Source organism: Macaca mulatta, chromosome 1 (genome assembly GCF_049350105.2).
Source record: "Macaca mulatta isolate MMU2019108-1 chromosome 1, T2T-MMU8v2.0, whole genome shotgun sequence".
Taxonomy (NCBI): domain Eukaryota; kingdom Metazoa; phylum Chordata; class Mammalia; order Primates; family Cercopithecidae; genus Macaca; species Macaca mulatta.
In genome coordinates, this window is record NC_133406.1 from 132194294 (window position 1) to 132266382 (window position 72089).

The window sequence follows — 72089 nt, forward strand, 5'->3', positions numbered from 1 at the left end:
CAATTGCTACCAAGAGAATAACAAACCTAGGAATGCAATTTACAAGGGATGTGAAAGATCTCTTCAAGGAGAACTACATGAATGCTCAAGGAAATAAGAGGACACAAATAAACGGAAAAACATTCCATGCTCATGGATAGGAAGAATCAATATCATGAAAATGGCCATACTGCCCGAAGTAATTTATAGATTCAATGCTAATCCCATCAAGTTACCATTGACTTTCTTCACAGAATTAGAAAAAAACTATTTTAAATTTGACATGGAAACAAAAAAGAGGCCGTATAGCCAAGAAAATCTTAAGCAAAAAGAGAAAAGCTGGAGGCATCACTCTAACTGACTTTTAACTATACTATGAGGCTACAGTAACCAAAACAGCATGGTACTGGTACCAAAACAGATATATAGACCAATGGAACAGAACAGAGGCCACAGAAATAATGCCACACATCTACAACCATCTGATCTTTGACAAACCTGACAAAAGCAATGGGATTCCCTATTTAATAGATGGTGTTGGGAAAATTGGCTAGCCATAGGAAGAAAATTGAAACCGGACCCCTTCCTTACATCTTATATAAAAATTAACTCAAGATGGATTAAAGACTTAAACATAAGACCTAAAACTGTAAAAACCCTAGAAGAAAACCTAGGCAATACCATTCAGGACATAGGCAAGGGCAAAGGCTTCATGACTGAAAAACCAAAAGCACCAAAAACAACAAAAGCCAAAATTGACAAATGGGATCTAATTAAACTAAAGAGTTTCTGCACAGCAAAAGAAACTATCATCAGAGTGAACAAGCAACCTACAGAACGCGAGAAAATTTTTACAATCTATCCATCTGACAAAGGGCCATATCCAGAATCTACAAGGAACTTAAACAAATTTACAAGAAAAAAAACAACCCCATCAAAAAGTGGGCAAAAGATATGAACAGACACTTCTCAAAAGAAGACATTTATGTGGCCAACAAACATATGAAGAAAATCTCATCATCACTGGTCATTAGAGAAATGCAAATCAAAGCCACAATGAGATACCATCTCATACCAGTCAGAATGGTGAACTTTAAAAAGTCAGGAAACAACAGATGCTGGAGAGGATGTGGGGAAATAGGAACACTTTTACACTGTTGGTGGGAATGTAAATTAGTTCCACCATTGTGGAAGGCAGTGTGGCGATTCCTCAAGGATCTAGAACCAGAAATACCATTTGACCCACTAATCCCATTACTGGGTATATATCCAAAGGGTTATAAATCATTCACATGCACATGTACATTTATTGTACCACTATTCACAATAGCAAAGACTTGGACCCAACCCAAATGCCCATCAATGATAGACTGCATAAAGAAAATGTGGCACATATACACCATGTAATACTATGGAGCCATAAAAAAGAATGAGTTCATGTCCTTTGCAGGCACATGGATGAAGTTGGAAACCATCATTCTCAGCAAACTAGCACAAGAACAGAAAACCAAACACTGCATGTTCTCACTCATAGGAGGGCATTGACCAATAACACATGGACAGGGAGGAGAACATCACAAACCGGGGCCTGTTGGGGTTGGGGAGGGGAGGGGAGGGATAGCACTAGGAGAAATACCTAATGTAGGTGATGGGTTGATGGGTGCAGCAAACCACCATGGCACATTTATACTTATGTAACAAACCTGTACATTCTGCACATGTATCCCAGAACTTAAAGTACAATGAAAAAAAAAGTAGCATCCTTCCAGTAATGGTTATGGCTTTACACTGAACCAATCAAATTCTGTTACACAGCCTATGCTGTGATTACTCAAATTTGAGGGAGCAATGACCAGGATCTTTTTTTCCTTTTTGAATATTCTTGAAGGATTTTGAAATAGAATTGCTCCTTGTGGAGAGGCAGATTCTTTGGTCTTATTAGCACTACACAATAAGTAAGTGATTCAGTGCATAGAAGGGAGAAATGTGTTTACCAACTAAAACTAGCCGAATCTAGAATGATTATTAAAAGATTCCAAAGTAGGTGCTGAAAGAGGTCTTCAAGGACTGAAACTGGTCAAGTCTGAAGGTTATTCCAGTGGAAAATGGTAGTACATGAGAAGGCTAGAAGTTGGGGACAATAGAAGTAGCTAAATTGGGCTGAACCCTAGACTTTTGTTCTGACCAAGGAAATGAATTAAGGAAGTGTGAATTCTGGGTTTCTACTACTGGCCTCTAGGAACCACTGGTCTTTGGGAATTGCCAGTAGAAGTAAGCAGGGATGCCTTCTTTCGCCCAGATATTTAAATATCCATGTAAAGATTTCTTCTCTTATGCAGGAAGTTGCTAGTGTTAAATTACACCTTTTATCTTCATGGTATTATCTCAATTCATTGCAGACATAGTTGTGTAAAATACAGTAAAAATGCAATACTAGAAAATTGAAATTAAAAAGACAAGTTTTATTATTAGATATAACAAAAAAAATTACTCTATCAAATTGCTATAAAATTTCTATATCCTTCCTCTCAATGTCTGACTCGTTGCAGACAGGTAACAGGTTGCACTTCGAGTGGTTTGTTTCATACTAGCAGTGCTTCTCTAACTTTATGAAATGCTCATCCAGGGTTCTTGTATAAGTGCAATTCTTATTTAGTGGGCTTGGGCAGGCCTGAGATTATTTCTGACAAGCTCCCAAGTGACACTGATGCTGCTGATCTGTGGCCCACACTTCATAAACTCTTTGATTTTCACAGTAACACTGATGTGACACCAATGCTGCTGGCGTGTGGCCCATACTTCATAACTATTCATAAACCGTTTTGATTTTCACACTGATCTTTTGAAAATTCTTGTTCCATTTTACTCATGTTTAAGTCAGATTTATTGAGATATCCCAGAATAAATTAACCCATGTTAGTATGCAGCTCTGCTGGCACACACATACGGTTGTGTAACCACTGCCACCATAATAAGCAAGATGTAAAATAGTTCCATCACCCCCACAAGCCTTCTGATGCTCTTTTGTCATCAATTCCCCTCCCCCAAGTCCCAGGCCCTGGTAACTACTGATTTGCTTTTTGTCCCTATAGTTTTGCCTTTTCCAGAATGTCATTGTTGACAGGTATCAGTAATTCATTCCTTTTTATTGCTAATTACTATCTCACTGTATAAATGCAACACAGGTTGTTTACCAGTTCACCCATTAAAGAACATTTTGTTTCTGAGCTTGACAGTTATGAATAGAACTGCTATAAACACTCAAGGGAAAGTTTCGGTGTGACGATAATTTTCTCAGAAAATATGTTGACAGGTAATGTTTCTAAGTATTACTTTTTTAAAAAAGTAAAATAGCCTGTAGCCCCAGGTACTCAGGAGGCTGAGGCAGGAGAATCACTTGAACCCAGGAGGCGGAGGTTGCAGTGAGCCGAGATTGCACCACTGCACTCCAGCCTGGGCGACAGAGCGAGACTGTCTCAAAAAAAAAAGTAAAATGAAAGCATGTGTGAGATGACTAATTCAAGCAACCGCTCTTCATGTACAGAATATTCACAGCAGGGATTAAAAGAGGTTTTCAAGGACAGATAGAAAATTTGTTGACGTTTGAAGGCAGTTCCAAAGGAAAGCGATGATTCTTAGTAAGATTGGAAGTTGGAAGTAATATAAAAAGAGAAATCAGTTTCAAGATGACTTTACTAAGCAGGCAGCCCTTAACTTACAAATTCTAGATTCATATATGTCTTAAACATACAAAATGATATAAAGGGAGGTAAGCTCGGGGTCTGAGTTCCTGGCTGTTGGAACAACTGATTTCTGTGTAATGATTCAGAAGATGTGAGACAGCCTAATTTACAAGTACAGAGGTGTCTTCTTTCCTGCAAACAGCAGTACAACAATAGTTTCTCTTAAGCAACTGTGAATGAACAGAATTATTACAATTAACCAGATCTCATTGGATGGGCGCCTTAGATAATTAAGACCATTCACACATAATATACAACCTTGTTGTGAAGGCAGATATTTACATTCTCATTTTACTGATGAGAGACTACCTGGAGAGGCTATGTCACATCTGAAGGATTGGGTACTTTCTCTGTTGAGTCCAATGTTCCTTCCGTTATTCCATGCTAGGCAGTAACAAGTTCTGTCTTGCCTGAGTAATAAGCTCCAAACCTCGGAACCGCACCCATCTTGAGAAGGAGGAGGGCGCTGTTTTTTCTGATAAGCGCAGCGGGCACACACTCTGTACGTTTAATCACGGCAAATCGTAGCTAAGCTGTCTACCAAACTAGTCCCTCTTTTTCCCATTGCCCCCGTAGATGGCTGTTGGTCTTTTCTGCAACAAATCCAGGAGTTTCTCCTTTTTGTTTTTATAATTGCTCCAATAGAAGCTTTCGGATTTAACTCTCCGCTTTTTAAAGCAGAATCGCCATCCCAGGTGCGCAACCACGAAAAAGTTAGACATCCATGAGAGACAATGCCCTCCATGGCCCACTTTCCAGGCAGAGAGAAGCGGCTCTGGGCGGACCGCCTAAGCTCTGGCCCGAGGGGGTCTTTAGGTGGAGTAACCGGTCTTCAAGACCCGGCTCCCAAACCACTGACGCGCTGACGCTGCAACCCTAGACCTTCTGGGGTCCTCCTCCTCGGACCCGCACTGCTGACGGCGGGACTGGCAACTGGGCGGAGATCGACCCCGGGCTCGCACAGCCCCTCCCGAGATCCACCTCGCAGCTCCCTCACTTCCTGCCCTCCGGAGGCGGGCCCTGCCAGTGCCGCGGAGGCCAGCGCGGCGAGCTCCTCCTCAGCAGCGACGGGACGGCCACACCCTGCGCGTCGCGCGGGCTCGGGTGAGGTCTCCGCTCCTGCGCCCTGCGCGCTGCAGCCACACACCAGACGGCGCCCCAAACGCTGTTGAGCCGCACGTCCCGCCCAGCCTGGCCTCGCGCTGGTCCCAGTCGCGCCCCGCAGCCCTCGATCTCCCGTGACTTCCTCGGCCAGGCCGCCCGCGCCTCTGCGACCATGTTGCGCTGGCTGCGGGGCTTCGTGCTGCCCACCGCGGCCTGCCAGGAAGCGGAGCCACCGACGCGCTACGAGACTCTCTTCCAGGCGCTGGACCGCAATGGGGACGGAGTGGTGGACATCGGCGAGCTGCAGGAGGGTCTCAGGAACCTGGGCATCCCCCTGGGCCAGGACGCCGAGGAGGTGGGTCGCCGCCGGGGCGCCGCCTGAGCGCAGGGAGGGCTGCGGGCGCTGGGGACGCTGCGAGGACCGAGGAGGGCGGCGGCCCGAGGCGTTGCCAGGAGGAAGGAGGAACTGTGGCTCCCAGCGCTCCGGTGGCTTCAGAAACTCGGGCATGGGGCCGCGACCGGCGACCCCGGTAACAGAAGTGGGTCATAATACAAAAGGCTACTGGTATTTGTCCAGATAAAATGAGTGTTGTGGACACTGTGGCCCACGGGCACTGTTAAATTTTTAAGACCCTTTTGTCCTGAATCCATCCCAGGTTCTTTGTTTTTTTTGTTTTGTTTTGTTTTAATACCTTGCAAACATGTAATCATTTTTAGCCGTCAGAATTAAGTGTGTCCCAGGTTCTGTAAAAAGGCGCACACATTCGATCTCTTCGAAGCTGCTTTGTTATACCAGCTATATGTGTTGTCTACTGTTTCAAAACTGTTTGAAAAAGAATCGCATGTTTCCCCCACTTCCTGTTGAGAAGGAATGGCGACATTCCATTGTTTAAGACATTTCTAGGTTAGTGCCCTAGGTACAGAAATTGATCTGAAGGGTTAACCTGCGGCTGAGCAATTTCGTTTTCTCTGAGTCATCTTGACTGTGCCCCTGAACTTCTGCCCCTTTAGTAGGGTGGAGATATGTGGAAATTCTCCAACCCTGTTGAAGCGTTCCCTGACACTGGCATTCTCTATCCAAAGAGGGAAAGTGATTAGGTTACTGTGAGGGCCTACAACTGTTATACTGTTATATTTAACTTCTCTTTTAATGTCTTTGGTAGTTACAGGCCTCTTCAGTTTACTGTTTCTTCTAGAGTCAGATTTAGTAAGTTACAATTTTCTTTTTTGAAACTGCCCATTCTATCCAAGGTTCATAATACTCGCTGATGATTTTATAAAACTTCTGACTATATCTGTAGGTAGGTTCTCTATTTCATTCCTCATATCTATCCTTTTCTCCCCTTCAATCTTGCCAAAGTTTTGTGTATTTTGTTCATATTTTGAAAGAATCAACTTTTGGTACTTTTTGCTGATTGTCCCAGAAATGGCCCTGTTGGAGTTCCCCACCATGTCCAATCATTGGCTGGAAGCAGCCCAGGAAAGAGACGGCCTTGCTGCAGTGCATCAGCAGATGCCAGGGCTAGAGGCTAGAGGGTGGAAGTCGACTGTGTTCCTTAAAGTAGGCGCCTTTGAAGGGAGATCTCAGTGGTACAACTCCATAGTCCCTACAATATACAAAAGCTCTTTGGAGTCCTCAGTGATTTTTAAGATTGTAAAGGGATCCTGAGATCAAAAAGCTTGAGAATCGCTGCTGTACCATCTTTTTTATATAACTGCATCATATTCTGTTATATGTTTGTATCGTAGTATATGTTACCAATTCTTTTTAAACCACCATTTAGCTTACTGATAGTTTAAAAACGATGTAAGTGAAATTGCAATGAATATCCTTTGTATTCATTTTCTCATTCTGGTCCAGTTACTTTCATAGGATAAATTTTGAGAAGTGGACATTGCTGAGTCTGAAGGTAACACGCATTTTAAATTGGGATACATATTGCCTTTCGGAAACCTTGGACCCATTTTCACTCTTTTTTGACTGACAGTGCTTGCTTCTCCACATCCTCATTCATTCAGGGTATCAGTCTTTATAAAGTCTCCTATTCTGCAGGTGGAATTCCTTTTCACTTCCTGTCTTAGTCCATTTAGTGTTGCTGTAATGGAATACCTGAGACTGGGTAATTTATAAAGAAAAGACATTTATTTAGCTCACAGTTCTGCAGGCTGGGAAGTTTAAGAAGTGTGGTGCTGGCATCTGCTGGGCTTCTGGTGAGGGCTTTTCTGCTGTATCACAACATGGTGGAAAGTCAATTGGAAGTGGACATGTGTGAAGAAGCAAAATATGAGAGTTGTTCTGGCTTTATAACAACCCAGCCTCGAGGGAACTGATCCATTCCTGAGGGAACTAATTCAGTCTCATGAGAGAGAGAACTCACTCACTACTGCAAGAATGGCACCAAGCCATTCATGAGGGATCTGCCTCTGTGACCCTGACACCTCCTGCTAGGTCCCTCCTCCCAACACGGCCACATCAGGGATAAGACTTCAACGTGAGTTTTTGTGGGGACAGGCAAAACATAGTACTTGCTTTGCCTTTTTGTTCTCTTCACACCCTCCACAGGATTGCATTATGCCTACCCATTTGGTGAGGGCAGTCTTCTTTAATTGGTTTACTGATTCAAATGCTACCCTCCTCCAGAGACATCCTCACAGACACACTCAGAAATCATGTTTTACCAGCTATCTGGGCATCCCTTAGTCCAGACAAGTTGATACATAAAATTAACCATCACACGTGGGATAGAATTAGGATTACATTTATGGGGGGAAATTTCAGAGGTGTGTCAGGGGTTTGTGTAATGTCAAGGAGTGAGGAGATTGGCCACTTGGGCATAGAAATGAGAACTGTGGGATGTCTCTTCAGTGGAAAGTTTCAAGATAGTAGTTTGTATTGAAACCAAAACTCAGCTTGAAGCGAAATCTCTATAAACTTTCATCTGATTTGATCTCATCTCCGTGTTTCCAAGCATTTGTAATGAATTGAGCATTTAGAAGAGAACAAATTTCTGTTTAAGTTTCTTTAGATTTTAGATGGAAAGAATGTAGAAATAAGAGTAGAATGTAGAAATAGGCATAAGGACTATAATAGCTAACCATTACTAAATGTTCCAGAATTATCCAGGGAAGAGAAAAGAATTCAAGGCAAGTCCTGAGACAAAATTAAGAACCAATTAGAAGTGAAAGCGTACTTTTTTTTTTTTCTGATATGACCTTTCTTTTCTATATGTTCCAAATCTCATTATGAAATTAGTAAAAAATTAAAGTTAAAAATTAGAGAAAATTCACATTAAGTTCTCCTACGACTCAGTAGTATAAGGGTATAGACTGAGAGTAGAATGTAGTATGAGAACAAGAAGATACAGTATTTAACATTACTAATTTTCTCATACTTGTCTAGTAATCCTATTTCCTTTTAAAAATCTTCAGTTATTTTCTTCTCTTTATGCACCTCCTTCTCCCTCTCCTCTTCCTCCTTCTACCCCCATCTTCTTTCTTTTTGTGGAGCCCTCAAGAATGGGATTAGTGCCTGTATAAAAGTGACCCAGAAGAGCTTCCTTGCCCCTTCTACCGTGTGAGGACACTGAGAAAACAGTGGTCCATGGAACCAGAAAGTGGGTCCTCACTAGACACTAAATCTCCTAGCACCTTGATCGAGGACTTCCAGTATCTGGAACTGCAAGAAATCAATGCTTATTGTTTAAGTAAGCCAATAGTATTTTTGTCATAGCAGCCCAGATGGACTAGGACAATTGCCAAGAACAAGAAGGGAAGCAGCAAGCTACAAAAGGTTCCATCCTTGGTATGAATTGACTGTGTAACCCTTGTCAAGTTTGAGCCTTACTGGAGCTTTACTTTCTTCTTCTTAAAATGCAGATATCTTGCCTGCGTCCTGAACAGAGCTTTTAACAAGGTCATATGTGGCTGAATATGAAATTTCATGTTAAAAAACCCTTTAAAATGTGGCGTCCCATTTACTAGCTGGTAAACTTCTTGAGGACCCTCTGTGCCTGTGGGTATGAAGTGTATGCCGAATGATCACCCAGTGTTAGAGGAGTGTGTGGACTGGTAACCTGATTTAAGGGCCCTTCTAACTCTTACATTCTATGATTTTTTTTATTCTGTCTTTAAATTTTTACATTTACAATCACAGAAAAAATAGTCACATAGAAGAATAGTAGCTTAGCAAATGTTTATTGCATTGAATGGAATCAGGATTCACTCCATTAAGTAATTCCTCTGTTAACAAGGAGAGTTCATTCCATTTTTATTTCATTAATATTGCTTTTTTTTTTTTTTTTTCTGGAGACAGAATCTCGCTCTATCAGCCAGGCTGGAGTACAGTGGTGCGATCTCGGCTCACTGCAGCCTCTGCTTCCTGGATTCAAGCGATTTTTGTGCCTCAGCCTCCTAAGCAGCTGAGATTACAGGCACATGCCACCACACCTGGTTAATTTTTGTGTTTTCTAGTAGAGATGGGGTTTTGCCATATTGGCCAGGCTGGTCTTGAATTCGTGGCCTCTAGTGATCTGCCTGCCTCTGCCTCTGAAAGTGCTGAGATTACAGGCATGAGCCACCATGGCTGGCCCATTTACTTAATATTTTAATTGTCAGACACTTTATGGTTTCTGGCACAATATTAAGGAGACATGATATAGAAATGATAGGGTGAATTTTAGGGCATCACAACAGAAAGATTATGGTATAAGAAAAACAATGAAATTCCAACTACATTTCTATCAAATGTTCTAAAATATATAAAATCTGTATCTTTTGTGTTTTCTCCTGATTTATATTCCAAATTTGATGTTACCCTTCTCTGCAGAAATAAAGTGTCTGAAAGAATGAAAAAAATGGAAGAATTCTTTAGTAAGGCATAAAATACCCTTTCAATCTTTGTAGCATTCTAAGCCTTTTCAGTCACCTTTCCAAACTCTCAACATGCCATATTCCCTGACTAGACCACAACTGTGTACATTGATCCCTTTATTTTCTTCTCTCTGCCTGAGATTTCTTTCATTCCCCCTTCTCTGCCTGGTATATGATTCCCATTGTTTAAGGGCACAGCTAACCTTTATAATTTTCCTAGCCCACTTTCTTTATTGGTATTCCGGAAAAAACATTTAGAAAGAAGCTTCCACAAGACAACATTCTGTAATACACTGCTTATTTTGACCATGCCGAGTTCAAAAATCTTATCTTTTTAAGGATCAAATGGAGCCCACCAAGTTATCTATATTTGACAGGATTTATGAAAACAAAAGGATTTGTTGAGAAAGTTTGAAGCCTAACCCTGAAATGTGGATCGTAGTGTTTACTACACATGAACTGGTTTAGTGGATATAATGGTTATTATTACAGGCTGTGGAAACAACAGGGTTCAAATGTTTTCACCACTTGCTAGACTGTGGCCTTGGGCATGTTGTTTAATGCCTGGAGGCCTCAAATGTTAACTACAAATGGTAAGAACTACCCAGTAACTTAGCATAAATAGTAAATTCATTCATTTAATATTTTCAAACAGTGCCAGACATGTTTAATGAACCGGTGATATAGTGGTAAACAGGACCTACGGTGTTCTTCATTGTATTCCCGACACCCTCCCTATAGTAAATACCGACAGCCTTCTTCACTGTATTCTCAACACCCTCCCTATAGTAAATAGGTCTGCGTGTGTTGCATAGGTGCTTGGGGAATAAAAAATAATAAGCAAATAATGAACAGGGTAATTTCAAAAAGCGGAAAGAGCTATTCAACAAAAATACCTGCCTTTTATTAGATGAAACTCTCAACTCTATGGTTTGCTCTCTCCTGTCAGTTCTGTTAAATGCCGTCAGTCTGTGTTCCTTATCACCCTGGCCATGATTTCTGTCTTTTCTGCTTGGTCTTGTAAACTCTAACCCAAGGCTCATTCTCTGCCTGGCTATCTGCCTTCCGTGGCTCTTTGCCACTACCTACATTCTCTGTGATGCACAGGGAAGAACCATTCCCTGTGGACCATAAAATTCTCTTTTTGAAAGAATTCATTCTTGATTGGGCCACAGCACATCTTGTGAAACAGCATTAGACATTTGCCACTGCTCAACAGCTCTGGGGGAAAATGTTGATTGAGAAGCATACAGTGGTTTTTTTGACTAACCATGGTGCAACCTCCTCCCAGGGGAAACTTACGAGTATTTCAGGGACATGTGATGGTCTATTTATGTCCCCAGTATCTGACATGATGGGTGGTGTAGAGCAAGAGCTAACAGATAATGGCTAAATTAATTTTCTTTTTGAATTTTAATATTCAACTTTTTAGGGTACCCAATCTCCATATTTAGGAAAATAAATTACATAAAAAGTAGAGCGTTTTTATTGTGAAACTGCACCTCCACATTCCCTGTGGTGCAGGATGAGGGACCACAGGTGTTTGTCTGGGGAAACCAGGGCCCTCTGTGGTTCCAGAGGGTGAGGATTAAGAGGAAGCCCTGGATAGTGTTTATGAGTATCTCCTAACTTCTCTCTGGGACTCAAGATCACTGAACTTTTGCCTATTTTGAGATCATCTTTACAATCCAGCCACTAACAGCTGAAGGATAGGCTTGCCCTGGAGCCATTGTAGTGGTTAGATGAAGATAAAAGATAAAAAACTGTGAGGGGAGGTGTCACAGAAGAAACAGCCCATGTGGGCAGATTTTCATTCAATTCTTAGTCTTTATTACAGCAATTCTCCAGTGCTGCAACCTTAGAAAACGATTCCTACAACACAGTGTAGGTACCCATCAGCAGCAGATTGGATAAAGAAAATGTGGTACATACACACCATGGAATACTATGCAGCCATAAGAAAGAACAAAATCATGTCCTTTACAGCAACATGAATGCAGCTGGAAGCCAATAACTTAAATGAATTAATGTACTAACAGAAAAACAAATACTGTGTTCTCACTTATAGGAGGGGAGCTAAACCTTGGGTAAATGGGGCATAAACATGGGAATAATAGACACCAGGGACTCCAAAAGGAGGGAGGGAGGGAGGAGGGCAAGGGCTGGAAAAACTTCCTACTGCGTACTTTGTTCACAATCTGGTTGATGGAACCATTAGGACCTCAAACCCCAGTATCACACAGTATACCCTTGTAGCAAGCTGATGGTGTAACCCCTGAATCTACAATAAAATTATTTTATTTTTAAAAATCATTATAAAGATTTTTAAAAAGAAGGATTCCTAGACAGGTACAGCAAAACAATTTTTTTTTAAATGTTGGCAGGCCCCCACCGCCAATCACTTATGCTACAATAGCCCATGTCCCAACATTCCCGACCTACTCTCCAAAAAGAAGTTTTTAGATGGCCCTAAAGTTTTTAGATCTAGTTTTAGATGGCCCTGTGCTGGGTTCTCCCTGGAAGGTTCTGGGGAAAGGGGTGTGACTTGCCCCAACTGGACTTTTCCTGGAGTGGGAGCCCGCACTTCTGATCAGACGTGAGTGCGGCAGGAACTCCGCGGTCTCTCAGCGAAGCCCCAAGTGCGGTCCCACCGAGGTCCCGGTCCTGGGCCCTGCGCGCTCGCGCCTTTGCGCTGGAGCCGTTAGGATGAGCCCTCTCCTTCCAGCGCTTTAACTGATGAAGGTGCTTTGTGTTTGGCGCCCCTGAGGAGGATGCTGTCTTAGGCCTCTTCCCACTGGCCGTGTGGTGGGCAGAGATCCCCCTTGGTCCGTCGCACTTCCACCCCGCTGGGGCTCACTCCGGCCTCGGAGCTAGGAGGGAGACATCCTCGATGGACTCCCTCTACGGAGATCTCTTTTGGTACCTGGACTATAATGAGGATGGGGCCTTGGACATTTCTGAGCTTCAGGAAGGCCTGGAGGATATAGGGGTCATTCAGTCTCTAGAGGAAGCGAAGGTGGGTCTCACTGGCGCTGTTAATCAGAGAGACGTTGGGGCTGGGAGCCCTGGAGAGGCACTGGGCAGAGAGGGCAAAATTTACATGTTCTCATGCTTGACCTGGGCCCACTGCAGTGTTCAGGTGGTTGACCAACGTTAACTGTTTACTAAGAATAACACAACACAGCTAACACATTTCTCAAGTATTTTTCTCCGTTTTCTCCCTGGCTGTAGTAAAATCTCCAACTTCAGATTGCTGTCAAGATGTTGGCTACATACAGCCTTGTCTTAAGAGTCACCTTGTTCAATGTGCTCACCTGTCAGTCACCCAGAGGGGCGTCTAGGCCAAAGATGGCGCCCTCCCCAGTTCAGAGAACTGGGATAATCACTCTACATGTATTTGGGAGTGGGGTGGTGATTGGAAATTTTCTGATGTTATGTTTTGATTTCTGTTCCTGGAAGGGCGGCAGTATAAGTGGCTTGTACTCTTGGGTTTCACTAGTGCTGAGGTTTCCTCATAATATGTCTTAATAATAGACCCTAGTTATCAGTACTGAGCTTAGGCTAACCCTTCTCTTTCCCAGCAGGCTAACCTACAGGCTCCTTCTCAGCAATGCCTCGTAGATACTCCTATTGCAGTATTTCCAAGTCATTTTCCATTTGGAATTCATTGTTGTATATAATAATTACTTTATAAGTATATTTGCTCTTTGGATGTTTGACCCAGTAGACTGGGAGATCCATGGGCATGCGGCCTATTGAATTTATTTTGGATAATTGGTACTTTGTGCCCAAAAAGCTGTCAGTTGACATGTTAAAATTTAGTAAAACTCTTTCTATTAGCCACATGAACTTTGGGAATATTGAAGCTCCATTTAGTCATGGGTCAGTTCTAGTTTGAGCACATTCTATATTCCAAGCCCTGTACCCTGGTATCCTCATCTGTTGTATCAGAGGCCTGGACTGTGTACTTTCTGTGGACCAATTCAGTCCAAAATGTTATTTCTGCAAAGCTTATCTGGATTTTTAATTTCTAGAAAAAAAAGTGTTCCTCCTTTTAAAGTTAAGTGTTCTTGTTCGGGTGCAGTGGCTCATGCCTGTAATCTCACCACTTTGGGAGGCCAAGGCAGGTGGATCACTTGGGGCCAGGAGTTCAAGACCTGGTTGGCCAATATGGTAAAACCCGATCTCTACTAAAAATATAAAAATTAGCCAGGTGTGGTGGTGGGTGTGTGTAGTCCCAGGAGGCTGAGGCAGGAGAATCACTTGAGCCTGGGAGGCAGAGGTTGCAGCAAGCTGAGATTGCGTCACTGCATTCCAGCCTGGGCGACAGAGTGACTCCATCTCAAAAAAAAAAAAAAAGAAAAGAAAAAAGTTAAGTGTTCTTCATATTTGTTTAAAGACACTCATATTTAGATTTGCAAGTGTGACTTGTGTTCGTTTATTTGATACAAACTAGCCTTTCATAAGAAATTATGGGTTAGGCCATCAAGTCGAATCTTTTGAAACACATTTCTTCCTTGTTGAAACAAAAGGTTTGCAGATCTGTCTTGCATTTTTGGCAAGGAGGCTTTGTGTACCTAGTGGTGACTGACGAGGGTTCACATGTCAAAACCCCAGGGAGGGGTATCCCCAGAGAATTCTGCACCAACCACACAGAACATTCTGTTTCAGAAGAGCACCGTTGTGACTTCTCCTCAGGTGGCAGTCACATCACTAGGAAGTTTTGATATGAAGTCTCTTCCCACACATCTCTACCTCCCCTAGTAGGAAAATTTGTTTATATAGACAAAACTCAACTGATAAAAAAAAAAAGAAAGAAAGAAATGGTACTTACATTGTCGTATTAAGATACAAAAGCAATAACTTTTTGTTGTGAAAATGGTCTGTTTTTTGAACAATATATTGTTTTGTTTTTTCCTGTGAAAGTTGAGAAACTAAGTATATGAAGAGATAATGGTCAGACCATAAATAAAAATAGAACTTTGACTCAAAATTTACAGCAGTCTGCCCAGAAAACCAGCCCTTTATCTAAAATAAACAGACCAGGAAACCAGCCTATTATGTCAGACTTATAGGAAGTCAGGTTACTATCTCTAGAGACAATACACAAAGCTATGCAATAACTGCTGTAACAGCCCCAAATGGTCAGAATTTGATTAATGACTGACAGCCCCTCTAATTTTTTTCTTCACTTCCAACTTAGGACAAACCAGAGAAAGTTAAATGTGCACCACCTACTAATCAAATAGGATGCCCTGTTTCTACTGAGCCCACTTACAGCTTCCCTGGGCCAGCAGCCCCCAGTCAGGAAATGCCTGAAGCCTTCCCTTTTTCCCACTGTAAAGTTTTCCCACTCCTCTTCCTGCCTTTGAGTCTCTCTCAATATGCAAGTGAGAGTGTGTGACTGCCTTACTATAGCAAGCTCGGGCCAGGTAGATTTTGCTTTTCTCATTTGATTGGTCTTTTATTTCTACAAGGAACATACAGGAAAATTTAAAGGGGAATCCATTCCTAGTCTTTCATGTTATAGTAGTCCCCTTTTATCTGCAGGGGAGCATATTTTCCAAGATCCCCACTGAATACCTGAAACTGGGGGGTAATATTGAATCCTGTATATACCATATATATATACACACACACATATGTATATTTTAGTTTTTTTTTTTTTTACTTTAATTAGCTTTAGCTCTTTTTTTTTTTTTTTTTGAGATGGAGTCTCACTCTGTTGCCCAGGCTGGAGTGCAGGGGTGCAATCTCGGCTCACTGCAACCTCTGTCTACTGGGTTCAAGCAGTTCTTGTGCCTCAACCTCCAGAGTATCTGGGACTGCAGGCATATGCCACCATGCCTGGCTAATTTTTTTAAATTTTAATAGAAATGGGATTTCACCAAGTTGGGCAGACTAGTCTCGAACTTCTGACCTCAAGTGATCCGCCCACCTTGGCCTCCGAAAGTGCTAGTGGGCCACCGCGCCTGGCCATAGACTATATATTTTTGATCTGATAACTGGTATGGCTACTAAGTGACTAACAGGCAAGTAGCATCTATAGTGTGGATATGCTGGATGAAAGGACATTCACCTTCTGGGCTGGATGGCACAGAATGTTGAGAGAGTTCATCATGCTACTCAGAATGGTGTGCAATTTAAAACTTATGAGTTGTTTGTTTCTGGAGTTTCCCATTTAATAGTTTGATTAAATGATTGATTAATAGACCATGATTGACCGCAGGTAACTGAAACTGTAGAAAGTGAAACTGTGGATAAGGGATGACTATTGTATTGATAAGTCAGACTCATTAGGCAATCATAACTCTTGATTTACCACAAGAAATGCTGGATGGGTTAAAAAAAAAAAACTATTCGAAATTTTTTTGAAAAAAACAAAACAAAACTGACCTTTAGCTTGTTACTTCCAAAATGGTAGTGAAAACTGCGGTCCCAAAGAGTGAAAGGAACCAATGACTAAGAGAAAATCTTGTTTTCAGGATGACAGATTAAAAAATAAGCAACTTGCTGAAACACTGAAAATCTCTCCACTTATAACACAAAACTAGTTAAAACTGGTTGGAATGAATATGGTCAACTCTCGTCTGCACAGAACGAACTTGCTGATGTTACAGCCCAAATTTCCACCACGTATTTTATACTAACTCCCCCCAGATTTTCACACACAATCCGTGAGGTAGCATGAAGAGATAACTATGCATGCCTAAGGTCGTGGGAGACCTCCCCCTTTCCTTCCACCAATCACCCACTAATCCAGAATCTGCCCCCAAACCTTTTCTAATAAAATGACTACCTTAAAGCCAGCACAGGGAGACAGATTTGAGTTGGACTCCTGTCTTCTTGTGGGTCATCTTGCAATAAGAAGCTTTTCTTTTCTCAAAACCTGGTGTTATAGTATTGACTTCTAGTTCATTGGGCAGCAAGCCCCTTTTGGTCAGTGACTATTCTTGTTCACTGATGTTTCCATTGGCCAAAATATAAACCTCTTACAGGAAACTTTAGTACATAAATGGCGCCACAGAATGCTGTGAATTTTCTCTTGGATTGTAGCAGGTTACTGTACTGAATACTGTAGGCAGTTATAACACACAAAGTATTTGTGTATCCAAACACAGAAAAGGTACAGTAAAAATATGGTAATTTTATTCAACTTTTAGTTTAGATTCAGGGGGTATGTGTACATTTGTTACAAGGGTATATTGCAGGATACTGAGGTTTGGTGTACAATTGAACCCTGTCACTCAGGTAGTGAGCATAGTACCCAATCGATAATTTTTCAACCCTTTCCCATTCCCTCCCCATTCTTGTAGTCCCCAGTTTCTGCTGTTTCCATCTTTATATCCCTGTGCACCCCATGTTTTGCTCACATGTATATGTAAGAACATGTGGTTTTTGGTTTTCTATTTCTGCGTTAATTCGCTTAGGATAATGGCCATCAGCTGCAGCCATGTTGCTGTAGAGGACATGGTTTTATTATTTTTTATGGCTGTGTAGTATTCCATGGTGAAAATATGGTACTATAATCCTACTAAACCACTGTCATATATGAGGTCTGTCATTGACTGAACTCTATACAGTGCATGAATATATATACACATATATATATAATGTCATCCATTTTGTGTATTATTAGATTTGATTTGCTAGTATTTTTTGTAGGAGTTTTGCATCTTTTTCACTAGTTGACATTGCTTGTAATTTTCCTTTTTTTTTTGTGATGTCCCTGTTAGGTTTTAGAATCAAGTGTATACCCACCTCATAAAATGGGTTGGCAAATGTTCCCACCCTTTCAATTCTCTGGAAAATTGGTGTTTTTTTTTTCCTTAAAGTTTGGTAGACATTATTGTTAAAACCATGTGGGCCTCGATTTTTCTTCATGGGAATGTTTACAAATTACACTTTACATTTCTTTAAAATCTGAGTATAGGGCTACTCAGAATTTCTGCTGTCTTCTGTCAGTTTTTAATAAGTTTTTATAGGCGTTTGTTATTTCACGTTCACATTTTTGATATAAAGCTGTTCATAATATCATTAATGTCTACAGTGTCTAGTAGTTTCCATCTTTACTTTCTGACATTAGTTATTGGCCAGTTTTGTCTATAGTGGCCATTAATGTCTATAGTGTCTAGTAGTTTCCATCTTTACTTTCTGACATTAGTTATTGGCCAGTTTTAGGAGTTTATCAATTTTAAGAGTCTTTTCAAAGAACTGTCTTTTGGCTTTGTTAATCTTCCCAATGACGTGTTTTCTTTCTCATTACGTTTTGCTCCTTATTTCCTTCAACTTCTTTTTTGCTTCATTTTTAAATAATTTCCTGAGATTGAGATAAGCCTCAGTGATTGGTCACTGATTTCCAGTCTTTCTTTTTTTCTAATTATGAAAGATTAATTACTAAAGATTTTAAACCAGAAATCTTTCTCTAAATGTAGCTTTAGTTGCAGCTCACAAGTTTCAGATCTGTCTCTCTAAGTCTGGAGGTTGGAGATCTGACTATGACCATTAAACTATCCAGTCACAATGTGGCATTATTTTTATTTATTTATTTATTTTTTTGAGATGGAGTTTCACTCTTGTTGCCCAGGCTGGAGTGTAATGTTGTGTGATCTCGGCTCACTGCAACCTCCACCTCCCAGGTTCAAGCAATTCTTCTGCCTCAGCCTCCCAAGTAGCTGGGATTATAGGTATGCACCACCACGCCCAGCTAATTTTGTATTTTAGTAGAGATGGGGGGTTCTCCATGTTGGTCAGGCTGGTCCTGAATTCCCGACCTCAGGTGATCCACCTGCCTCAGCCTCCCAAAGTGCTGGGATTACAGGCGTCGGCCACCAAGCCCGGCCCAACTTGGCATTATTTACCTGGAAGAGTATGACCATCAGAACAGTAGAATTTGTAATCTTTGAGTGGGTGATTGTGAGTGTCATAATAGGTAGATAGGTTATATTTTGGGTGGTGGTAGGAGAGGGCTTACAGTTTGCTATGACAGCTTTTTATACGGATCATCCTTAGTAAAAGATTATTTAATTTTTGAAATCAAAGGGAAAAACACCATTTTAGGCTTTCTTCTTTCTTTCTTTTTTAGAGACAGGGTCTTTCTCTGTCACCAGGTTAGAATGCAGTGGTGCAGTATAGCTCATTGTAACCTCAAATTCCTGGGCTCAAGTGATCCTCCTATCTCAGCCTCCATGTAGCTAGTATTTATAGGCATGTGCCAACACATCTGGCTAATTTTAAAATTTTTTTATGGAGATGAGGTCTCACTGTGTTGTCCAGTCTGGTCTTGAATCCTGACCTCAAGTGATCCTCCCCCATCAGCCTCCCAAAGTGCTGCAATATTTTAAATCCTGTGGTAGGTCAAGTGTTTGTCTTCTATCTTGGGGTTTATAAAGTACATGTCAAGAAATTTAGGGTGTGGTTATATTAGCTTTAAAAATGTCATGTTTTATAAAAATCAGTGCATCATTTTTCTGATTGAAAATTTAACACAAGACCCGGAATCTTTTTGTAGCAGTACAACTACTTTTATTATAGGTCTTTGCCATAATGAATGATGATACATCTGGCCAAAAATAGGTACTATAGTCTTTTAGGAAAACAGCCAATCTGCTTGAAATATGTGTAGAAATAATTTAGTGTATCAGCCCATATTGGCAACAACTTCTTTCTAATGTTTTTTGTTCTTTTTATAGAAAATTTTTACTACTGGAGATGTCAACAAAGATGGGAAGCTGGATTTTGAAGAATTTATGAAGTACCTTAAAGACCATGAGAAGAAAATGAAGTTGGCATTTAAGAGTTTAGACAAAAATAATGATGGTGTGTCTTTCTTTTATATTTATCATCAGCTATGAAGAAGCATTTCTCGTGCTTCCAAGAGTCTAAAAGCATGCTTATTTAATCTCTGTGGTTTTAGATGATAATTATTATTTGTGTTAATACTTATTTTTCTTAGTAATATGATTTTTATGTAGAGTTTATATTATTTAGTGAAGAAAACTTATAGATAGCTTTTCTTTTTCATTACTTTGAAATATAATGAATTACATTGCTGAATTATAAACTGTGGGCAGGGCCTGTTGTAAATATTAACTATGGAACATTATGCTGATTTGACTTAAACCTGTAGGTTAAAAATAATAATTGTATTTTCTTGTCCTCCAGGTAAGTGAGATTTGTTTTTATTTGTATACAAGAATGACAATTGTGTAGTCTAAAATTTAAAAAACTTTCAGATTATCTTGCATTTGTTAGTATTTTTGGAAGAATTAATTTAGAGAAGATACTCTGATCCTGGAAATTAGGGGAAAGTAGCATATAAACATATAAGTATGTACCTTCTAGTTAAGAGTATGACTTCTCTATTTTGATTAATAGGTTGGAGTTTCTCTTAATCTGTTTTCTGTTGCTATAACAGAATACCATAGACTGGGTAATTTATGAAGAAATGAAATTTATTTCTTATAGTTCTGGAGGCTGGGAAGTTCAAAGTTGAAGAGCTGAATCTGGTGAGGGCCTCTTACTGTGTCATAACATGCTAGCAGGCATCACAGAGCAAATGTGCTACCTCAGATCTCTCTTCCTCTTATAAAGCCACTAGTCCCATCATGGGGACCCTACTCTGAAGACCTTATCTAATTCTAATTAGAAATAGAGTCTTGAAGCCCTCATCACCAGAGGCAACCTTTAACAGAAAGAGAGAATTTATAAAAATTGTAATGCAGTACCAGACCCCGCCCTACTTGTGAATAGTCAGGGTCATTTCATTTATAGACTTGTTATTAAAGAAACAAGTTAAACAAATACATTGACAGGAGATGTGGTTCATGTCTGAGATAAGCAAACTTTTTTGTCCAGAAGTCCAGATAATAAATATTTTAGCTTTGTGGGTCATGTGGTCTCAGTTGTAGCTACTTATCTCTGCTGTTGTACCTAAAAAGCAGCCATGGACAATATGTAAATGAATGGGGATGGCTGATTTCCAATAAAACTTTATTTCCAAAGATAGTTAATACACCTTATTTGGCTTGAGGGTTATAGTTTGCCATCCCTGATTTACACTGAATATTAAAGTTTAATTCAAAGCAAGTTCCTTCAAACAAACAAACTGAAGTCTTTAAATGGTTTTGAAGATTATTCACATCTGTGACTCTCAGCCAGGAAGAGCTGAGTTTGGGTTGGAAGTAGTACTGTTGAAACATTTGTTGCCCATCAGCCTTACAATATATGCCACCAAGTCTAGCCTTAGTCCAGTCTTCTAGCAAAATTCAGCTTTCTTTCTTCTCTGCAAACTTTCATTCCAACATGGACCATCTGCAGTTCGGATTGTCTTGCGGGTCAGATTGTCTGTGTGCTGTTATGGCAGGCAGTAGCTGAGAGATGGAGCTACCTTAAGATCAATTGCCAGATAATCAGAGGTCAGTCATCCCAGTACATAAGTTGTATACATATCAATTGTTCATTTTATAAAATTCTGAATGAACTAAAGATGAAATTTTGATGGTATATTTGTAGGAAATCCACACAATGTTTCCATAATTTACCATGTTTGTATATTTTAAAACATTGTGGCATTATAGGTTCATATTTTTATTTTTCAGACTTCTTTAATACAAAACATATACAGTTGATCTTCATTATTTGGGGATTCTGTATTTGTGAATTTGCCTACTCAATAAAATTTATCCCAAAAGTAACCCCAAAATATATACTCACAGTACTTTCCCAGGCATTCCTGGACACGCACAGAGCAGTGAAAAACTTGAGTTGCTTAGCATGTACATTCCTAACTAGTAGAATAAGACAACACTCTGCCTTCTTGTTTCAGCTCTCATACTATTAATTAGCAAGTATCCCTTTCAAAGTCTATTTTGTGCCAGTTTTTGCATTTTCGTATTTTTATTGGTAATTTCCTTTTTAAAATGTTCACCAAATGTAGTGCTGAAATGCTATCTAGTGTTCCTAAATGCAAGAAAGCCATGGCATGCCTTATGGAGAAAATATATGCATTAGATAAGCTTTGCCCCAAATTCAATGTTAGTGAATCAACAACACACATTAAATGAGGTGCCTTCAAAGAGAAACAGACATAAAACAAGGTTATGTATTAATCAGTTATGAAAGTGTTGTGATCAGAGGCTCACAGGAACCTAACCCTGTTTTTCCTGTAGGAACAATGGTTCGGTATTTGCTAATTCAGTGTTTGCAATGAATATAGAACTTTATGGAACATGATTACTGTGAATAATGAGAATTGAGCATATTTCTTTAAGAGTGCAGTTCTAAAGGAGAATATTCAGAAGGGTATTTGCATAATTTCTTTGCTAACAGATGCTGCCTCTCACTGTCCTTACATGGTCCAGATTCTCATGCTGCTCCTTCCCTCTCCCCAGGAGGATTCTCTCACAATCCTGTCATCTCTCCAGGGTCCTTTCTCCAAGAAAGTCTATCCTTTCACCACTAACAGTAATTTTTGTCTTCCTCTTTTTCTGGAGAAGTCAGCTGCTTATGCTGCTTCAGCACCAGACCCTCTCTTTGTTTTGTTTCATTCTTTTTCATGTACAGTAGTCTTAGGATTCTCATGAGCCTGTGAATTGCTGGAAGGAAATATAGCACTGCTTACATTTATTGCTTCTATTTTATTTTCTATATTCTCTTCCTGTCTTCTGATTGTTCTCCTTCTGTCTACAAACATGCTCTAATTTCCCTAGTATTAAAAATTTTCTATTATTGTTCTTTTTTCCTTGCTCCCCTTATTTTTACTGCCAGATTTTTATTTTTATTTATTTATTTTTGAGACGGAGTCTCACTTTGTCACCAAGGCTGGAGTGCAATGGCACAATCTCAGCTCACTGCAACCTCTGCCTCCCGGCTTCAAGCAATTTTCCTCTCTTAGCCTCCTGAGTAGGTGGGATTATAGGTGCCTGCCACCATGCCTGGCTAATTTTTGTATTTTTAGTAGAGATGGGGTTTCACCATGTTGGCCACACTAGTCTCAAACTGCTGACCTTAGGTGATCCACCCACCTCAGCCTCCCAAAGTGCTGGGATTACAGGTGTGGGCCACCATGCCTGGCCTTTTACTGCCAGATTTTTAAAAGAATAGTCTGTGCTTTAGCTCTATTTCCTCATTTACTACTTCTCTTTAACTCAGCCATATATGATGTTTTGCATAGTAAATGTCTAGTAATTTATTAAAAATGTAGAAATAGATACTTTTTAAATGACTAGATCCTACTTTAATTGAATTTGTCTTAGAGTTAGAATATCTTGATTTGGATCTTAGTTCTGCTACTTCTTAATTACATTACTTGGTAAGGCCACTTGAGAAGTTGGTCTCTTTGGGGGAATATTATTTATCTATAAGGCTGTTATAATTACTGAATTTTTAAAAAATGTGTGTTTATTTGTTTAATGTATTTGTTACATTTTTAGTATTGATGTTGGGATAGGCATTTAAGCAAATCTATAACTCACCCACATGCATAATTTTGCCTTAATCAGTTTAAAGCTTTCTCTTAAATGAGAGATTTGAAATTCATGATTTCTGTGGCTCTTGTCAGTTCTGAGTTTTATTTTTGCCCTTTTTATTTTTTTAAAGGAAAAATTGAGGCTTCAGAAATTGTCCAGTCTCTCCAGACACTGGGTCTGACTATTTCTGAACAACAAGCAGAGTTGATTCTTCAAAGGTAAGCTCTTCATGTTGGTCAACAATTGACTTTCACTTTAATATCCTGCATTAGAACTCTGTGTTTGTAAGTGTGGCTTTAAAACACCTCCCTAGTCTTCATTATGTATGTCCAAGATCTCTTTGTCTTTTTTCCTCCGATTTATGTAACTTTTTTTTTTTTTTTGAGATGGAGTCTTACCCTGTTGCCCAGCTGGAGTGCAATGGTGTGATCTCAGCTCACTGCAACCTCCACCTCCCACGTTCAAGTAATTTTCCTGCCTCATGCTCCCGAGTGGTTGGGACTACAGGCACGTGCCACCACGCCTGGCTATTTTTTTTTATTTTTAGTAGAGACGGTTTCACCATATTGGCCAGGCTCATCTTGAACTCCTGACATCAGGTGATCCACCTGCCTTGGACTCCCAAAGTGCTGGGATTACAGGAGTGAGCCACTGCGCCCAGCCGGCAGCTTTACTGAGTTGTAATTCACATACCATAAATTCACTTTTCTAAAGTATACAATTAAGTGATTTAAAACATTTATTCATTTTTAAATTGACAATTATATGTGTTTATCATGTACAACATGATGTTTTGAAGTATATATACATTGTGGAGTGACTAAGTCTAGCTAATTAACATGATACATCTCATATTTAATGATTTCTGTGGTGAGAACACTTTACATCCATTCTCTTAGTATTTTTCAAGAATATATTATTATTAATTATAGTCTTCATGTTGTACAGTGGAGCTCTTGAGCTTATTCCTCGTGTCAAGCTGAAATTGTGGGTCCTTTAACACAAACCATACCCCACTCCCAAAGTATTCTGCTCTCTGCTTCTATGAGATTAACTTTTTCTGATTCCACATGAGTGAGATCATGCAGTATTTGTCTTTACCTGGCTTATTTCATTCATGTTGTTACAAATAACAGGATTTCCTTCTTTTTTATGGCTGAACAGTTTTCTCTTGTGTATGTGTAGCACATTTTCTCTGTTCATGCATTGGTGGACACTTAGGTTGATTCCATATCTTGGCTATTATGAATAGTGCTATAATGAACATGGGAATGCACATGGCTCTTTGATATATTGATTTCATTTTATATATGTATATATATGTATACACACACACATACATACAGTGGTGGGATTGTAGGATCATATGGTAGTTCTGTATTTAACTTTTAAAGGAACTCCATACTGCTTTTCATAATGGCTGTATTAATTTACCTCCTCACCAACAGGGTGCAAAAATTCCCTTTTCTCTACATACTTGCCAACACTTGTTATCTTTTGTCTCTTTGGTAATCGTCATTCTAAGTGTAGTATGAGGTGATATCTCATTGTGGTTTTTATTTGCATTTTTATGGTAATTAGTGATATTGAGCTTTTTTTTTTTCTTGTACATTTTGGACATTTGTATGTCTTTGAAAGATGTCTATTGGGGTTTTTTGGTTGTTTATTTGAGGTTTTTTGTTTTTATGTAGGCATTTACTGCCATAAACTTTGCTCTTAAAACTGCTTTTGCTGTGTTCCATGGGTTTTGGTAGGCTGTGTTTCCATTTTTTTTCATCTCAGGAAATTTTTGAATTTTGCTTTCAGTTTCTTCATTGACCCACTGATCATTCAGGAGCATGTTGTTCAATTTCCATGTATTTGTGAATTTGCTGAAGCACCTCTGTTACTGATTTCTAATTTTTTATTATTGTGGTCAGAAAAGAAACTTGATATGATTTCCTTCTGCTTAAATTTGTTAAGACTTGTTTAGTGGCCTAACATGTGATATCTCCTGGTGCGCCCTGGTGCATGTTCCATATGCAGTTGAGAAGAATGTGTATTCTCTTGCCATTAGGTGAAATGTTTTATGTCTGATCTGTCCATTTGTTCTAGAGTATAGTTTAAATCTGATGTTTCTTACTGATTTTCTGTTGAGATGATTTGTCCATTGCTGAAGGTAGTGTGTTGAAGTCCCCTAGTATTGCTGTATTGCAGTCTATCTTTGTTGTTGTTGTTGTTGTTGTTGTTTTTGAGACGGAGTCTCCTCTGTTGCCAGGCTGGAGTGCAGTGGCGGGGTCTCGGCTCACTGCAGCCTCCGCCTCCCAGTTCAAGTGATTCTCCTGCCTCAGCCTCCTGAGTAGCTGGGGCTACAGGCACCTGCCACCACTCCCAGCTAATTTTTGTATTTTTAGTAAAAACAGGGTTTCACCATGTTGGCCAGGATGGTCTTGATCTCTTGACTTAATGATCCACCCGCCTTGGCCTCCCAAAGTGCTGGGATTACAGACATGAGCCACCGCGCTGGCCAATGTTTGGTATTTATCTTTAGGTGTACTGATGTTGGGTTCATATATATTTATAAAAAACAATAGCTACGTAATTTATTAAGGGATATGCAATGTAAAATATATAAATTGTGACATTGAAAATTCAAAATGGGAGAACTGGAGTAAAAGTGCCTTCATATAACTTATTGTTATATTCTCTTATTGAATTGACCCTTGTATCATTATATAGGATCTTTGTTTCTCCTTTACACTTTCTGACTTAAAGTTTGTTTAATATGATATAAGTATACTCCTGCTCTCTTTTGGTTTCTGTTTCCATGGAATATCTTTTTCCATTCCTTCACCATCAGTCTGTGTGTGTATTTACAGATGAAATGAGTCTGTCATGGGCAGCATATAGTTGGATCTAGTTTTATTTATCCACTCAGACACTATGTTTTTTGATTGGATAATTTAATCCATTCATGTTCAAGGTAATTATTGATAAGTAAGGACTTTGTACTGCCATTTTGCTTATTGTTTCATGGTTCTTTTGTAGATCCTTTATTCTTTTCTTCCTCTCTTGCTGTCTTTTTTTTTGTGGTGAAGTGATTTTCTCTAGTGGTATGTTTTGATTTCTTGCTTTTTAGTTTTTGTGTGTCTCCTATTGGTTTTTGATTTGTGGTTACCAAAAAACATCTTAAGAGTTATAATAGTTTATTTTAGCTTGACAACTTCATTTTTATTGCAAAAACCCTCCAAAACAAACAAACAAACAAAATCTACACTTTTACTTAATCCCTTAACATTTTGAATTTTTGATGTCACAGTTCACATTTTTTCATATTGTGTATCCCTTAACAAATTATTTTAGCTATTATTACTTTTAATAGTTTTCTCTTTTATCTTTCCTACTACAGATATAAGTGATTTGCATACCATCATTACAGTATTAGAGTATTTTTAATTTACCTGTGTACTTTCTTTTAGCAGTCAGTTTTATACTTTAAGATGTTTTCGTGTTACTCATTAGCATATTTTTCTTTCAGCTTGAGGAACTCCTTTTACATTTCTTATAAAATAGGTGTGGTCATGATTAACTCCCTCAGCTATTGTTTGTCTGGGAAAGTATCTCTCCATTTCTGAAGGACACTTTGCTGGGTACATTACTTTTGGTTGGTATTTTTCTCCTTGAACACTTTGAATATATCATCCCTTTCTCTCCTGACTTGGTAGGTCTCTGCTGACAAGTCTGTTGCCAACCATATTGGGACTCTCTTATATGTTATTTGCTTCTTATCTCTTGCTGTTTTCAGGATCCTCTCGTTTTTAATTTTGATAGTTTGATTGTAATATGTCTTGAGGTAGTCTTGTTTGGACTGAATCTGATTAGAGACCCTTGACTTTTTCTGTATGTAGAGATTTACATCTTTCTTCAGGTTTGGAAAATTTTCTGTTACTGTTTCTTTAATTAAGCTTTTTACCCCCTTTATCTTCCTTTTCTCCTTCTTTAACTCCTGTGACTCAAAACTTTGCTCTTTTGATGCTGTTCCATAAATCTTGTAAGCTTTCTTCATTCATTTTCTTTTTTCTTTTTTTTTTTTTTTTCTTGAGACGGAGTCTCGCTCTGTCGCCCAGGCTGGAGTCCAGTGGCCGGATCTCAGCTCACTGCAAGCTCCGCCTCCCGGGTTTACGCCATTCTCCTGCCTCAGCCTCCCGAGTAGCTGGGACTACAGGCGCCCGCCACCTCGCCCGGCTAGTTTTTTGTATTTTTTAGTGGAGACGGGGTTTCACCGTGTTAGCCAGGATGGTCTCGATCTCCTGACCTCGTGATCCACCCGTCTTGGCCTCCCAAAGTGCTGGTATTACAGGCTTGAGCCACCGTGCCCAGCCTCTTCATTCATTTTCATTCTTTTTTCTCCTCTGTGTATTTTCAAATAACCTGTCTTTGAGTTCATAGTTTCTTTCTTCTTCTTGACTACTTCTGCAGTTGATGCTCCCATATTGCATTTTAATTTTGTTCATTGTATTTTTCAGCCCCATGATTTCTGTTTGGTGTTTTTCTTTTATTATTTCAGTCTCTTTATTACCTTTCTAATTGTGGTCACTGATTATTTTCCTAATTTCATTGCATTGTTTCTTTGTGTTTTCTTAAAGTTTGCTGAGCTTTCTTAAAACAGTTATTTTGAATTCTTTGTAAGTTCATACATCTCTGTTTCTTTAGGGATGGTCACTGGTACTTTATTTTGTTTCATAAGTGATGTCATTTGTTCCTGATTGTTGTCGATGGTTGTGGCCCTGTGTTTATGTATGTGCATTAGAAGAAGTAGGCGCTTATTTCAGTCTTTGCAGACTGGCTTTGTCTGAGAATGCCCTTCAACAGTTAGCCTGTCTAGAGATTCTTTAATATTTAATTAAATATCTTTAATATTTTGAAGAACTTTCAAACTGTTTCTAAAGTGTCTACACCATTTTATAATCTCAGCAGCAATGAATGAAGGTTTCAGTTTCTCCACAGCCATATCAATACTCATTACTGTCTGTCGTTTGATTTTTTGATTTTTATTTTTTGTGAGACAGGGTCTTGCTCTGTCATCCCATCATCCCATTTGGAGTGCAATGGCACAATCATGGCTCATTGCAGCCTCAACTTCCCTGGCTTAGTTAATCCTCTCACTTCCTGAGTACCTGGGACCACAGGCATGTACCACAATGCCTGGCTACTTTTAATATTTTTTTGTAGAGATGTGGTTTTGCCATGTTGCCTAGTGTATTAGTCCATTCTCATGCTGCTATAAAGAACTGCCTGAGACTGGGTAATTTATAAAGGAAAGAGGTTTAATTGACTTATAATTTTGCTTGACTGGGGAGCCCTCAGGAAACTTACAAGCATTAGTGGAAGGGGAAGCAAACACGTCCTTCTTCACATGATGGCAGGAAGAGCAGTGCCTAGCAAAGAGGGAAAAAAAACCCTTATAAAATAATCAGATCTTGGCTGGGTGCGGTGGCTTAAGCCTGTAATCCCAGCACTTTGGGAGGCCGAGGCGGGCGGATCACAAGGTCAGGAGATCGAGACCACCCTGGCTAACACAGTGAAACCCCGTCTCTACTAAAAATACAAAAAATTAGCTGGGCGTGGTGGCGGGCACCTGTAGTCCCAGCTACTCAGGAGACTGAGGCAGGAGAATGGTGTGAACCCAGGAGGCGGAGGTTGCAGTGAGCCGAGATCGTGCCACTGCACTCCAGCCTGGGCGATAGAGCCAGACTTTGTCTCAAAAAATAAAATAAAATAATCAGATCTCATGAGAACTTACTCACTATCATAAGAACATCAGAATGAGGGTAACCTCCCCCATGACTCAATTACCTCCCACTGGGTCCCTCCCATGACATATGGGGATTATTGGAACTATAATTCAAGATGAGACTTGGGTGAGGGCACAGCCAAACCATATCATTTTGCCCCGGTCCCTCCCAAATCTCATGTTCTCACATTACAAAACACAGTCATGCCTCCCTACAGTCCCCCAGCTCATTCCAGCATTAACCTAAAAGTCCAAGGCCTCATTGGAGACAAGGCAGGTCCCTTCTGCCTATGAGCCTGTAAAATCAAAAGCAAGGTAGTTATTATACACAATGGGGGTACAGGCATTGATTAAATACACTTGTTCCAAATGGGAAAAATTGGCCAAAATGAAGGGGCTACAGGCCCCAAGTAAGTCCAAAATCTAGTGGGGTAGTCAAATCTTAAATCTCCAAAATGATCTCCTTTGACTCCATGTCACACATCCAGCTCATGCTAATGCAAGAAGTGGGCTCCCATGGCCTTCAGCATCTCTACTCCTGTGGCTTTGTAGGGTACAGACCCCCTTCTGGCTCTCTTCACAGGCTGGCATTGAGTGTCTGTGGCTTTTCTAGGTGAATGGTGCAGACTGTCGGTGGATCTACTATTCTGGGTTCTGGAGGATGGTGGCCCTCTTTTCACAGCTCCACTAGGCTGTGCTCCAGTGGGGACTCTGTGTGAAAGCTCCAACCCCACATTTCCCTTCTGCACTGTCCTAGCAGAGGTTCTCCTTGAGGGCTCCACCCCTGCACAAACTTCTGTCTGGACATCCAGGCATTGCCATACATCCTCTGAAATCTAGGCAGAGGATCTCAAACCTTAGTTCTTCTGTGTACCTGCAGACTCAACACCTTGTAGAAGCTGCCAAGGCTTGGAGCTTGCAGCTTCTGAAGCCATTACCTGAGCTGTATGTTGGCTTCTTTTAGCCACGGCTGGGATGCAGGGCACCAAGTCCTGAGATTGCACAAATCAGCAAGGCCCTGGGCCTGGCCCATGAAACCATTTTTTCCTCCTGGGCCTCTGGGCCTATGATGGGAGGGCCTTCCCTAAAGACCTCTGAAGTGCCCTGGAGGCATTTTCCCCATTGTCTTAGTGATTAACATTTCACTCTTTGTTACTTATACAGATTTCTGCAGCTGGCTTGAATTTTTTCCTCAGAAAATAGATTTTTATTTTCTGTCACATCATCAGGGTGCAAATTTGCCAAACTTTTATCCTCTGCTCCCTGTTGAATGCCTTGCCACTTAGAAATTTCTTCTGCCTGATACCCCAAATCATCTCTGTTAGGTTCAAAGTTCCACAGATCTCTAGAGCAGGGGCAAAAAGCCACCAGTCTCTTTGCTAAAGCATAACAAGAGTCACCTTTGCTGCAGTTCCCAACAAGTTCCTCATCTCCCTCTGAGACCACCTCAGCTTGGACTTCATTGCCCATATTACTATCAGCATTTTGGTCAAAGCAATTCAACAAGTCTCTGGGGAGTTGCAAACTTTCCAACATCTTTCTGCCTTCTGAGCCCTCCAAATCTCTAAGAAGTTCCAAACTTTCCCAGTCTTCTTCTGAACCCTCCTAACTGTTCCAACCTCTGCCTGTTACCCAGTTCCAAAGTCACTTCCACATTTTTGGGTACCCTTTTAGCAGCACCCCACTCCTGCTACCAATTTACTGTATTAGTCCATTCTCATGCTGCTATAAAGAACTGCCTGAGAATGGGTAATTTATAAAGGAAAGACGTTTAATTGACTCACAGTTTCGCATGGCTGGGGAGGCCTCAGGTAACTTACAGTCATAGCAGAAGGGGAAGCAAACATGTCCTTCTCATGGTGGCAGGAAGAAGAAGTGCTGAGCAAAGAGGGAAAAACCCCTATAAAACCATCATCTCTCATGAGAACTCACTCACTATCACGAGAACAGCAGCATGGGGTTAACCACTCCCCATAATTCAATTACCTCCCACCAGCTCTCTCCCACAACACATGGAAATTATGGGAACTACAATTCAAGATGGGTGGGAACATAGCCAAACCATATCATCTAGGCTGGTATTGAAATCCTGGGCTCAAGCAATCCACCCACCTTGGCCTACCAAAGTGCTGGGATTACAGGCATGAGCCACCATATCTGAACTGTCTTTTGATTTCTTTCGATTTTAACAATCCATTGGTTCTGCTTCTCTAGATAACCCTGACTAATATATAATTGGTATGAAGTGATATCTCATTGTGGCTTTGATTTATATTTCTTTCATGGCTGGTGACTTTTTTTGTACTTTTGGGATATTATTATTATTATTATTATTACTAGTGTTTGTACTTATTCAGTAAAAATGTTAAAAACACTTTTTAAAGGCAGAATGTGACCAGAGTTTCCTATAGTTATATAACCATCATGGACCTTCCCTCAAGTGCTTAGCCATTAGTGTTACTCATGTCACTCCAAATGTCAGCTTGTTTTCTTCCATTTCACTGTCTCTTTGTGTCCCAAACCTGAATTCATGGGAAAAACATCTAAATAGTGCTTAATATGGTTTGGGTATTTGTCCCCTCCAAATCTCATGTTGAAATGTGACCTTCAGTGGTGGAAGTAGGGACTAATTTGGTCACGAGAGTGGATCCTTCATTAATGGCTTGGTGATAAGTGAACTCTATTGGTTCATGAGGGTTGCTTGTTTTATGAGCCTGTCACCTCATTTCTCTTGTCCTTCTCTCACCATCTGACACACTTGCTCACCTTTTTCCTTCAGTCATGAGTAAAAGCTTCCTGAGGTCTCACCAGAAACTGAGCAGATGTTGGTGCCATGCTTGTACAGTCTGTAGAACTGTGAGCCACATAAGCCTCATTTCTTTATAACTTCCTGAGTCTCAGGTGTTCGTTTAAAATAACGCAAAACAGATTAACAGTGCTGATTGAAACAGCTGTGACTGGGTCATCACAGTGTGAGAGAGGAGTCACTGGGTTGAAATATAGCTTCCTACTTACACCTGTTCAGTAGAAGCTATAGATATGAAGTAGCTAAAGCAGGCATTCCCTCTGAAACGGGTTTCACATACATCATAATTATCTTCTGCTCTCATTTTTCTTTTAGGCTTTCATCTCCATCTCATTTCCCATTTCCTCTCATTTTCATATCTTTAGGTTTCTTTCTCCACAATTATTCAGAACCTTGGAACCCTTCACTCCAGTTATTCTTTGTCTGTTCAACTTGTTTCTCTGCTTCATGGCTCTTATGGTTTGTAATCATTGACTTATTTGTGTATCTCAGTGGTTGGGAGTACAGTTTGGAATTAAAATGCCTGGGTTGAAACTCTTAATTGTACTCTACTTACTAGCCTTGTGACTGTAACAAAATCCTTAACCTCTCTTTGTCTGTAAAATGGAGAGTATAGTAAATACATGGGCTTGTTTTAAGGATTAAATGAGTTAACATGGGAAGTACTTAGAACAATGCCTGGCAAATGCTCAATGAATATTGGGTATTGCTTGCTTTTGTTTAGTGCTCGTTGTTCCCACTGAGGGCACAGACCATGTGTATCTGGTTAACAGTTCTATGTCTACCATATTACAATAATGGACTCTCAGAAAATACTGAAGAATATGTTAAAGAATGAGTAGAATTATGCTACTGAAAAGGGTGAGTTGAAGGTAGGTAGGGGAAAGGGCACATACAGTCCTGGAAGCAGCATAAATGGGGAATGGGTCACACAATGTTTCTTGGTACTCTCTAGACCATAGTGGGCCACCTCTTAGCTAGTGGTCTATGGATTATTTCAGTAGTCTGTTGGAAACAGCCATGGATGTGATAATAATGACCCATTTGTGAGTTTTAAGAAAAAGGACAACTACAATACTAGATAATAGTGTGTAAGTTAAGAGGGGAGGGGATGATTTATTTTAAACTGTTCTAAAATTGTTACCTTATTTAGGATGGTGGGGTCAAACATTAAGTTTAGACTTTGTTATATGTATGTGGTAAAATTTCAAGGTAAATGATTGAAACTACAGTAGTTGAGTATATAACTTCAAAACCAGGGAGGAAAGAAATGGAATAAGAAAATAAATACAAAAACATAAGATTCAAACAATCCAATGAAGAGGAGAGAAGAGAGGGAAAAACATAGAAAGAAAGAGATAATTAGAAAGCAATAGGTAAGATGTGAGAAATAAATTCAAGCGCAGTAAAACTCCACTAAAATGTGCCCTGCAATAATGTTGGGGCATGATTTCCCTTCATTTCCATTCTCAAATGGGGCAGGCTAAATAAAGTTCTTACCCTGTTTCCATGGGGGTTTGAGGTGGGCGACTAGTAAGTTAGAAGATAATCACCTTTTGATCAGTTAGAACTTTCCAATTAATAAAAATTAATGTACATTTTGTCAGAAGGTAGAGATTGTAAGATGAAAGAACAAGCAAAATAAAGTCCTACTAACCAAAAAAAGAAGCTGGGGTAGCTATGTTAATATCAGCTATGGGATAGCTATGTTAATATCAACTAATTTAATATTAATTATTATTAATAATCTATTCATAATAGATTATATAGTAAAAACATTAGTAAAAGTAGAATGTCACCACATTTTAAAATTCAGTATAAGGATATAAAATTTTTAAGCTGGTTGATAAAATTCTGGGGATAAATTGGCAAATCCATCACAGTGGTGAGAGATTTTAACACAGTTCTTCCTGTATTTGGTAGATCAAGCAGAGAAAAACTTTAGTGAAGACAAAACATTTTAAATACATAAGCTTGATTTAATGGGCATGTAATAGGACCTTGCATCAAAAAATTAGAAGAAATATTTTTTCTTAGGTGCATATGGAACATGTATAAAAATTGATTTCACAGTAGGCGGTAAAGCCAGGTTCAACACATTTCAAAGAACTGGTATCACAAGAACTACTTTCTCTGACCACTGTGCATTAAAGTAGAAGTCAGTTACAGACATAAATTATAAAAATGCCAATATTTTAAAATGCAATATACACTTCTCAACTTATGGGTCAAAGGAAATCATAAGTGGAAATTCAAGGACACATTGACTTGAAAACATTAAAACTTATGGAATGTTTCTAAGATGGCACTTGTAGGAATTTTATAGTCTGAAAGCTTTTATTAGAAAATAATTAAGTCTGAAAATTAATGTGCTAAGTTAGGGGAGAGAAACTGGAATAATCTCAAAGAAGGTAGGAGGAAGGAGGTAATAAAGAATATGTAGCAAAGATGCAGTAACAGGATCAACAAAGCCAGAAGCTGTTTGTTGGAAAAGGCAAGCCTCTGGAAAGATTGATGAAGAAAAAAGAGAAATGAGATGTAAGTAAATCATGTTCAGTTACAAAGAGACACATAAGAACTTTTAAAAAACTGATAAAATATTATGAATTATTAATGCCAATAAATTTGAAAACAGACAAAGTAGATGAATTTCTAGAAAAATAGAACTTACTGGGACTGAATCAAGAAGAAATAGCTGATAGTACCTAAGCAATTGAAGAGATTGGGTCAGTAATTTAAAATGTTCTCATAAACAAAACGTTAGCCCCAGATGGTTCTTGCAAATGATTAAAGAACAGATGTACAAACATTTCCAGAGTGTAGAAGTACACTATCCTATCCTTTCTAGATTATTTAACACCACAAGCAGACAGTCTATGAAACAGGGAAATATAGGCCAAGATACCTATGACTTATATGTAAAATTTAAAGAAAATGTTAGCAAACTGAATCAGCTGTATTAAAAAATACACCACAATCAATGCATTTATAAGAGCAACTTAACGAAATTTATTAGAAGACATTAAAGAAGACTCAGTATAGAAAAGATGTACCTTCTCTCCAAATTGGTAATAGAGATTCAGTGCCATTGAAAAAAACCCACCTGGTTTTTTTTGAGGAACTTGTCAAGCTGAGTCTCAAATTTATATCAAAGAGCAAAGGCCTAAGAATATCCAGGACATCCATGAAGAACTGTAAGAAGCCAGGGGCCTGCCCTATCAGATACCAAGGGTTGTTACTAAGCCATAACCAAGTCAGTGCTATTTCTACAGAAACAGACAAGTTAACAAATGGAACATAATAGAGAGCCCAAAAACAGACCCATCCATATTTTGGATTTGTCACACGAAAGAAGTAGCTTCGCAAAACTTTGCAAAAAGGAGAGTGTATGCAATAGATGATGCTCATGCTCGTGCTCATGCAGACAAAAAGGAAATTGGGACACCTGCCTCTTACTGTACACAAACATCAACCTAAACGTGAAAGTTAAACTATAACAGCTTGAGGTGGTGGGGAAGAAATATCTTTATCTCAGTGTAGGGAAGAATTTATTTTAAAAAGAAGACACAAAAAGCCATACACAGAAATGAAAAGACTGTATTCAACTACATTAAAAAGATTAAATTCAGCTGCATTAAAATCAAGAGCATCTGTACTTGGACAGCGTAGAGTGGAAAGACAAAGAGAAGGTATTTGCCAACTTATAACTTGAAGGATTAGAATGAACGATATAAAGAACTACATAAATAAGAAAAAGATATACAACCTGTTAGAAAAATGGGCAAAGACATGAACAGCATATTTCACATGGAAGAAACAGCAGTAGCAAATGAACATGGTAAGAGATGCGCGACATCTTTAGTGATTTGAAGGGAAATGCAAGTTATACCCACAGCAAGACTATCTTATCTAAGAAGTTTGTCAATACACTAAATGTTCTGTGGTTTTAAGCTACAGAGTTTGTAATTCATTTATTTATTCAATAAATACTTGGTGGCAGGCACTGTTTTAGAAACCTTGGTTATAACTTTGAATGAAATTAAAAAAAAATCCTTGCCTTGTGCAGGCTGCTTATGTGTGGGAGGTTGGGTGGTGGGGTCAGGCAACGAACAATTACATTAAAATAGAAAATAGTGATATAAATAAAGCTATAAATATTGCAACCCAGAGTAATACTATAAACATAAGTAGTGACTAGGACTCTCATGCAGATATACCTCTGTGCTGGGACAAGTGAAAGTTTAAGTGTAACTTCCCATGTGCAGGTCAAAATGAAAAAATGACACTAGAAAACACAATAATGAGTATCTGAAAATTGCATTTTATTTGACTGCTATCCTTTTGCATCATTTTCATACTAATTATAGAATAAAATTTGTAGGGTGCACCAAAGCTTTTTTTTTTTAAAATCCATTAATTCAGTAAATAAATGAGTACCTTCTTTGTGCCAGCCGCTGTAAGAGGTGGCCCAAAGAAGGGAATAAAACAGTCAAAATCCTGGCACATTTGGAATTTCTCTTAGGAGAAAACAGATACAAATGGCATTAATTGCCAAGAAACTTGTAAAACAAGCCAAATATTAATGATAAATATTTAAGACTACAATATGTTAATTTTAAGATTGAAAATGAGGTGCCAGGATTTCTTAAGACGCAAAGGCACAGTCACTGAGAGTTTGATTTTTTACAATCACTGTTAATTTTTTAATTTTTCTAACTTGGAGGAAATTGATAACATGTTTTGAGTATATTTCAAAACTACATTCAAATGTTGCAATAGAACATTAAGAATTATCTTCATGATTCACTAAGTGCGTGAAAAAATGGATAGTGAATCTATTCATTACCATCTTTCAATATTTTATCTTTCAGTTTTTGTGTTTTGTAGCTCATTGGCAGAGTTTGACAGAGTGCTGAAAAGTAGTCTTTGGTGAGCTGGCTGTAATTTTGGGACCCATTTTTATGTAGATAATTAAAACTATCTAACAGGACCATAAAATGCTTGCTGCCATTTCCAACAACCTATGTTTGTGGATGGGGTTTTTTAATTTAAAAAGAATTATTATGTTAGAAAAGAAACTGTCATTCTGTAAAGTGGCTAGTATTGTTAGTTTTATGTATCAATTTAGTTTTGTTCTTTGATCTTTTTTTTTTTTTTTAAATTTCAGCATTGATGCTGATGGGACAATGACCGTGGACTGGAATGAATGGAGAGACTACTTCTTATTTAATCCTGTTACAGACATTGAGGAAATTATCCGTTTCTGGAAACATTCTACAGTAAGTGTACTTTATGTATTTATACTTATTTGGAGCTATAAACCATAGGTACAGTTATCAACCAAGAACACTCTGTAACACTTATGGGCCAGGATGCCTGAGTCCCAGTAGCTCCTTAACCTGTAGAGTTCTATTTATTCTATTAGGCATAGATTTATAGAGTTATTAAAACAAAAACAAAAACAAAAACCCAAGACTGCATAAATGTCCATTCTGAAAACTTGGAAGAAATACCACCTTGATGAATAAGCTGTCCAGCTTTTATCGGCATTTATGTATTCTGCCATAGGGAAGTGTAAAAGTTGTAGCCTTTTCTTTTACTTTTTTTTTTTTTTTTTTTTGAGAGGGAGTCTCCCTCTGTCGCCCAGGTTGGTGCAGTGGCGCGATCTCAGCTCACTGCAAGCTCCGCCTCCCGGGTTCACGCCATTCTCCTGCCTCAGTCTCCCGAGTAGCTGGGATTACAGGCGCCGGCCACCTCGCCCGGCTAAGTTTTTGTATTTTTTAGTAGAGATGGGATTTCACCTTGTTAACCAGGATGGTCGCGATCTCCTGACCTCGTGATCCGCCCGCCTCGGCCTCCCAAAGTGCTGGGATTACAGGCGTATCCAAATAATCTCAGCACCTCATGGTTGCTAAGGATCTGTGTCCTTGTTTGGTCAGATTTGCTTAGATTTATCTCTGGTTTAAGGCACTTACAATATTCATTAAAGGCATTAAAGGTTACAGAATCTTTTTGCTTCATCTGCTTAGCATTTCATACCAGTTTGTTTTCCACAAAGCTTTCAAATTTTGATTGTTTCATTAATATTCTGCATACTGATGTAAACCAAGTTCTATTATTATGCAATCTGCTCCTGAAACTATTGGGAACTCTCTGAAGGAGTTTTTTTTTTTTTTTTTTTTTTTTTTTTGAGACTTAGTCTCACTCTGCCGCCCAGGCTGGAGTGCAGTGGCGCGATCTCGGCTCACTGCAACCTCCGCCTCCTGGATTCACGCCGTTCTCGTGCCTTCAGCCTCCTGAGTAGCTGGGACTACAGGCGCCCGCCACCTCGCCTGGGTAATTTTTTGTATTTTTAGTACAGACGGGGTTTCAGCATGTTAGCCAGGATGGTCTCCATTTCCTGACCTCGTGATCCACCCGCCTCAGCCTCCCAAAGTGTTGGGATTACAGGCGGAGCCACCGGGCCCAGCCTTTTTCTTTTTTCTTAGTGGGCTTGTCTTCTACGCACTTAAGATTTTACTAAATTAAATATGCATTAAATGAAGTCAGGAGTTCACACTGCCACTAGTAACAATGCCTAAGCTTACATAAAGCATTATAAAATTGTTGGCGATTAGTGCCTTCTCAGCTGTATAAAATAATATACTAGTAGTTCAGTTGCCTAGATAAATTTTACACTATGTGAAGTTTTATTTACATAATTCTTACTGTATTTTTTAAGGTAGTTGATAACAGGTGAGACTGCAATCATATCTCCATTTTATTGATGGTAGAATGAAGGAAGAGAGGGTTACTACCATAGGATAATAGGATAGCTCCTTCCCCTGGCACTCTTGCTTGTAAAAAAAATTTTATGCCAAAACAATTTAGATAATAGAATTGTAAAAATAATATTATAGAATTGTTTCTCTCAAGCTATGGTAATGTAGAATAGGTTGAAGGGGTGATGATTTGAAACAATACCTCTCCATTAGCTAAATTTTATATAGAATCTATTGCATGTTTTAAATGACAAGTCAGATTTATAAAAATATTTTTATAAACAGTAGAAAATGAGTTTAGGGGTATTCACATACACAATTTTAATTTTTATTTACATATTCAAAACATCATGGTATAAAGTGTAATGTGGATATAAATTTGAGATAAAGGAAGTATTGTTTAAGCACTGATGAACTAATTTCTTAAAAGATGTCATCACCAATTGGTTTTCTAGCCTTATGAAAAGTGGTTGCAGTAAAAAAGATTGACTATATCTGATAAAATGCTGCCCTTTCATTCTAACCTAGACCTAGAGAAGAAAAGATACTGTGAATCTATGATGAAAGAAAGTTGTAACTGTTGGTTTTGTATATTTGTAATTACTGTTTATTTTCATTTCTTGTGAACTGATACTGTACATTGTTCATTGTGAATAGAAGACATAATCTTTGTGCTCAAATTGGTTTAGTATAAATTCTAGGGAGTGAAGTTCATATTAACAGTAAAATAACATATGATTCTCTCTAAAACAGAAACATCTTCTGGGATTATATATTTTTAACTAAGGGGATCTTTTTTTCATTTTAACAGGGAATTGACATAGGGGATAGCTTAACTATTCCAGATGAATTCACGGAAGATGAAAAAAAATCCGGACAATGGTGGAGGCAGCTTTTGGCAGGAGGCATTGCTGGTGCTGTCTCTCGAACAAGCACTGCCCCTTTGGACCGTCTGAAAATCATGATGCAGGTGAGCTTTATTATCGTGTGTCCAGGTTTGCCCTAAATATTCTAAAACAGTGAGAAATGTGGTGCTTTGAAAAAGAAGTTTTAAAATTTCTCAGTAATAATCTTTTATACCCTAAAAAATAAATCTATTTTGTTGCTGTTAACTCTGAATTCAGTCCATGTAAGTATGGCAGTGTACCAAACCTTAGATTGTTAGTACGTGTATGTAATGAACTTTTAATCTTTGGCATTCTATGACTATTCAAACGTTTAATTTAAATAATATCTCTAGCTATTCTTGTGGGGTCTCCTTATTTATAGTTTCCTTCCTTTTTATATACTTTATCAAAAGTAAAGTGTTTCTGAAATCTAGAATCTTAGACCAGCAATGTAATTTTAAAAATTGTTCTGGAGCTGAGGTTAGTCTGGCTTTATAGACTGATTTTGTTATTTACTAGCAGTGTAGCATTGGGCTGGCCAGAGTGGAAAGAGGGAAAGGAAAATAATTAATATGTAGTTGCTTATTGTGGTAAGCCAGTTAATGCTTGCAGCAGCCCAGTGAAGTAGGTATTTTATCATTTTTCCAGGGGGAATCTGAGGCCCAGAGAATTAACTTTTCCTTTACCACAAATGAGAGGGGAAATGGAGTATCTTTGCCTCCAGTGCTCTTGGTTCTCATGCTGCATGAAACCTCTGAGGTCTCATTTTCCTTCATTCTGGGATGGGGATAAGAATATCTAACAAGAATGGTTGTGAGAATCAAACAATATCAGGTATGTGAAAATGTCCGGTACACTGGAATAACCTATTGGAACATAGTAGTAGTTTACAAAATATTTTTAAAACTTTGTTATACTTATGGTCAGCAGCTTTTATATTTGTCCATAGATTTCTGGACAAAAAGATTTCTGACAGTATTTTAAACTAGCATTCCTTCAGAATGTACCCAAATCCCAAAATGTATTTAGGGGCAAAGCTAATGCTTTAAAGGAAAAGGAGAGGGGATTGGTGTGTGTTTTTCTTTAGGAACAGTAGTTAAGCTGACTTTTAGAGAACTTGAATAAGCATTTATTTTTTCCTTTGTCCTATTTTATTGTGAAGTTTATTTATTTAAAATAAAATGGATTTCTCTGGAATTTAGTTTCTGCAAATGTGAGGAGTTTTCACAGTCAACCTTCAGGTTCGATACTTCTCTAGAAATACTCACATAACTCACTGAAAGCTTATTATCCCTGGTTATGGTTTATTACAGGGAAAAAATACAGATGAAAATCAGTCAAGTAAGGAAGCTCATAGGGCAGAGCTTCTGTTATCCTCTCCCTGTGGAATCTCCGTGTCTTACTTTCCTGGCACTGTTGTGTGACACTAGGCATGGAATATTGCAGACCAACCAGGGAAGCTCACCTGAGCCTTTGGTGTGCAGAGTTCTTATTGGGCTCCATTTTCATACTGGCCATATGGCTGGCCTTCAGAATTTACCCGCTTCTGTGAGTGCGTGTGTGTGCATGTGAGTGTGTGTGTGTGTGTCTGTTTAGTGGTAATCACCCCTTTTATGTGAGCTGAAACAATCAGAAGAATGTCTGATTTGTTTAATTATTTTTGGTATATTGGATTTAATCAGTTTTTTCTGTAGGTGGTCATAAGGTATAGTATTTTTAAATGACTACCACATCTGTAGTATAAGCCAAGTAATTTATCAGTATTCACAGGATGGGTACATGTTGTAATGAATTTATTGCCTAGAGAGGCCTCAAATGCCAAAGAAGGTACAATTTTTATTTTTGGTTTCAGGCTGTATGTATACCCTGATATACACAATATCCAAACCATTTCAGACCCATTTACAGTTCATGTCTTACTACTTCTTGAGGACTACAGTAAGATACTACTCCCTGTCCTCAAGAATATAAACAGTATTACCTGTAGTATATATAATATAATATAATATAATATATTATATATATTAATATATAATATTATATATAATATATTATATATATAATATAATATAATATAATTACCTGCAGTATACTTTTTTATTTCTCTTTAACTGAGCTTGTTCATGTTTCAAAGGGTGTTCCATTGCCTGATACATAATTTAGTTAATATTATCTTATGAAGGTTGTTCATAATTTTAATATTCTTCTTCTCTCTCTGCTTTCTCACACCGAAGATACCAATTATTCTTAGTTTTAGAGTCAGAGACAGGTGTCTAAAATCATGGCAATACTCCCTCCCGTCATTATGTATAATTTATTTTTTCAACCTTTCTATATTTTATTTTCAAATATATCTTCTTGCAGTTAGAAACAGTATTGAAAAAGATTGTATGGTTGCTTTAGAAAAAGTAACAGTAATATGCCAGCAGCATTTTATATCATTCTGCTTTTATTTTTAGGTTCATGGTTCAAAATCAGACAAAATGAACATATTTGGTGGCTTTCGACAGATGGTAAAAGAGGGAGGGATCCGCTCCCTTTGGAGGGGAAATGGTACAAACGTCATCAAAATTGCTCCTGAGACAGCTGTTAAGTTCTGGGCATATGAACAGGTAATTTTTTATCACCTATGGAATTTATTAACAAAGAGGAGTTAGTAAACGGATTGAATAAAGGTTAATGTATAATGCTTTTGGGATTCTTGTTTTAATATACAGTAATCTTTCACGTATACTCCATAAGAAATATCACTTATAGATTAGACTAAATAAAATCAGAGATTTCTCATGACCAAGTTACGGGATTCTTAATTCATCATATTATTTATAAAGAAAGTTTGTTTTTCTAAGTAGTTCTTAAAGGAAGGGTAGAATTTTAGTTTATTCATTCTGAATTCTGAGCAGAAGCAGCACACTAACGTAAGTTTTATGAAAGTGTCACAATCTAACCTGTGGAAGGAAAACTTACAAGTTGAAGTCCTTTGTGTAATTTGACATTGCTGTAAAACTGAGCTGAGTTTGGAGTGACAGCTCCATGAAGGCAGGGGCATGGCTTCTTCCCCATGTACTCCAGCACCTAGACAGAGCTTGGCATGTGATAAGTGCCAAGTGAGTGTTGAAAGAATGAATGACTGAACAAAGGCATTTACCTCTGAATCACTTCTCTGTTGACTTTTGTTAACTTGGATTTTTTGAGCTATTGCTTCAGCCTAACTCAATGTAAAGGGGAAGTACAGAGGTAAGTTTTAGAGTTTGGGTTCTCTTTATGGTCGTTGGCAGAACTGTCTAGTTGAGCAGCCACAGATTACTTTTTCCATTATTTATTCTATCGTTGTTTATCAAGGACTGTAAGGGCCTTGAAATTCAACTCCCCACCCCCATAGTTTTTGTATTATTCCATGTAGATTTTAGATTATTCTGGAGAGTGTTTTGTTCTTGAGCAACAGAATACTCTTGAGAAGATTATGGTATCCTTTTTCTTTGCCTGGGAAATAGAGAAGCAAAAAAAAAAAAAAAAAAATTTAAAGAGAATCTAGTCTCCAGGATTTTAATGAGAACGTATCCTTGGGAAGGTTATTTTCCTTATGTGAAGGTTTGAAGATTCAAATCATGATTATTAAGGGCTAATGTTTGAGATACCCTTAGGTTATTCTGACTTCATACTTGGATTTTATGATAGGAAAGCCAGAGCCTAAAATAAACAAATACTCAATGCAGTTATTTTAGTATGCAAGAAGTTTAGTATTTTTGAGAGTCCATGGGTATTACAAACAAATATGCATATTTTACTTTATGTCATTTGTCAGATTCTTACCTTGGATACCACCAGCAGACATCCTCTGCTTCTGTCCACCCAAGCTCCTTCCTAAGACCTGTTTATAGTATTGTGATTTCTGCACACTAACTTTCTTAGACATCAAGAGAAAGCTGTCTACACAGTGTGGTGTAGTGTTCTTATGGGCTCTGGGCCTATGGTGCCGCTTTCTCCTGTCCTGCTGAAGGTCCATTCATCCCTCGGGGCTCTCTAAAAGCCACCTTCCTATGAGAAGCATGTCCTAAGCATCTCAACCAAAATCAGTTCCTCCCCTGTCTAGCCTCCCTCGAGTGCTGAATTGCAGAATATCCCATTTTTCATTGGATGATGGTAAACCCATTGTTTTCTCCGTGGGTTCTAAATTACTTCAGGGTAAATAGGCTGTATATATTCTCAAATTTCCCTGAGTATGTAACTAGCTCACTTTTAGATTCAGATAGGTTTTGTTCATTGACTAGCTAGTACTTTAGGAAACTAAGAAAAAGATCTTTTCAACCTGGTGTGTAGCTTTGTCAAACACATCATCAGTTTGGGGTAAAGCTGTGTTCTCTGTGGGTTGTCATTACGATAGTAGTGTAATTGTGTCATTGACAGGGTGGTAGTGTGGGATAGTGTTCTCATGGTTTCAGCTGCCATCTCTGTACTGACTGCATTCCACTCCAATATCTTTCTCTTTATCTCAACACCGTAGATCTACCTGTGTACTGTGTGTTTCAGCATCTCTGCTTGCATGGCCTAGGAGTGCCTCACACTCAACATATCCACCATGCACGTCATCTTTCTGCTACTCCCTGTCTCCTGACCCTGCTTCAGCAACACATACACACCCTTCCTCTTTCTATATGTCATATGGTGGGGAATGTCCTTTAGTACCTTACTCAGGAGTTAGTTCCTCCGGGAATGCTTCTGTTTTAATTTTCTTTTGTTATTTCACACTGAATTCTGATGTTCTCTGTACTTATCTTCTTGGTGAGACTGTGAGCTTCCTTAGGCAGTAGCTACTTGTATTCCTAGCACCTTGCCCAGTGCCAGGAAACTCTTATTAAGTGAATGAAAAGACAGAACTGCCGGACTGGAATTTGAGCTCAATTTGCCTCAATCTCAAGCCATTAAGATGAAGGGAAGCTGGGCATGGTGGCTCACGCCTCTAATCCCAGCACTTTGAGAGGTAGTTTGCTTGAGCCCAGGAGTTCAAGACCAGCCTGGGCAACATGGCAAAACCCCATTTCTACAAAAAATATAAAAATTAGTTGGGCTTGGGGTGTGTGCCTGTACTCTGGAGGCTGAGGTGGAAGGATCACTTGAGTTCGAGAGGCAGAGGTTGCAGTGAGCTGAGATCACACCATTGCAGTCTAGCCTGAGTTCCAGCCCAGGTCTGCCTGACTCTCAATCGCATGATATTAATATCCTGACCAGTCACTATTTTGGCTGTATTGGGGTCATATTTCCACCTTTGGTCCAGTTAGCTATGTTGGGTCACTTTAGTACTGATAGCCAGGGAGATGCTGGGCTTGATAGGTTAGTATAATTCTATGTATTACCTGCAAAAACTGTTTTTATAAATTGTTGTGTTAATATTTGTTTGTCACCTATTTATTCGTTTTATTTGCACTGGTGGAAATAAACTCATCTTTTAAAAACTGTGGGGAAACTATCCAAACACTGTGAAAACTTGATTAACCTTGTATTTTCTGTACATCTGGGGAAGAATGCTGTTATGCTGTTTCAGCAAAGGAGCAACTTGGTCCAACCTGGGAGACATCTGTGTTCTGTAGAAATCTGACTTGAAAACCACTGTCCAGTAACTGCGTGTAGTAGCATTTAGGCCTTACTCTTCTGCTACGTATTATTAATGTAGTATATACATTTCGAGACACATCATCACATTTGTCAATTTATTGATTTCTAGGAGCTGATTTGTATTCTAGGATTGTCTAGTTGGCTTGGGCTGCCATAAAATATCACAGAGTGTGTGGAATCAACAGAGGAAATTCATTTCTCACTGTTTCGGAGGCTAGAATGCCTAAGATCAAGGGCCAAACCAGTTTGATTTCTAGTGAGGTTCTCTTTCCAGCTTATAGACAGCTGGTGTGTGCTCACATGGTCTTTTCTTGGTGCACATGTGAGGGGAGGGAGAGAGAGAGTGAGCCCTCTGGTGTCTGCTCTTACAAGAACACTGATCCTTTCATGAGGGCTCCATCCTCATGACCTCATAACCCTAATCCAGAAGCCTCATCTCCTAACACCATCACATGGGAGGTTAGGGCTTCAACATATGAGTTTGGTGGGGGCGCAGCTCAGTCCACGGCAGGTAGTAATGTGCATTTTAAAACTTATTTATACAGTACAAGAAGTTACTTACTGAAGAAGGACAAAAAATTGGAACATTTGAGAGATTTATTTCTGGTTCCATGGCTGGAGCAACTGCACAGACTTTTATATATCCAATGGAGGTGAGTACCATTGTGAAGTCTGACTGTGTGATGGTGTTCGTGTTGGTTGTCTATTGCTCTCTAACAAGTTATCCCCAAATCAACAGTTTAAAACAAGTATTTATCATCGCGGAGTTTCTATGGGTCAGGAATCTGGGAGCAGCTTAGCTGGGTGCCTCTGGCTCAGGGTTTTTCACAGCCCATAGTCAAGATGGTAGTCAGTGCTGCAGTCACCTGGAGGCTCGGCTGGGGGCGGATTCCAATCTCATTCATGTGGTTGCTGCCAGGCCTCACTGGCTATGGGCTGGAAACATCAGTTCCTTACCACATGAGCCTTTCTGTATACTGCCTGAGTATCCTCAGAACACAGTAGCTGGCTTCTCTGTAGTCAGTGATCCAACAAAAAGAGAGAGAGAGAGAGTGCCCAAGACGAAAGCTGATATCTTTTGCCTTTTCTGCTGTATTCTGTTGATCATACAGACCAACCCTGGTAGAGTGTGGGAGGGGATGGTATAATGATGTGAATACCAGGAGACAAATATCATTGGGGGTCACATTAGAGGCTGGCTGCCACTGTGTTGGTGAGAAATATAATTCTCACTCCTGTCCAAAGAGTTTCTGTGTGATAAATTTAGGAATGGAATCTCAGGATTTGATTATATGGTGGTATCCTAATTAGACATCCTTTCATTATTGCCTAGGTTGGCAAAACACAGACCTACGGGCTGTTTTGTACAGCCCGTGAGCTAAGAATGCTTTTTTACATTTTTAAAAAGTGTGCAACACAGGATAAAGCGAGAAAGATCTAAAATCGACATGCTAAAATCACAATTAAAAGAACTAGAGAAGCAAGAGCAAACAAATTCAAAAGACAGCAGAAGACAGGAAATAACTAAGATCAGAGCAGAACTGAAGGAGATAGAGACACGAAAAACCCTTCAAAAAATCAATTAATCCAGGAGCTGGTTTTATGAAAAGATTAACACAATAGATAGACCATTAGCCAAAATAATAAAGAAGAAAAGAGAGGAGAATCAAATGGACACAATAAAAATGATAAAGGGGATATCACCACTGATCCCATGGAAATACAAACTAACGTCAGAGAATACTATAAACACCTCTATGCAAATAAACTAGAAAATCTAGAAGAAATGGATAAATTCCTGGACACATACACCCTCCCAAGACTAAACCAGAAAGAAACAGAATCCCTGCATAGACCAATAACATGTTCTGAAATTGAGGCAGTAATTAATAGCCTACCAACCAAAAAGAGCCCAGGACCAGACACATTCACAGTCGAATTCTACCAGAGGTAGAAAGAGGAGCTGATACCATTCCTTCTGAAATTATTCCAAACAACAGAAAAAGAGGGACTCCTCCCTAACTCATTTGATGAGGGCAGCATCATTCTGATACCAAAACCTGGCAGAGACACAACAAAAAAAGAAATTTTCAGGCCAATATCCCTGATGAACATCAATGTGAAAATTCTCAATAAAATACCAGCAAACTGAATTTAGCAGCACATCAAAAAGCTTATTCACCACTATCAAGTCAGCTTCATCCCTGGGATGCAAGGATGGTTCAACATGCAAATCAATATAACAGAATTCATCAATAAACAGAACCAGTGACAAAAACCACATTATTATCTCAATAGATGCAGAAAAGGCCTTCAATAAAATTCAACACCCCTTCATGCTAAAAACTCTCAATAAACTAGGTGTTGATGGAATGTATAACAAAATAATAAGAGCTATTTATGACAAACCCACAGCCAATATCATACTGAATGGGCGAAAGCTGGAAGCATTCCCTTTGAAAACCAGCACAAGACAAGGATGCCCTCTCTCACTACTCCTATTCAACATAGTATTGGAAGTTCTGGCCAGGGCAATCAGGCAGGAGAAAGAAATAGAAGGTATTCAAATAGGAAGAGAGAAAGTCAAATTGTCTCTTTACAGATGACATCATTGTATATGTAGAAAACCTCCTCATCTCAGCCCCAAATCTCCTTAAGCTGATAAGCAACTTCAAGCAAAGTCTCACAGTACAGAATCAATGTGCAAAAATAACAAGCATTCCTATACACCAATGATAGACAAACAGCCAAATCACGAGTGAACTACCATTCACAATTGCTACAAAGAGAATAAAATACCTTGGAATACAACTTACAAGGGATGTGAAGCACCTGTTCAAGGAGAACTACAAACCAGTGCTCAAGGAAATAAGAGAGGACACAAACAAATGGAAAAACATTCCATGCTCATGGATAGGAAGAATCAATATCATGAAAATGGCCATACTGCCCAAAGACATTTATAGATTCAATGACATCCCTATCAAGCTAACATTGACTTTCTTCACAGAATTAGAAAAAACTACTTTAAATTTTATATGAAACCGAAAAAGAGCCCGTATAGCCAAGACAATCCTAAGCAGAAAGAATGAAGCTGGAGGCATCACGCTACCTGACTTCAAGCATACTACAAGGCTACAGTAACCAAAACAACATGGTACTGGTACCAAAACAGATGTATAGACCAATGGAACAGAACAGAGGCCTCAGAAATAATGTCACACATCTACAACCATCTGATCTTTGACAAAAACAATAGGGAAAGGATTCCTTATTTAATAAATGGTTTTGGGAAAACTGGCTAGCCATATGCAGAAAACTGAAACTGGACCCCTTCCTTACACCTTATACAAAAATTAACTCAAGATGGATTAAAGTCTTAAACATAAGACCTAAAACTATAAAAAACCCTAGAAAAAACCTAGGCAATACCATTCAGGACGTAGGCATGGGCAAAGACTTTTTGACTAAATCACAAAAAGCAATGGCAACAGAAGCCAAAGTTGACAAATGGGATCTAATTAAACAAATATCTTGTGCACAGCAAAAGAAACTATCATCAGAGTGAACCAGCAACCTACAGAATGGGAGAAAAATTTTGCAATCTATCCATCTGACAGAGGGCTAATATCCAGAATCTATAAGGAACTTAAACAAATTTACAAGAAAAAAACAACCCCATCAAAAGTGGGTGAAGGATATGAACAGATACTTCTCATAAGAAGACCTCTATGCAGCCAACAAACATATGAGAAAAGGCTCATCATCCCTAGTTGTTAGATAAATGCAAATCAAAACCACAATGACATACCATCTCACACCAGTTAGTTAAAAAGTCAGGAAACAACAGATGCTGGCAAAGATGGGGAGAAATAGGAATGCTTTTACACTGTTGGTGGGAGTGTAAATTAGTTCAACCATTGTGGAAGACAGTGTGGTGATTCCTCAAGGATCTAGAACCAGAAATACCATTTGACCCAGCAATCCCATTACTGGTTATATATTCAAAGGATCATAAATTATTCTACTGTAAAGACGTGCACACGTATGTTTATTGCAGCACTATTCATGATAGCAAAGACTTGGAACCAACCCAAATGCCCATCAGTGATACACTAGATAAAGAAAATGTGGCACATATACCCCATGGAATACTATGCAGCCATAAAAAAAGGATGAGTTCATGGCCTTTGTAGGGACATGGATGAAGCTGGAAGCCATCATTCTCAGCAAACTAACACAGGAACAGAAATCCAAACACCACACGTACTCACTTTTAACTGGGAGCTGAACAATGAGAACACATGGACACAGGGAGGGGAACATCACACACTGGGGCCTGTTGGAAGTGGGGGCCTAGGGGAGGGATAGTATTAGGAGAAATACCTAATGTAGATGACAGGTTGATGGGTGCAGCAAACCACCATGGCACATGTATACCTATGTAACAAACCTGCACGTTCTGTACATGTATCCCAGAGCTTAAAGTATACTTTTTAGAAAGCAGGCAAAAACAAAAGAAAACAAAAAGAATGTACAACCGAGACCTAATATTTTAGGCTTGCAATGACAAATATTTTACTATTTAGTCTTTACAGGAAAAGTTTTCCAACTACTGCTTTATAGCAAAAAATAATATTGTAGATGTGGAATTTATTGATATAGCAGAGGGTTTTTTAGTAACTGATAAGACTTAAGCAAGATAAATACGATTTTCACCGATATGTGGTATGCATGCTAATATAGCTTTTTTCCCAAGCATCTTAATATGATTGTTTATATTATTCCACATACCTCTCAACAAAAATCTTAATACCTATTTTTCCCCTTATATCCTCCATATCAATTAATAGTATCACCTTCCCAACTCCCCACTGCCCCATCCTGTGTTCCAAGCTAGAAACACTGGGGTTATCCTTTATACTACCATTTCCCTCACCTTCCAGATGCAGGTGGTCACTGGTCAGTTTTGTTAAGGCATTAACAGATTATCTTGCCTCCATTTCCTTGGTCACTTCCTTCACCAGATCCTCCTTGCAGTCAACGGGTCTCTCTGGCTGTGGTCTTAGCCCCTCAATAGAGGTAATACATGAAGGAGAATGTATCAACAAACTGTACAGTCTTTTGAATGACAATATGTGCTAGGTATTTGATCCGTGTAAAATTACTTCATTTGAATTCTGTGATGATAGAGTTAATACGAACAATAATATTTTGTTATTTTTTTTATATCCAGGTTATGAAAACCAGGCTGGCTGTAGGCAAAACTGGGCAATACTCCGGAATATATGATTGTGCCAAGAAGATTTTGAAACATGAAGGCTTGGGAGCTTTTTACAAAGGTTATGTTCCCAATTTATTAGGTATCATACCTTATGCAGGCATAGATCTTGCTGTGTATGAGGTGAGTTTATAGAAATCTTTTGAATCTGAAAATGCAGTTAAATAGCTCTTGTTAGAATTGGACTTTATGTGAAGTAGACATATACCATAAAACAGTTTGTGACCAGAAGTAAATTCAAGTATATGTTATTTGAACTTTCAAGTAACTTGAGTGTGAATGTACATAGGGCCACTTTTGTATTAGATTTTCTTGGGAATTGCTTTTATTAATGAAGAGTAGATCCAAAGTTAGGTATAGTTGTTCACCTTAAAAGGTGGTTATAGAGATTGTTTTCAGGGAAGACAAAGCAAATAAATTCCTTTGTTTTGGATTTGCAAAAATCTGACACTAAGCCAAGTGATTAACATGACTAACGTGAGTAATACAGTTTCATTTCTTGTACTGAAGAATACAAATCTTGGATCAACCCTGTAATCTAAATCATTTAATAATTTATGAATCTCACAAACATTTATTGAGCACACACTATACAAACCTCTGGGTTAGACACTGGATCTGGGGATTCAAAGGACTCAGTGTGTGCCTTGAAGAAACTGAAGGTCTGGTGGGGGAGACAAACAACTAAAACCTAGTGTGGTTAGCTGTGCTGTGGTAGACATGAGCCAGGGTGAATGTTAGGATGGGACCTAAGCTACAGCATAGAGGAAGAGTGTAATGTGTAATGAAAAGAAGACTGGACTTTTTTTTTAAGAGCTTTATTGAGATTTACTTCATATTCCTTACATTTCACTTATTTGAAGTATACAAGCAAATCATTTTTGGCCTCTTACATATTTTTTTTTTTTTGAGACAGAGTCTCACTCTGTTGCCCAGGCTGAAGTGCAGTGGCATGATCTCAGCTCACTGCAAGCTCCGCCTCCCGGGTTCACACCATTCTCCTGCCTCAGCTTCCCGAGTAGCTGGGACTACAGGCACCCACCACCACGCCCAGCCAGTTTTTTGTACTTTTAGTAGAGACGGAGTTTCACCACGTTAGCCAGGATGGTCTCAATCTCCTGACTTCGCGATCCACCTGGCTTGGCCTCCCAAAGTGCTGGGATTACAGGCGTGAGCCACCGCACCTGGCTTCTTACATAATTTTTAAAAATTATGATAAAATATAAAATTTTACCATTTTACTCATTGTAAGTATACAATTCGGTGGCATTAATTGCATTCACAATATTGTGCAACCATCAACACTATCTGTTTCCAAATCCTTTTCCTCACTCCAAACAGAAACACCTTAAGCTTTAAGCAATAACTTCCTACCCTCCTTAACTCAAACCCTTGATAACCTCTAATCAGGTTTCTATGTCTAGGAATTCACCCATTCAAGATATCTTATAAGTAGAATCACACAGTATTTTTCTTTTTGTGTCTGATTTATTACTCTCAGCATAATGTCTTTAAGGTTTGTTCATGTTGTAGCATGTATCAGAGCCCTTCATTTCTTTTCATGGCTGAGTAATATTCCGTTATGTGTATATACCACATTTTGTTTAGTCCTTCATCTGTTGAAGAACATTTGGATTGTTTCTACTTTTTCAATATTGTGAATCATGCTGCAGTGAACATTGGCATCTGTGTATCTGTTCGAGTCTATGCCTTCAATTCCTTTGGGTATATATCTTGGAATGAAATTTCTGAGTCATGTGGTCATTCTGTGTTTAGCTTTTAGGAACTATCAGACTGTTTTCTACAGTGGCGGCACCATTTACATTCTCACCAGCAACGTACAAAGGTTCCAGTTTTTCCACACCCTTATTAACACTTAATTTCCATTTTAAAAAAGCTTATTTTTATTGTAGCCATCCTCTTAGATGTGAGGTGGTATCATGGTTTAGGACTTTACTTCTTGTGCTGAGTTTTAAAAAAAATTATGATTAAAAACACATAACATAAAGTTTACAATTTTAACCATTTTTAGATATATGGTACAGTAAGTATTAGCTGTTTGTGGTTTGTTGTGCAACAGATCTGTAGAATTTTTTCACCTAGCAAAACTTAAACTCTATAGTCATTAAACAACAGCTCCCAATTTCCCCTTCACCCCAGCGCCGTGTAACCTACTTTCTCATTTTATGAGTTTGACTACATTAAATACCTTGTATAAGTGAAATCATGTGATATTTCTGTTTCTGTGACTGGCTTATTTCACGTAACATAATTTCCTCAAGATTCATCCATGTGATAGCAATAGCATATGACAGGATTTTTTTTTGTTTTTGAGGTTGAATAATATTTCATTGGGTATATATATATCACACTTTCTTTATCTGTTGATGGACATTTGGGTTGTTTCTACATCTTGGCTATTGTGAATAGTGCTGCAGTGAACATGGTTGTGCAAATATTTCTTCAAGATACTGTTTTCATTTCTTTTTGACATATACTCAGAAGTGGAATTTCTGGGTCAGATGGTAATTCTATTTTTAAGTTTTTGAGGAATCTCCATGTCATTTCCCAGAGTGACTAGACCTTTTTGTTTTTTAACATTTCTATCAGTGTACACCAAGATTCCAATTTGTCCACGTCTTCCCCAGTACCATTAAGTGGGGTTGTGAAGTCTCCTACTATTACTGTGTTGCTGTTTATTCCTCCCTTCAGTTCTATAAATGTTTGCTTCATATATGTAGGAATTTAATATTTGGTCCATATATAGTTATAATTATTATTTCTTCCTGGTAACGTGACCCATTTATCATGATGTAATGTCCATCTTTGTCTCTTGTGATAGTTTGTCTTAAAGTCTATTTTGTCAGATGTAATTATGGCCATTCTGCTCTCTTTGGGTTCCCGTTTTTATCTTTTTCCATCCTTTCACTTTCAGCTTATGTGTGTCCTTAGATCTAAAGTGAGTCTCATATATAAGGTATAGTTGATTCTGTATGTGTTATTCACTCAGCAATTTGTATCTTTTAATTGGGGGATTTGATCCATTTACATTTAAAGCAGTTAGTGATAGGGAAGGACTTACTGTTGTCATTTGGCTAGCTGCCTTTTGTCTTTGTCCTGTAGCTTTTTTGTCTTTCCTTTCCTCTCTTCCTGGCTTCTTTTGTGTTTTGTTGATTTTTTTTTTTTTTTTTTTTTTGTAGTGGTATGTTTTGATTCCCTTCTCATTTCCCTTTGTGTGCATTCTATAGATGCTATTTTTGTGGTTACCATTGCAACTACATAAAACATACTAAAGTTATAGCAACTTATTTTAAACTGTTTACAACTTAACTTCAGTGGTATAGAAAACTGTTTCTTTACATCTTTCACCTCCTCCCCACCAACTTTATGTCTTTTGATATTATATATCCTTAACGTAGATTTATAGTTACTTTTTTTGCTTTTCTTCTTTAAATTCTGTTTAAATTTTGTTTTTGAAATAGATTTTAAAGTTATTTTTATACCTTCATTACAACACTATAGAATTTTATAATATTCTAAATATTGACCTTTACCATAGAGTTTCATGTTTTCATATGGTTTTGTGTTGTTATTTATCATCCTTTTGTTTCTCCTTTTAGCCTTTCTTGTAGGGCTGGTCTAGTCGTGATAAGCTATATCAGCTTTTGTTTGTCAGGGACAGTCCTAATTTCTCCTTTTTTGAAGGACAGTTTTGCCCATACAGTATTTTTGTTCGGCAGTTTTTTTAAGTTTCAAAACATAGAATATAACATTCCATTTCCTTCTAACCTGCAAGATTTCGCTTGAGAAATGCACTCAATGGATTTTTTAATCCATTGAGATAATTTTTTAATCCTGTAGGATTTAAAATTTTTAGTCTTACAGGATTAAAAAAATTAAACTAGTTATATAACAATTAACATGTATTTTATACTTAAAATAGCTTATGTTTAAAAAGTTGATTATCATATATATTTTATGCAGTTTCTCCTAATTATTGCCTTCTAATGAAATACAGAGATCTAGAGTAATAGGGGATAAAGTATGGCCTTTTGATCAGCATGCCTGGTTCTGAGTCCTTCTTTAAAAACTCTGGGCCTGGTGTGGTGGCTCATGCCTATAGTCTCCACACTTTGGGGGGCCAAGGCGGGCGGATCACCTGAGAGGTCAGGAGTTTGAGATCAGCCTGGCCAACATGGTGAAACCCCGTCTCTACTAACAGTACAAAAATTAGCTGGGCGTGGTGGTGGACGCCTGTAATCCAAGCTACTCAGGAGGCTGAGGCAGAAGAATCGCTTGAACCTAGGAGGCAGAGGTTGCAGTGAGCTGAGATTGGGTCACTGCACTACAGCCTGGGTGAAAAGAGTGAGACTCCATCTCAAAAAAACAAACAAAGAAGAACTCCACTGAGATGAATTTTCCTCATTTCAGAATAAATCAGAATAAAATCAGAATAATAGATTTATGTCAGAGTTTTTGTAAGGCCCAAAATGAAATATATGTAAAGTGTAAAATGAGATACAATTAGCAGAATTATATTGTTTTATTAATACTCACCATAAGAGGTGTTCTTTAGATCCTGCAGCGTTTGGTACGCAGTTCACGTTTGTTTAGAAGAATGTGAGTAACCAGTGCAAAGCTCATGTGTTCTGCATCCCTAGTGGCCTCCCACCTCTCCACAGAGCCGCTGCCTCCTACAGTGCCTGCAGCTTCTACCAATGCATGGCCCCGTGCTGCAGAAATGGGGCCTGTCATGAGGCTGAGAATAACTGTGAAAATGTTTGCATTGAGTGAAGTTGTAGAGTTCGTTAATTATTTTTCTTCTTTATTTCTCTGGCAGCTCTTGAAGTCCTATTGGCTGGATAATTTTGCAAAAGACTCTGTGAACCCTGGAGTCATGGTGTTGCTGGGATGCGGTGCCTTATCCAGCACCTGTGGTCAGCTGGCCAGCTACCCATTGGCTTTGGTGAGAACTCGCATGCAGGCTCAAGGTGAATTTTTGATTACAGAACCACACCGATAAAAGTGCTGCACCAGTAATATGCTTTTAGAACTCCAAGTTCTACTCAAATGCAGAGTGTAGTTTTAAGATGGCATTTCTCAACCATTTTTTCATTATTGCCTCCTTAAGGAATCTTCTCAGAAATTCTTTTTCTGAATACTCCCTCGTCATGAAATTTTTATGTGACTGAAGCATTGCATATGTACTGTGTGCATACATATGCCTTATACATAAACAGAGTAAGATTTTTTTGACTGTGTTACATGCACGTTTTAAGATTATAAGCTTTGGTATCTGATGGATTTGGGTTCATATCCTTGCCTCAGACTTCTTGGGGTTTTTAATGGGAATGAAAATTGTACAGTGTTGTAAGAATTACCAACAATATAAATAAAGCATCTTGGGTTTGTTAAATTCTTGGTAAACGGTGGCTGGAATCAGTTTTTAGTGTTGTGTGGACCCTACAAGTTTTGATCTGTGATTCCTCCTCACTGTGACACTGTCTCCATGGTTGGCTTTGATTACACTGTACCGTCCTGGTTGTTCTGCCAGCCCATTGATAACTGCTACCATTTGCTCACTTTTATTGCTATCCCAACTCTATTAAAGTATGCATTCAAATGCCTTTCTTTTCTCTTTGATGTTTTCCCTGGTCAGTCCTATCCATTGTTTTCTTAAGTAGTACACCTTGGGCATCTACAGCTCCATTCCCAACCTCCCTTCCAAGTGCCAGCCACAGCAACCCCAGCCAAGCAGTCAGTCATTAATTGGCAAATACTCCCTGAGCCATTGTCCTATTCTAGACACTGACAGATGCTTGGGGTAGAGCAGTCAACAAGTCAGATGTGGCCCCACCAGTGTAGAGTAGAGAAGACGTATATCCAGCAAGTAAATAACCTGTTTAAACCAACTCCCCTTTTGTTAGGGGAGCACAGAGCAAGGAGCTATAACCTAACTTGGGAGCTGCAGAATGCTGTCAGTGAAGCTGAGACTAGAAAGATGAGTGGGCACAGGCCAGTGGAGTGGGAGCAGAAAACATTCCAGCTGAGGGAAAGCATGTGTGAAGACACTGAGGCAGGCACCAACATGGTGTATTGGAGGAGCTGAGAGACAGTCATGGCTGTAGAGAAAAACACAAAGTAGTGAACTACACGTTTCTTATGTATTCTCTCATTTCACCATCATAACCATCTTGGGGATGGGAATACTACTCTTATCCCCGTGTTTCAGATGAGCAGCTGGGGCAGAGAGAAATTAAGTAACTCCCACAAGATTATACCTGTGGTAAATAGTGGGACTGGAAATCAGACACATGCAGTCTGATTCCAACCCTCTTGTCTGCCAGCTCCAATCCAGACCTTTGCATGGCTGATATGGCTGATAGGTTGTCTGTGGCTGATAGATTGTCATTTCTGACCTCAAAGTCTGATCATTTTACATCTGTTCAGACATCTTTGCAACCTTTCAGTATCAGTTCCAAAGTTCTTAGTGGGAATTTCAAAGCCTTTAATAATCTGGCCCCATTTTATTCACTATCTGTGTAATAACCACATACAACAATCAGCTGCATCTCCATAGCACATGGTGCTCCTCCCGTTGTCTTGGTTGTGCCAGCAACACTGGATTTCGCTTTCTCTTGTTGCTTGTTGAGGTCATTTCCAAGGCCCAGGTGCTTGTGCTTTCCCCAAGCTTCCCAGAGCTTCTTCCATACTCCCCTTACATCCTGAGATTTAACTGTTCTCTCTTCAGCGCTTGTCTGGTAAGAAGGAGACAGCAGCAGTGTGGGGTGGTGGAAAGTATACCAGCTTTGGAGTCAGACCATTGGATCTCAGCCCCAACATTTTCTACTTAGGATTTTTAGGACAAATTTCTCCATCTTTCTAAGCCTCCAATTGCTCACTTATAAAATTGATATAATATTTATCTTGCAGGATTGGTATGGAAGGTAATTAACCCAGTCTTTAGAACATAGTAATTAATAAATAACTATTATTACCATCATTTTTATAGTTAGGACACGCACTGTTAGGTGCTATACAAAGAGGATCATAAAAGGGATATTGTCTTGGGCTCCTTGGAATAAATGTTATCCTTTTACCATATTCTAGAATATCATTCTGAATCATAATTGTTTGTTGTAATAATAATGAAACATGCTTGAATATTAAATTACTCTCTTCTTTTATTATTTTTTAGCCATGTTAGAAGGCTCCCCACAGCTGAACATGGTTGGCCTCTTTCGACGAATCATTTCCAAAGAAGGAATTCCAGGACTTTACAGAGGCATCACCCCAAACTTCATGAAGGTGCTACCTGCTGTAGGCATCAGTTATGTGGTTTATGAAAATATGAAGCAAACTTTAGGAGTAACCCAGAAATGATGTTGCATTTTTTGCTTTAGCGTGATAATTGAAACTTTCAACAATCCTTGGAGTGACTTTTTCTCCTCGAATTGAAACAAGTCTATGGCAAAAGAAGCTGCATTTTTTTCACAAAAGGGAAGACGATAACAATGGTCACTTCAAACTTTTGGGCTCAATTATATGTACACAGAAATGTTAAAAATCATAGTTTTAATGTGTTTTGAAAAGGCCACACAATTATACTTTGTCTTTTCTTAATAATCCTGCAAATCTCTGCCCTGAATCCGAAATCTGAAAATGTACTTGCTTGAACAAAATTTGTTTTGTGTGGTAGAGTTATAAATCATTAATCTTTATTTTGGGTGGTTCATGTTTATGCCAGTTCCTTTATACTTAGATGTCTTGTTTTATATATTTTGAATGTCTTTATGGATTTCTTTAAATTTCCTTGTAAAAGAACCATTAATAGAAAATCATTACATTTAAAATATACCTTACAGCAAAAGCATCCAAAGAAGTGTAGGGTTTATGTCCTTATTTTTCTCTCAGCTGAATAGGAGTGAACACAGTGGTAGAATTTCTAAAGAGAAGTGATGAAATTATATTTATTTCAGTGGGCACTTTTCCATTTTATATGTACCGTTATTTGGTTCCTGGAGTTATACACTAATTTTCAGTGTATTACTGTTAAATTATCAACACAAGACAACTTATTTGAAAGATTCTGTTTATTCTACCATTGCTTTGAAAAGCAGCAAGAAATGAAATCCTTTGACTTATATCAGCTTCTGAAGAGCATCTTTGTTTTCCTTTGTCCTTTGTTTCCTACATTTTGAATCAGATTCCATTTTAGTCAGGAAGACTTCTTGGGACCGATCTTAGTAACCTGAAATTTCTTTTTTAATTGCATGAAGTGGGTTGATCGTGAGCAAATGACGTGCTTATTTCTCCCTCATTGTTGAATATCTTTGAACTTGCTGTTCTCAATTTGGGCAGCACAAAGGTGAGAGATACATATTAATAGTAGTATGTATTACTCTTATACATTAGATACCTATTTTTAAATGAAAGGCCCAATTTGTAAACATATGCATTCATATTTTCTCTTGCCCCAAGTTTTAGGAACATGTTATGATATAGGAGACTTAATTTATAATAATGAGAGCATTTTTTTAAAATTTTACTAAAACCATTTTTGTAGTCAACTCTCTTTTCTTATTTGTGTGATTGGAACATAGAAAAATATTTGCTAGTTGAAGTTATTATCAGTTTTTAATTTAGTTCTTAAACTCATTTGACTTCTAATAATTTCTGTTATAAATTGCCAGCATTTTAATGAAAATCTAATGATGTAATAGGCATTTTCTTTATTTGAACCTACCTCTTTTATTTTCTGAACCAAAGAGAAAGATGGACTGGTGTTTGTGAAACATTTTTTAAAATGTAATTTCATTTATATTAGTTATGTTTGATAAATATCTTAGTATTTTTATAATATGATAAGCCTGGGATTCTATTTTAAGGGTTATTTGTACTTTTGAGTAATATATAAAGTGACAATATTAAGGTACATGATCAGCTCTTTCTAATTTTACTCATAAAAATTATGGAAATGAATAATTTTGCTAACTTTTGAAATTTCAAACTTCTGGAAGATATGAAAATATTCATTGTTCATTATGAATTTAAATTGTTCCCTATTTAACATTTGTAAGGTATGAATGTGATTTGTCTGTACATCTTGTATCTTTTCCAAAAAATAATTCTGTATCTTTTGGATAAAAGCCAAGAGTTGAAGATAGTATATTTCTGGCAGTACTGAATATTTACTTACAGTTTCTATCAAAAATATATATTTGTTTCTAAAATTACTTGTTTTCCAGTTTTTATTATTTCAGAGAAAATTCTTAAGTCTCAGTTTCCTAATTAAAAAAAAATTGTAAATAAAGCAAAAAGTGTGTCCTACAGCTTAGCTGGCTTAGATGTTTGGCACCGGTTTGAATCATGCTTTTTACATCTGGCTCCATGTAGTCTTTCCAAACATTTTGGCCCTTCCCGAGCAGCCTTTGTAGATATTGTCTGTATGATGCATTTTGACACAAGATGATATTTTTTGTGATATCAAAATTCCACATTTACCAACTAGAGTTACAGCCCTGGGGTTCCCAGTACCAAGGGGGACCCAGAGCTACAGGATTGGCCTGGCTCATCTTGCCGTGGAGTATCAGTTTGTCTTAAAATTGTGGGGAAAAAATTCTAAGTTGAATTCACTGGTAAGTAATTTTTTAAAATTTTATAATGCAGATTACAAATGCAAAATTTGACTTAAAAATTAAAACATAAGACTGCAGAGAAATTCTGCATTTCAACTCCAGTACTACCCAGACTTCAGAAATAACTTATCAGTTATTTCTGTAAGCTTCTCGCTTACCTGAATACCTGACAGGTAAGATGGCTGTAGCCGACACTGGCAGTTCCCTGCCCACATACCTGTCCCTATCCACAGCTGCAGAGGGCAGCTCTGTGTGCAATTGCCAGCATCTGCTCCTCTGTTCTCAGGGAACCTTTGTTAGAAAAATGCTGCCATATTTGTTTCTTGCCTATTAGTCTTGTCTCCTAGTCAAGAGAATAAATTTATGCAAGCAGAGATTGTACTTTACAGTGTTTTGACTTTGAGCTTGACATTAGGTTGCATTTGTAAAAGTGTGGCATGGCTTCCTCATCGCCCAATAGGAACTTTGCCAGTCCTTTTGTTCTTGTGGAATGTCCTTTTTTGAGAAGAGCACCAAAAGAGTAACAATATTATGGAGGGAGCAACCCTCCTTTGCCATATCCTCTCACTGGGAGACACGTGGAGCAGTCTGAAGTCATTTAGGCCACTCTCTGGGAGAGCACATCCTATGATGTTCTCCCAGCCCAGCCCCTTCCACTGTGCTCAAGTTCAAGCTGACCAGCTCTCTGATCACAGTGTAAATGAAGATGATTGTCAGTGGGCCCCAGAACCCTATACCCAGACACTCAGCCACAGCCACTAACCCCAGGCCACTTCAGCATTTATTTATCAGCATTCACTCACTCATTTGTTCTTGCAGTGAGCATTTATTAGGCACCTGTTATGGCTTGGCTTTATCCCCATCCAAATCTCATTTTGCATTGTAACTCCCACAATTCCCACATATCGTGGGAGGAACTGGTGGGAGGTGAATGAATTATGGGGGTGGGTCTTTCCTGCACTGTTCTCATGATAGTGATTGAGTCTCATGAGATCTGCTGGTTTTAAAAACAGGAGTTTCCCTGCACAAACTCTCTCTTTTCCTGCTGCCATCCATGTAAGATGTGACTTGCTCCTCCTTGCCTTCCACCATGATTATGAGGCTTCCCCAGCTACATGGAACTGTAAGTCCAATTACACCTTTTTTTGTAAATTGCTCAGTCTTGGGTATGTCTTTATCAGCAATGTGAAAATGGACTAATACACTAAATTGGTAACCGTAGAATGGGGCGTTGCTGAAAAGATACCTGAAACTGTGGAAGTAACTTTGGAACTGGGTAACAGGCAGAGATTGGAACAGATTGGAGGGCTCAGAAGAAGGCAAGAAAATGTGGGAAAGTTTTGAACTTCCTAGACACTTGTTGAATGGCTTTGCCCAAAATACTGATAGCAATATGAACAATCAAATCCAGGCTGAGGTGATTTAGAATGGAGATGAGGAACTTCTTGGGAACTGGAGCAAAGGTGACTCTTGTTATGTTTTAGCAAACAGATTGGGGGCATTTTTCCCCTGCCCTAGAGATTTGTGGAACTTTGAACTTGAGAGGGAATTTAGGGTATCTGGCAAAGAAATTTCTAAGCAGCAAAGCCTTCAAGAGGTGACTTGGGTACTGTTAAAGGCATTCAGTTTTATAAGGGAAGCAGAGCATAAAAGTTTGGAAAATTTATAGTCTGACTATGAGACAGAAAAGAAAAACCCATTTTCTGGGGAGAAATTCAAACTGGCTGTAGAAATTTGCATAGGTAGCAAGGAGCAGTTAATGTTAATCCCCAAGACCATGGAGAAAATGTCTCCAGGCCATGTCAGAGACTTTCATGGTAGCCCCTCCCATCACAGCCCGGGAGGCCCAGGAGCAAAAAGTGGTTTTGTGAGCCAGGTCCAGGGTCCCTGTGCTGTGTGCAGCCTAGGGACTTGGTGCCCTGTGTCCTAGCTGTGGCTGAAAAGAGTCAATGTACAGCTTGGGCTGTGGCTTCAGAGGGTGGAATCCCAAACCTTGGCAGCTTCCATGTGGTGTCGAGCCTGTGGGTGCAAAGATGTCAAGCACTGAGGTTTGAGAACCTTCACTTAGATTTCAGAAGATGTATGGAAACACCTGGATGCCCAGGCAAGAGTTTGCTGGAGGGGCTGGACCCTCATGGAGAACCTCTGCTAGGGTGGTGTAGAAGGGAAATGTGGGATTGGAGCCCCCGCACAAAGTCCCTACTAGGGCACTGCCCAGTGGAGCTGTGAGAAGAGGGCCACCATCCTCCAGACCCCAGAATGGTAGATCCACAGACAACTTGCACTGTGTACCTGCAAAAGCTGCAGACACTCAACACCAGCCCATGAAAGCAACCGGGAGAAAGGCTGTACCCTGCAAAGCCACAGGGGCAAAGCTACCCAAGATCAAGGGAACCCACCTCTTGCATCAGTGTAACCTGGATGTGAGACCTGGAGTCAAAGGAGATCATTTTGGAGCTTTAAAATTTGACTACCCTGCTGGATTTCAGACTTGCATGGGCTCTGTACCTCCTTGTTTTTGGCCAATTTCTCCCATTTGGAATGACTGTATTTACCCAATACCTGTACCCCCATTGTATCTAGGAAGTAACTGCTTGATTTTGATTTTACAGGCTCATAGGTGGAAGGGACTTGCTTTGTCTCATATGAGACTTTGGACTGTGGACTTTTGGGTTAATGATGAAATGAGTTAAGACTTTGGGGTACTGTTGGAGGCATGATTGGTTTTGAAATGTGAGGACTGAGATTTGGAGTGCCAGGGTGGAATGACATGGTTTGGCTGTGTCCCCACCAAAATCTCAACTTGAATTTTATCTCCCAGAATTCCCACATGTTGTGGGAGGTACTCAGGGAGAGGTAATTGAATCATGGGAGCTGGTCTTTCCTATGCTATTCTCGTGACAGTGAATAAGTCTCATGAGATCTGATGGGTTTATCAAGGGTTTCCACTTTTGATTCTTCCTCATTTTCTCTTGCCACTGCCATGTAAGAAGTGCCTTTCACCTCCCACCATGATTTTGAGGCCTCCTCTGCTATGTGGAACTGTACGTCCAATGAAACCTCTTTTTCTTCCCCATCTCAGGTATGTCTATGGGCTCAAAAATGGACTAATACGGCACCCAATGTGGACTGAGGTCACAACATGGAACAAAAGACTCAGTACTTCTTGTCTAGTGGGGAGAGACAGATGATAAACTACTAATAAGTAAAATATGTAGTGTGTCAGGTGGTGCTAAGTGCAGAAGGGAGAGCTGGGGCTGTGACCAGGACTGCAGTTTTAGAGAGAGAGATAGAGAAGGCCTTATTGAGGAGGTGCTGTTTGAAGGTGGTGCAGGAATGTGCTATACTGAGTCTGGGAAGAGCATCCAAGCAGCAGAGGGAAGCAGGTGCAGTAGCCGCAGGAGGGAGGAACCTGCAGGAGGCCCGTGTGGCTGCAGGGGAGGAAGCCCAGGGAGGCAGCAATCCAGGAAGCAGAGGGGACTGTGAGGGAGCCACATCACCATGCATTTCTCTATTTCTTGCTTTCTAGTGCTGCGATAGCAGCAGTTTCTTGAGGGTGCTCCCTAAATAAGATTCAAATGTCTCTCTTCAGGGGGTGGAGGACACTTGGGGTAGTATCATTGGAAATGATGGAAAATGCCTCAGTTTCTGGGAAGATTCATGTCCATCACAGGCAGAATAGCTTACTGCTACCTAGACACATGGCCCATTCCCTAAGTAGCATGTCTATTGGCTTCTGTGTGCCTCTCCTCCTCCAGGGAGAATTGTAATTTTTAAAAAGAGAATTAACTTAGAAACCTTAAAATCTTTCTAGATATTTTCCAAGAATTACAGAGGATTTTAATCTTAGCAAACTAACAAGGCTACCACTATCCTCACTTCCTTCTCCGATCACCCTCTACCTGCGCAGGGTTGGTTTGTTTATTTGTTTTTAATATACACAAGTTTGACAATGTTGGAAACAATCCTTTTATTGGATTTTTTGTTTTGTGTTCATTGATGCTGTCCTGTTTTAAATTAACTTCCACAAAGTCAAGATAACCACAGCAAACAAGTGATTTGTATTTTGTTACCCCGGAAAGACAGACTGGTTTGTCCAGGGATTTTAAAGCTTTCTAGAGTACCCTTCGAACCTAAGCTTATCACAGACTCCCTGTTTTCCCTAGTCAGCGTGAGTTTACGCTCATCTCATTACACTGGTTCCACCGCACAATCTCAGCCACGGGCTCAGGAGGAAGTGGCCTGAATCCCAGCACCTGTAATCAGTGCCTTCTGTAGCTATGCGTCACCCAGCCAGTCTTTGCCATACTGCTGGGGGTCCCCACATTAATCTTAGTGCAGCAAATGGGATGGTAAAAATGTGGTATTTCTTTATTTTATTTAAATCAACTGAAGTCCAGCTCCTTAACCACTCAGTGTTGTGCCAATGATCTAGGATGTTGGCCCCTTTGGACACTGGCCATGGTCTACACCACTCACGGCTGAGGCACCCTTTGTTCTAGCCTGCATGGTCCCTTGTTTCCAGCAGTTGTGCCATGCTTGGGATGGCAGCAGTTGGGAAGACATGGAGCATCTGTGTCTGGGGTCTGGCCTTTTCATTCTGAAAAGGTGACGAGCAGAATGTGGATCTCCCTTAGCCTTGGGACCCACTAACCTTTGTCTTCTTCCAAACCTCTGACCCACCTCTTTTTCTCTCTGCTCTTAAAATTATCCCTCTCCTTTTCCCTCTGAGGCCCCTGTCATCCTCTCTCGGCTTCAGTGTTTGCAAAAGACAGAAGAGCCTTTGATCAAAAGTGACTTCTGATTTCTACTTTAAAAAATCACAAAGGGGAGGAAATGCTAAAGGCCTGACTCCTGCCCTGAAATGAGACAAAAGGGAAAATATAGGGAAATAAATACAAATTAGTATTTTACGCTGTTGTCCTGCTACAGGCTGTCAAATTGCCTCCTGTGTCCTGGTACTCTGTCTCAGGAGTAAGCCTTGTGCCTTACAGCAGTACGCTCTGCACATAAAAGGAGATGATTGCTTTGTTTGTTTTAACATAAACAGATTATTATACCTATTGAATCTCCAAGTTCCCACACTATATTGATATGTGGCAATGCAGTTTCACAACCAGACAGTTCAATAAATGGTGTCCAGGTTGAAGGGTCAACTATGTAATTAAAATTCAACACTTTTCAATGGCCTGGGGAGGAGATGGGAAGTATGGGAGAGGGTACAATTAGTTGGAATGCTGAAAAGAATGATAAGGTAAGACTCCCTCTCTGCAGGGAGTCTAGAGCTGTTTCTAAATCTCTTTTGTTTTTGGATGTGTTCGTGAATATGAGTGCAAGCTCTCAGAAGACGAGGCTGATAAAGTTGCAAGTGTAGAATTAGAGGTGAAACTGATGAGTCGGGTGCTTGAGTTTCTAAGTAGAAGAATCTGGTGGAATTCTTCTACCAGAAGATGAGGAACATGGTTTAAAGCCCATCCTTTAGTGATCTTTGTTTTTGTCCTGATTTTATTCCCTTCCTGCTTTACTCTTCGTAAAGATGTTCCCCCTTAAGATATATGGGGAAATGTTCTATAAGGTAATAAAGCTATATTAAGGTGAACAAAAAGCAAATGAATGAAGACTTTTGCTGGAGTTTGGAAAGTTAGCTATTTTATATGTATTTTTTTTTGACTAGCAGAAATGTATGACTATTATTTTAGGGAATTCCAACCACAGATTGTGGGAGACTTTCTTTACTTTGCCAAGACTTAATAATTCACTTACTCTTTTTATAAGGCAGTGAGAGACATTCATTGGTCAAATGGGTTGTTCAACAATATTCTTTCTATTTTATTCACATAGCATTAACTAATAATCTTTGTATTTTATTCATGGTACCATTAACATCATCAACACTTTATTGAGTGTAATTGGATTTATTATAATTGATCACAATAAACTGCACATGTTTAAATTATATAATTTCACAAGTTTTGACATATGCATATACTCATGAACACAAGATGGTGAACATACCAGTTTCCGAGTACATTAGGAAACCACCGATTGCTTTTTTTTGGGGGGGGCGGAAGGGGGATGGAATCTTGCCCTGTTTCCCAGGCTGGAGTGCAGTGGTGCGATCTTGGCTCACTGCAACCTCGGCCTCCCGGGTTCAAGTGATTCTTCTGTCTCAGCCTCCTGAGTAGCTGGGACTACAGGAGCATGCCACCATGCCCGGCTAATTTTTGTATTTTTAGTAGAGACAGGGTTTCACCATATTGGCCAGGCTGGTCTCGAACTCCTGACCTCGTGATCCGCCTGCCTCAGCCTCCCAAAGTGCTGGGATTACAGGTGTGAGCCACTGTGCCCTGCCTGATTGCTTTCTTTCTATCACTGTAGATTCATTTGTATTTTGTAGAATTTTATGTAAATGTCTAGCTTTTCACTCTGCAAAGTTAATCAGAGTTATCTGTGTTGTTGCATGTCTCGATAATTCATTCTTTGTTTTGCAGAGTAGAATTCTCTTGTAGGAATATTCCACAGTATGAGGCAAGGCCCTACAGAGAAACTCTATATAGAAAGGGTCTCCATGGGACCGGGTGCGGTGGCTCACGCCTGTAATCCCAGCACTTTGGGAGGCCGAGGTGGGCAGATCACAAGGTCAGGAGATGGAGACCATCCTGGCCAACATGGTGAAACCCATTTCTACTAAAAATACAAAAATTAGCTGGAAATGGTGGCACACACCTGTAATCCCAGCTACTGGGAGGCTGAGGCATGACAGTCACTTGAACCCAGGAGGTGGAGGTTGCAGTGAGCTGAGATCGCGCCACTGCACTCCAGCTTGGGTGACACAGTGAGACTCCATTTCAAAAATTAAAAATAAAATAAAATAAAAAAAGAAAGGGTTTCCATGGAACACTTGATCCCTCATTGGCAGAAGAGGTCAAGGAAAAACACCAATGTGAAACAAGGGCAAAAGGTGAAAGAAAATTAAAAGGCAGTTAATAACTTCAGGAAAAATTAAAAGGCTCTAATATAAAATAAATGTGGCAGGGCATGGTGGCTCACGCCTATATAATCCCAGCACTTTGAGAAGCTGAAGTGGGCAGATTGCTTGAGGCTAGGAGTTTGAGACCAGCCTGGGCAACATGGTGAAACCCCATCTGTACAAAAAATAAAAAATTAGCTGGGCATGGTGGCCTGTGCTTGTAGTCCCAGCTATTGAGCAGAGGGCAGCTAAGGTGGGAGGATTGCTTGAGCCTGGGAGGTCAGGCTGCAGTGAGCTGTGATTGTGCTGCTGCACTCCAGCCTGGGCAACAGACTGAGACCCTGTCAAAAAAAAAAAAAAAAAAAAAAAAAAAGAAAGAAAGAAAGAAAAAACAAAAAAGAAATATAATTATAGTGAATACTAGCTCGGCAGTGAAAAATACTGCAAAGTCACATCATCAATGTGCTTTCAAAATAAAACGGTAAGCCTAAATATAGCTATAGAAGAATGTAAATGAGGAAGCAACAAATGTAATCACAAGCTGAGCAGTAGGAGAGGGGACGTGGGGCAAAAAGGGAAGGGTAAGGAAGGTGGGGGCGTGTAAGCCTCTTGCTTACCTGGGTACCTGACAGGTGAGATGGCTGTAGCAGACACTGGCAGTTCCCTGCCAACACACCTGTCCCTGACCATGGCTGCACAAGGCAGCTCTGTGTGCAATTGCCAGCATCTGCATTGGGGTTCCTCTTGATGCTGGAGCTCAGTTGCTGCCCATGTGACAGGAGCAGCTCTAAACTAGTGGTTGTGAGCTCTGTTTCGCACTGGCTCCCATTTCTATGCTGGGTCTGGCGCAGGTGCCTATGGTGGCAGCTGGTTTGATGATGTGCCCTTTACTGGTGGCCTTCCCCTCATCTTACTTTCGCATCTTGTCCTCGAATCGTCCATTTCAGGGTCTGCCTCTGAAAGAACCCAAACTAAGGCAGTCAGTCCACCACAGACAGACATGGAAATAGCAGCAGAGCATTTTATTTAGAGATTATGGAGGAAAACACCAAAAGAAGCAACTAACAGAACTACAGGAAGGGGCGGAAGAAGAGACCATGCTCTTAAATATATGCACAGCATGTACTACTTTAATATAATTAAAAACAATCACTTAAAACATAAAGCAAACTGGAACAGTATAACAGTGAAATCAAAAACAGAGAGCACGAATATATCTGAGCGACCTGGCCTGAGGCCTACCCCACCCCGTCCCCCTTAATGTTGTTACCTGAGTATGTCAATCATTGTCAAAAGACAAGCATAAACTGAAATCGATTATTGTATGGATCTCAACAGATGGAAAATATCCTCTGTACAGCAGTTTAAAAAGTATAACGTTAATCACTGTGTTAGGGATTAAGTATACTTCCCACTCTGTGTTTTTGCCATTGTATAGGAAAAATCATGCAGAATACATTGATAATCACTGTAGAAATGAGATGAGATTTATTAACTAAAACACTTAACACTTCACCTGGCACTATATGAAGAAGCACTTTGTATAGGGCACTATGTGTAGTTTATATATATAAAGAAACATTTTATGTATTGGGTTTGAATGTTACTTGTTGTTGTTGAATATTCTCCTGCTAGTTCACCCTGTCCCCATGGAAGTCCACCCTGTCCCCATGATGCCCCCGGAATCAGAAACGCTCTATGCTCAAGCAGTCCTGGGAAACCACTATTGCAAGTAAATCTCAGTGCCCTCTACTTTCCACTAGATGGCAGACTTCCCCCAGCTCTGTGGACGGCAGGTACCCAGGAGAGGAGCGCAGAACTTTTCAGATCTTTACTTTCTCCCTTTCCCTTGACCTGGAAAATCACTGGTCTGCCTCTGAGGCCAGATTTAGATTTCCTGCACAAGCCATCATTACCTTGTTTAGAGAAGTGAAATTAGGGTCGACCTGTCCTGTCATTCCAGGACAGAAGGTGACAAAGAAGGTCCTTTATGCATAGCACTGAGGAGAAGGGCTTGTTCTTATTTTTTAAGACATTTTCCAAAAATAGAAAAATTCTGTTTTACAAGTCAACTAAGAAACGATTGTAAAACAAGTATCGCTGTTCATATACAGAGTCGTAGGTAAATGTTCAGATACCAAAATTGTGACCATAGGACATATTTTTGGATATTTGTTTTCATAGTGTGATGAATATTTTTGTTTGCTTAAAGTAATTTCAGAAGTGTAATCATAATTCAAGCTTGAAATACAAGAATGGTAAAATAAGAGCAAAAATAAGTAATAAAATGCACCACAAAATTTCTGACTCCATTCCCTTTTAGGGATTTCTTCTTTTACAAGTTATTTTTATTGATTTGTGTGACACCCTGGCTGACACGTTTTAAAATAAATAAACTTTGGGTTTCAGATGAACACAGTTTGCATGGCTGTCTCTCTGGAACAATACACATCAGAGGAAGAAATTAATAGGAAAATCAGGCAACCCTCTCTGTGTTTTTGAATTAATCAGGAATTTCCTTCAATTCTAGTAAACAGGTGGAAATAGAAATTTTGAGCTGAGAAAAGTAGGAATCAGGACGTGGAAGGGAAAAGCTGGGTTCTGCTGCGGTGATGTGGGCGACCCTTCATGATGCGCCAGCTGTCTGTTCTCCCAGCTCTCTCCTGGCGGCAGGAACTGAGAAGAGGCGCCCCTCGCTGCCGGCCCATGGGTACCTCTCCCCTCCCCTGTCCTTTCACCCCACACTCTGTGAGTTGCTTTTAGATATCATTCTTTACTTACCAATTGTCTCTTTCTCCCCTGCTTAACTTACCATGAAAAAACTGTGACATGATTACCCCCCATAAATGCCTCTGGAGGAAAAGTGCTAGAAAATTTAAAAAGAAAATTAAGGTGATAAAACTGGCCTCATTAATCTGTTAAACTCCTTCAACTCTGCCAAAAACAGAGATGAGCTTTTCAGCTCAGTTTCCCCAAAATTCACAGAAAAAATTACTGTACTTGAAAACACAGAAGGCCAGGCACAGTGGCTCATGCCTATAACCCTAGCACTTTAGAAGACCATGGCGAGAGAGCTGCTTGAACCTAGGAGTTTGAGACCAGCCTGGGGAACATAGTGAGAACTCATCTCTACAAAAAAATGAACAAAAATTAACCAGGTGTGGTGGTGCATGCCTATAATCCCAGCTACTTGGGAGGCAGAGGCAGGAGGATCACTTGAGCCCAGGAGGTAGAGGTTGCAGTGAGCCAAGAGTGCATCACTGCACTGCAGCCTGGGCAACAGAGTGAGACCCCATCCACTCCCCCCAAAAAGAAAAGAAAAACACAGAGGACGTAAAATGGAGCTGAGATCGTGAAATTCTGCCCAATATTTTAGGCAGTGCTGGGATTTTCTCACTAAATGATCAATATTTAAAACTAAAATATTTTATTAAAATTAGAAATAAAAAATTATAAAAGTGAAGATTATAAGGCTCATTCAAAGAGACAAGGGTGTACTTATATACTCTCTGAGTTTTAATTGCAAGATGTTTTGTGACTTATGATGGGGTCATGTGACATCCCGATAAACCCATTGTAAGTCGAAAATTCCATAAGCCAAAAATGCATTTAATACCCCAATAAACAAATCATAAAGCTGAAAAATCATAAATCAAACCATCACTAAGTTGGAGACTGTCTGTATTGTTTACTTTAATATTTTGGAATATTGTTTTGAGTGTGTGATACCAAAATCTACTTGACATTTAAACACTGATTAATGCTAATGATTTTCACCCGGTCTTTTTTAAGCCCTAGCACAGCTGCTTGAAAACTTGGCTGCACATTAGAACCACCTGGGGTGGGAGCTGGGGTTAGCTTTTAAAACTCTCAGGTCATATCCCAGACCAATTAAAGCAGAGTCTCTGGGGTGGGACACAGGTACCAGTATTTTTAAAAGTCCCCAGGTGATTCCAACTGCTGCCAAGGTTGAGAACCACTGCAATCTGACTTAATTCTGACCACTGCCTACACATGATGTTATTAATGGTTGGGATTAAAGTACTATAAATAAAAGGACAGTGTTTCCCAGTGCCCTCCCAGGTGGAGGAGGCCAGGAGGGAGAGATCACGGGATTTGCTGACCAATTAGATAGAGGTTTAAGAGAAGCTGTTAGGCCGAGGCAGATAGATCACTTGAGGTCAGGAGTTCGAGGCCAGCCTGGCCAACATGGTGACACCCCCATCTCTACTAAAAATACAAAAATCGGCCAGGCATGGTGGTGGGTGTCTATATCCCAGCTACTCTGGATGCTGAGGCAGGAGAATTGCTTGAACCTGGGAGGCAGGTGTTGCAGTGAGACGAGATAGTGCCACTGCACTCCAGCCTGGGCAACAGAGCATGATGCTGTCTTAAAAGACAAAACAAAACAAAACAAAAGCTGTTGAGTCAAGGATGACTGTAAGTGTTTGACCCAAGAAAGGCAGAATGATGAAGTTGCTTTTGAGATGGGAAAGTAGCATGAATAACAAGGTGGGCAGAGTGGGAAATGGAGAATTGGGTTTGGACACATGGAAGTTAAGATGCTCATGAAATATCCAGGTTGAAAGTTCAAGTAGGAAGTTCTGGAATCCAGGGAGGGGTTCAGGCTAGTAGACATACACATATGACAGTCATCAGCATTTAGATGGTGTTGAAAGCCTTGCGGTCAGATGATTCTCTAAGGAGTGAGGATAGATAAGGAAGGGATGAAGGCTGGCCCCTCTAGGAAATGGCCAGAGAGATGAGAAGGGAACTGTGGAGGTGCTGAGAAGCAGAAGCCAGAAAAGTGGGAGGAAAACTTGGGGAATAGGATGTGCTGGGGTCACACCAGGTAAGAGGAGGACCCGGAACCGAGCCTGCCTCGCACTCCTTCCCTCAGGGGAAGGAGAGGAGGCAAAGAAGGAGGTGGCAGGAAGGAGAGTCCTGCTCCACCACACTGTTTTTCTCCAGCAGCACTGATACTATCCCAGGTGTGAGCACAAAGCTGGGTGCCTGATTGGCCCAGAGTAGAACTGGGTAAGGGCTGAGAGCGGAGGGGAGGGAGACTGAGACTGCTGGGGAGGGACTCTGGTTAGGACCATTGACTCTGAGTTAAGGGAAAGGAGGAGGTGGAGGCATAGAGAAGTGTGGGGGTCAAGGGACAGGGGGTCCCAAGGAATTTGAACAAAGGGCTGG

The 72089-nt window shown here is 39.4% G+C and overlaps 1 protein-coding gene across 1 annotated transcript; it reads left to right on the forward strand.

The window, feature by feature from the left end:
- Positions 1 to 4793: 4793 nt before the first annotated feature.
- On the forward strand, positions 4794 to 59224 carry SLC25A24 (solute carrier family 25 member 24). The gene is given in 10 exon segments (NM_001258085.1): positions 4794 to 5181; positions 19388 to 19514; positions 23295 to 23382; positions 36911 to 37022; positions 39316 to 39474; positions 41851 to 42003; positions 45550 to 45657; positions 50241 to 50408; positions 55126 to 55276; positions 57484 to 59224. Coding segments are annotated over 10 exon segments (1434 nt in total). The 5' UTR covers positions 4794 to 4998; the 3' UTR covers positions 57669 to 59224.
- The last annotated feature ends 12865 nt before the right edge of the window (positions 59225 to 72089 follow it).